This window comes from Crotalus tigris, unplaced genomic scaffold, assembly GCF_016545835.1.
Source record: "Crotalus tigris isolate CLP2741 ecotype Arizona unplaced genomic scaffold, ASM1654583v1 scf7180000017639.5415321, whole genome shotgun sequence".
NCBI lineage: Eukaryota > Metazoa > Chordata > Lepidosauria > Squamata > Viperidae > Crotalus > Crotalus tigris.
In genome coordinates this window covers 4,629,330-4,699,202 of record NW_024096532.1, presented here as the reverse complement: position 1 = coordinate 4,699,202, position 69,873 = coordinate 4,629,330, and the positions used below count along the sequence as shown (strand labels likewise).

At 40.9% G+C, this 69,873-nt stretch overlaps 4 protein-coding genes across 10 annotated transcripts; 1 reads left to right on the top strand and 3 right to left on the bottom strand.

The window, feature by feature from the left end:
- Positions 1-3,533: 3,533 nt before the first annotated feature.
- On the bottom strand, positions 3,534-15,736 carry SH2B1 (SH2B adaptor protein 1). 4 transcript variants are annotated; one of them, XM_039335299.1, is made up of 11 exons: positions 15,515-15,726; positions 14,004-14,074; positions 12,195-13,123; positions 11,967-12,068; positions 10,811-10,902; positions 9,886-9,992; positions 8,311-8,499; positions 7,760-7,986; positions 7,426-7,597; positions 7,048-7,156; positions 4,603-4,755 (listed from the first exon to the last, which is right to left on the bottom strand). In XM_039335299.1, the coding sequence occupies exons 3-11, from the start codon at positions 13,044-13,046 to the stop codon at positions 4,737-4,739; spliced, it is 1,869 nt and encodes a 622-aa protein (XP_039191233.1). In that variant the 5' UTR covers positions 13,047-13,123; positions 14,004-14,074; positions 15,515-15,726; the 3' UTR covers positions 4,603-4,736. The 4 variants fall into 4 exon arrangements, with proteins under 4 accessions (XP_039191229.1, XP_039191230.1, XP_039191232.1 ...); XM_039335295.1 differs by lacking the exon at positions 7,048-7,156 and having other exon boundaries at positions 3,534-4,755; positions 15,515-15,735; XM_039335296.1 differs by lacking the exons at positions 7,048-7,156; positions 15,515-15,726 and adding an exon at positions 15,074-15,319 and having other exon boundaries at positions 3,534-4,755.
- An 11,389-nt stretch (positions 15,737-27,125) lies between these two features.
- Positions 27,126-45,359, top strand: ATXN2L (ataxin 2 like). 3 transcript variants are annotated; one of them, XM_039335292.1, is made up of 23 exons: positions 27,126-28,278; positions 29,574-29,610; positions 30,459-30,515; positions 31,052-31,123; positions 31,446-31,596; positions 31,699-31,823; positions 31,928-32,019; positions 34,549-34,749; positions 35,159-35,322; positions 38,693-38,797; positions 38,912-39,109; positions 39,595-39,684; positions 40,302-40,366; positions 40,493-40,767; positions 41,250-41,319; positions 41,454-41,600; positions 41,732-41,801; positions 41,932-42,119; positions 42,205-42,334; positions 42,432-42,553; positions 43,323-43,532; positions 44,037-44,217; positions 44,488-45,359. In XM_039335292.1, the coding sequence occupies exons 1-23, from the start codon at positions 28,022-28,024 to the stop codon at positions 44,535-44,537; spliced, it is 3,057 nt and encodes a 1,018-aa protein (XP_039191226.1). In that variant the 5' UTR covers positions 27,126-28,021; the 3' UTR covers positions 44,538-45,359. The 3 variants fall into 3 exon arrangements, with proteins under 3 accessions (XP_039191226.1, XP_039191227.1, XP_039191225.1); XM_039335293.1 differs by having other exon boundaries at positions 27,127-28,278; positions 35,159-35,334; positions 38,963-39,109; XM_039335291.1 differs by having other exon boundaries at positions 27,129-28,278; positions 35,159-35,334.
- A 1,297-nt stretch (positions 45,360-46,656) lies between these two features.
- TUFM (Tu translation elongation factor, mitochondrial) lies at positions 46,657-51,661 on the bottom strand. The gene is made up of 11 exons (XM_039335294.1): positions 51,554-51,661; positions 50,055-50,101; positions 49,785-49,947; positions 48,909-49,075; positions 48,577-48,681; positions 48,270-48,434; positions 48,052-48,184; positions 47,840-47,944; positions 47,479-47,630; positions 47,159-47,278; positions 46,657-46,994 (listed from the first exon to the last, which is right to left on the bottom strand). The coding sequence occupies exons 1-11, from the start codon at positions 51,603-51,605 to the stop codon at positions 46,824-46,826; spliced, it is 1,380 nt and encodes a 459-aa protein (XP_039191228.1). The 5' UTR covers positions 51,606-51,661; the 3' UTR covers positions 46,657-46,823.
- A 5,968-nt stretch (positions 51,662-57,629) lies between these two features.
- Positions 57,630-69,647, bottom strand: RABEP2 (rabaptin, RAB GTPase binding effector protein 2). 2 transcript variants are annotated; one of them, XM_039335289.1, is made up of 13 exons: positions 68,183-69,647; positions 67,684-67,914; positions 67,432-67,550; positions 67,183-67,332; positions 65,859-66,179; positions 63,200-63,295; positions 61,811-61,909; positions 60,608-60,748; positions 60,312-60,489; positions 60,116-60,127; positions 59,956-60,026; positions 59,766-59,820; positions 57,630-57,931 (listed from the first exon to the last, which is right to left on the bottom strand). In XM_039335289.1, exons 1-13 carry the CDS (start codon positions 68,187-68,189, stop codon positions 57,921-57,923), a joined length of 1,491 nt encoding a protein of 496 aa, XP_039191223.1. In that variant the 5' UTR covers positions 68,190-69,647; the 3' UTR covers positions 57,630-57,920. The 2 variants fall into 2 exon arrangements, with proteins under 2 accessions (XP_039191223.1, XP_039191224.1); XM_039335290.1 differs by lacking the exon at positions 59,766-59,820 and having other exon boundaries at positions 68,183-69,645.
- Positions 69,648-69,873: the final 226 nt, after the last annotated feature.

Here is a 69,873-nt window from a genome sequence, read left to right as displayed (position 1 = left end):
CTCCATTTTTTTTTTTCAAAAAAATGGGACATATTTTTTCAAAAAAGGGATATATTTCAGGAGTATTTTCCATCCAAAGCAGTATCTTTTCAGATGTACCCTATTTGGTCCCTGCAGATTGAGAAAAGCTAATGCAAAACACTTCAAAACTATTACTAAGAAAATCAGAGAAATCTCCGTTAAGCAATCAGCAATCAAGTGTGACTAAGAGGAGGCTTATATGACTTCTGGTTTGCCATCGGGGCCACTGCGGCCGCTGGAAGGCAAGCTCCATCTTCTATGTTTGGTTTCGCTCTGCTGGGGGACCCTGGAAAAGGTCGAGAATCAACCTGTAGGGGTGACAAGGAGGGGACCCCCAGCTTGATCGCGGGAGGGCGGTAACCCTTCCACTCAATCTGGGGAAGCCCTGCAAACCGGCGGACGAAAGACTGGCCATAGAAATATGGCTCGTCACTAGGCTACAGACAGCCAAATTCAAACTTACCACCAGGCACTTCTAAAGCAATGCAGATGAGACTGGGTGAGATCTGAACCTCTCTTCAATCCTAAGTATTTTCTTCTCCTGTAAAAGCTGCCCAAAGAATCTTCCCCCCTGTGAGGAAAGAGGGAAGGGAATCTCTATCCCACCCTCTAAGAATAGCGGCAACTGACTATCCAAGGGAGTTAAACACTGAAAGAATAACCTTAATCTAACTGGATTTATATGCTTCTAAAAGATTTCTTATCTTTACTGAAGACTTTGGTTTTTATTTACAAAAAAGAAATAAAATTGGAAAAAGGATTATAAAAATTTTCGACTTAAAAAACCTTAAATGGCATTGGTGACATCTTGTGGCCAGGTTTGATATTTCAACTTCTTATTGTCTAAAGGAGACTTGGCTTGAAGCCCAGACTACAGATAAGACTTTTTCAACCTTGACAAATATCAGCTGTGAGAAGCTCAGCTGTATTATATACTCAGTTATAAAATTATTTTTATTCTCTGACTTTAAAGCTCTCGATTTAACACACCATTAAGAGAATATGGATGAAGACCAGGAACAGATTTTTTTTATGTTGAAAACAATACATGAAACCATTCTTTCAGCTTGTGATGAAATAAGATGCTACAGAAAAGAACAAGATGTCAGCCTAGATATACGAACCCAAATTTTGACTACAATTAGAGAATCAACTACGCAGAACATAACAGAAGAAGTGGAACAATTAAATACTCTGATAGAGGATTCAACTGACCAACAAATACAGTCAATGGAAAATCCAGAAAAGGGACTGACAACACTGAAAATGGAAAAGACTTTCTATATAAAGCAGAAGAAACTTGAGCAAGAACAGACCGAAGGGAAGACAAACATATCAGAACAACTATGGGGATCTGGAATAATAGAGATGATTTGCTAGCCCTTCCAAAAAAATGGCGACTGGATGATCTCTTTTATTTCAAACATATATAACTAGGGCTTTTTTGCTCATAGAATGCCCAGAACGGAGTTCCGGTACCTTTTTTGGATGGAACCTTGTAGAGTAGGCAAGGCGGGTTGTATGGCATGTGTGTGTCCTGGCACTTTTTTTTTTTTTTTTTAGAAAAAAAGCACCGTATATAACAACAGAGGGAGATCTATTTGATGACTTAAAAGCACTGATATGGAAGGCAAGCTGGCCAAGGAAGAAAGCCAGAATAAGGCTGAAAAAAATGGGGTTCTGATTTATTAGAGAGGATTTTATATTACTAATTAAAAAAGAATATACTCAAATAGACAAGATGTGTATTTTGAATACTAGATTTTATTATGAATTGAGATAAAGAAAACTTTGGTCATTTAAAACTTGGAAGTATAAATATTAAACATTAAATTTGAATATTGATGGGAAATTAAAAATTGGGGAAAACAAATAAATAGGATATTGACTGTCTTTAAAGATTGAATGTAAAAGTAATTAAGGTATGTATAAGCTAAAAATTTATTGATAAATGTAATAAACATGTTTTTACTTAGTTGATATAAGAACTGTATTAGCTTAAATATGAGACAATAGATATTAAGGGAAAAAGAAATGTTTGATGTTGAAATAGGGGAAATTTTGGTCATTAAATTTAAGACATTTGGAAATTAGTTAAAAATAAGGATGTTATTTTTACTGTATATTTTACTGTATTATTAACTAGATGATGTAAGATGGTGGGAAATAGAATATACTCAAATAGATGAGTATCTTGAATATTAGACTTTGTTATGAATTGTGATAAAGGAAACTTTGCTTACCTCAAACTTGGAAATTATAAATATCGAAAGTTAAATTTAAATATTGATGGGAAACTAAAAATTGGGAAAAACTAATTGCAGGACATTGATTGTCTACGAAGATTGAATATTAAAGTAACTAGGATATGTATAAGCTAAAAATTTATTGATAAATGTAACAATGCTATTTTTACTTAATTGATATAAGAATTGTATTAGTTCAAATATGAGACAGTAGATATTAAGGGAAAAAGAGAGGAAATATTTGATGTGGTAGCTTGAGGTTTGTACTAAAGATTTTTGTATGTTGTTGAATTATCGATTAACCCAGCCACCATGTTGCTTTTTAAATACTTAAATGTAAAATTAGAAAATTAATAAAATATTACAAAAAAATAAGAGGTTTATATGTGAAACTTGATGATTATCAAGCATTATACAGATAGTCCTTGCTTAATTACCATTCATCCAGCGATTATACAAACTCACAAGGGTTCTTGAAAAATAACTTTATACTTCATTCACAACTGTTTATGACATATGCAATGTCCCTCGGTCAAATGATTACCATTAGAGTCAACAAGAATTGCTTTGTTCTTACGGATTTTTCCCCCTTGCAGAACAGGGAAATTGGAAAGGGGTTTCGAGAGAGTAAGCTGTTTGCTCTTCTACAAATCGAAAGCAATGTAATCACAATATCTCCTTTGTCTGACCTTTTCTCCCCCCTCCGCAGGGAAGATTGGAGAGGAAAAGCTTTCAAAAGGGAAAAATCAGTTTGTTCTTCTACATATTGATAGCCCAGCAGCAGAAAAGAGTCAGATTGCCTATAGAAATCACTTGCTTTTTTTTTTTTTACATTCCTTCCCCCCCCCCCCCATCAGAGCAAAGACTGGAGAGAAACAGATTTCAAGAAAGCGCTGTAAGCTGTTTGCACAATGTGGAGCAGTCACATTACTTTAGAGACAATAAAAAGGCACTCCAGCATTTGGGGAGCGGTTAGGAGGCGAACAAAACCAAAACCAAACCAAAGATGTGAAACTGACTCATCTTGTTTCTTTCTGGCCGAAAAGCAATTGTAGTGATGTGACTTTGTGGTCATCCCACTTAGGGATCATTTTGCTTAGTGGCGGAGTTGCTGGCCCCAATTAGGGTCTTTAAGCGACTACTGTAAATGTAAAGTAATATCTTCATTTGATCCCATATTTGCCAATCAAGGCAGGAAAATTAGTTCAAAGCAAGAGGATACCTGACAAATATTCATTTTACCCCAAAATAAACAAGCTGCTCCCCCACCTTTCAGTTTTTATTAATTTTACTATTTTTTCTTTAAAAAGTTCACTTTAAAAAGGTAAAATGATGTTTCCTTTATTTTTTTTATACAAACTCCCCCCCCCATAAACAAAACACAGAACTGTATCCCAGAATAATTAAAAAAGGGAAAGAAAAAAAACTGAAAAGGCAGGGAGGCCTGAGCAGTCCAACTAGTCCACAGTAGAAAAATAAATCTTAAAAGAGGAGGGGAAGGAGGGGAGCAGTGGGAATAAGAGGAAGAGGACAGTCTCCCAAAAGCTGTATTTTCATAGCACAATACGTTTCCCTGGGGTGTAGACTGTTTAATAAGTGACCAGTTCCCATGATTTGGAGGGAAGGAAGCAAAAAAACAAAACAAAAAATAATATAAATATATATTTGAATTGGAGGAAAAAAGCAGCCAACTTTCCCCCACAAGAGGAAACTGGGAGAGGAAAGGATTACATTCAGAAACTCCATACATTCACCAAGAAAGGCAAGGGTACAAATGATGGAAGTCAACATTTATCCTGGAGCTACGACGACTCCCATTTCCTCCAGGTAGTGTTTCTTGTGGACTATCCAACTGCAGAGGCTTGAAGAAAGGGAGGGGCGTACGAGGAAGAAGAGGAGGAGGTGAGAGGGAGAGAACAGGCCAATTTCTCAACAACCCAAACAGGACCAAAGTAGTGCAGGCCAAAGGGTTGAAAGCTGATAGCAGAACCCCAAGAGAGGTCATGTACCTAGATTGGGTGGGGAGAGGGGGGTAAGCAAAAGTGAGGCTCGCGCCATACCCAGGGAAAGGGGGTAGGAAGAACTAGGGGATGAGACCCATCCCCACCTCAAGGATTTCTCAAGGAAAGTCTAGAAGTCTGTTGTGTGTTCAAGCCCATCTGGTACCTATGGTCAGCCTCAGATCTTCCACCTAGTAATGGTTAGAGCAAAAGGGCTTGTTCCCTTATTATTTTTTTTTGTTATCACCACTGGGTTCAAACAAATGAGTACTGGTTGTTCACAGCTCTGGCTCGCCCTTCTGACTCCTCTGGCAGAGGAAGGGATCCCCCGACTCTCACCGATGCTCCCTCATCCACCTCTGGCTCCATCTGGGCCTCCTCCTCACTCTGCCCTTTAGACTCCAGCAGTCCATGGTCCAGAGGAGCATGAGGTGGCCGGGCTGGAGGGAGAGGAGGCGGCAGTGGCAGGTTACGAAAGATGCTCGGCTCTGTGGAGGGAGAGAAGAGGCAGATGGACAGATAGAGAGACAGGATGGTCTGGGGTTAAGGTAGGAAGACGGAATAAACACTGAGAGCCAGTATTATTTCAGCAAGACATACTCCTCCATGAACAGATTCAGCATCAACTATGTTACAATATTCAATGCTTGTCAAATGCCCCAGTTCAGAAATTGTCTGGAAAGGGTTATATTGTGTTGATTTGGCTTCTAAAACCTGTTTTTTCTGCAGTAGCCCCCGAATGAAATCAAGTTACTATTGTTGAAAGACTATATAAAGACAAGGGCTGATTAATATACCTGGGGCTGTGCTCCACATTTTAAAAAAGTTACACAAAAATAGGTGTTTTCTATAATCCATTACAATATGCAAAATTGGCATGTTGCTTCTGCATAAAATGAACTTAAATCATTTGTAAAGCAATCCTTTGGTTAGTCAGGTCCCTATTCCAGGAACCTTGTGCAAACTGATTATACCAGATTGCACACTCTGCACATGCACAAAAGCACGGACTTTTTACACATGTGCAAAAAAGGGGCGCATTATGTTTTGAACTCTATCCTTAAAATCAGGTTTACTTAAGCCAGGACTTATGTGGGTCAGAAATTGTTTGAACTAGATTTTTATTAGGACTATCACCTACTAAAAACAATCTTACCTATTTAATTTTAGATATTTTTACTGTCAGTCTACAGTTAGTGCATTTTAAGGACATAAAGCTCTCATTATCATTCAACAAGGTGAAATCCTAAACTATTGTAATGCATTGTTTTTTTCTTATTTGATAGATACCATTCAGAGATTGCAATTCCAAATATTAATAGAAAAAGATGGCTAATTATGAAGAGATGGAAGGCATGATAAATTGCCAGCATTGAAATTCTGTCCTTTATTCTACACCAGCATGTCTCAACTTCAATAAATTTAAGAGGTGTGGATTTCAACTCCCATAATTCCATAACTGCCTGGGCTGAGGAATTCTGGGAGTTGTAGTCCATACATCAGAAAGTTGATAAGGTTGAGAAATACTGCTCTATACACTTCTCACAGAATAGTGGCAATATACTGTGAAATATGAGCACTAGAACACAATTTTCCAGTGAAGAGAGAATTTCAAATCTTCTAAAATTAGAAGGGATTCTTCATGTATTTTATGCTGACACTATTAGATAATTAATTCATTAAACTACTGTAAGGAATGGCTAAATATACCAGGTGAATTCATAATATGATTTATTTTGTCCTATGAAACTCCAATCTACGTAATAAATGCTGAAGATTCTCCTGTTTAAAGTTGGTAAAACTAACAATTTTTAAAAGCATAAATGTTTAGATTCAGTTACAAATATCATGTGCTATTTCAGAAATATGTTGTACCTTTCTTTTTTCTCCTCTACAAGGGAATTGTAGACAATACCTATGTGATATACTGTACCTACCTTATTTCTATAACATATTTAGGAGACATAAGAATTTTCAATTATGGATACCTTCCTGTGCTTCATAGTGGAGACAAAAGTTAAGGCAATCGTGTTGGCCTTTTTTTCACTCTCAATTGCCCTAATAAACTTTTCTCAAACCTAGAATTCATTAGATGCCTTGGATTATAACTCTCATTAACACCAGCAAATGGGGAAGACAGTCTAACCCAAACCATTTTGAAGGATCTGGTTGGTCGAAAACTGGTTTAATAAATAGTATTCTTCATGTTACATGATAACCCTGCCCTGGAGGGGAGGGGAAGCAAAGAGGGAAATATCACCAAATTCAGGATTGTTTCAACCACCTGAGTTAGTAAATTTCTAGAAGAGAGGAGTAAAAGAGGCAGCACTACTCTATTATTTGGAGTTTGGGTAGATAATCTTTAACTTTGGTCTGTTCGTCACAGGTGAGGCTTTTCTGCAGAGTTCTGCTATATCTAATACAACTGAATTATAGAAGGAGTTGCCCAGATGATAATTGAAACAATAGTTCTAAGATCCCCCTCTACAGAACAAGAGAAGTTGCCTTATGCCAAACCAGACTATGGTTCCATTCAGTTAAAGAAACTATTAGTGACTCTTCGGGGTTCTGTACAGAAGCCTTTCTTAGTCCTACCTGGAAATGCCAGAAGGAGCACCTGAAATCTCTTCCCTGCCTCCTGGTGTCAGACACAGTGGATGGCGTAGACACTGCATTCACATGACCCATGGACAGTGATGGCTATGGCGTGGGGGCCGTGACACACGCACACACACGGTCATATCCCTGCCTTCCTCCTGTGGTAGCTATTGCACACTTACACGCAGTCACCCGCGGAGGCAGCAGCAAGGATGGAGATGAGGTTGGGGGGCGAGTCGGGGTCCCCACTGAACCCAGACACTGGCGCTCGGCTCCCAGCCCGGTCCCGGCCTGTGACAGAGATGCCCACATCAGAAATAGGGATTGGGGATGAGGAAGAGAGGGAGCAGTGAACATGGGGGTGAACGGGTTTATCCTCCCTCCTGCTACATGCATGCCGCATAGGGCTGGAAGAGAAGGCTGGACAAGGAGCGGAGTAACAAAGGAGGGGCAGACTGGAACGACAATGGAAAAAGATGGAGGGAGATGGAGCATGACATGGACTAGCAATCGTGTCTATGCTCTTTCCACCCTGCAGCCCCATTTCATCCTTCACTCACCATGCAGCCTTTGCGAAGCAACCACATAGCTGACAAGTGTCACATCACTGGAGCCCCCTGATTCGAGGGGGATGGGGTGGACCCGGAAGTGCTCCAGCATGTCAAAAATAGTCTGGAACCAGAGATGCTGAACACGGCACTGCCCTTCTTCGTTCAAGGAGAGGCGCAGGTGCTAGGGGTAGGAAAAAGAGGCTGGGTGGAAAACGTCTCCTGACCAAGATTCCAGCCTATCCTCTACCAAGGCCTCCAAATCTTGAGGCGAGATGGGAGGCACGGAAATCTAATAAATAAATAAAAATAAGCACCCTTTGATAGATTCCCCCGCTTCACTCACCTTGGCTTTCCCCTGGAAGTTAAAGGTCAGGACATATTCACCCCGCCGTGTCTCACTTTGACGCACTAAGAAGACGCCATGGCTGCTTGCTCCTCCTGCCAACACCAACTGAGCGGCTTTGAGACGGGACAGGGTGCCATGGAACCATGGGTATTCAGAGAGTGGGTGCTCAGTGTCACCCAGAGTACCCCCACCCGGGTCGGGTTCCCCTTGGAAGAGGAAGGAACCTGAGCAAGGAGAAAAGCAACAGAAGAGGGCCAAAGCTCACAGAGAGGAATCTGGATCTCACTTCCACAACATTCAACCCAAGAGATCCTGAAGCTGCATGGCCCAAGGAAACCTTGATTGGATGGCATACAATTTCAGAGGTTATCTCAGAAGAAGAAAGTTCAGGCTAAGTGATACAAACCCTGCCCACTCTGGGCTTGTCCATAGGGACTGCTGACTAGTTTCTCCTCCACCATTATGCCATTCACAATAGGAGCTCCGGGGATGGGAGATTCCTCTAGCCCTCCCCTAATCTAGACCAAGCACCAACTCATCCCACTTACCTGTGGTTTCAGGGGTTTCTGGGAAAGTTGTATGGAGGAAGCCAGTGGAAAATTGCCCTTCATGGACTGGCACCCGAGGCAGCAGTTGAGGAGGAGGCAGCTCCATTGAATCAAAGTGTGAGGCAGCAATAGAGACTGAGCTGGGAGACATGGAGGCTGAGGGACGTTCTATCAATCCACCATAGGCACCTGGAAAGGAAACATTGCAAGCTGGGCTGAGCTGGAAAATCATACTTCCTGTCCCATCTTCAAAAAACCAGATCATTTCCTCTTCCAAGGTTCATAACTACACTTTGTACCTATACCCCAAAGGAGGAGGTGTCTTTGCCATCCCCGCAAGAGAGCACATGCTCTGTGCTTATTTCCATTTTTCTTAATCTACAGCAAACAACAACACCAACTGACCTTGGCAGATTCTGAAAAAAGTTAAGAAAGGCCAAAGCCGATTATTATTGAATTGAAAGTTGAACACACACTGCAGAAGACAACCATGGAAAAGCACTTCTATATTATTGCCGATAAGCTTGATTTCAGAGATTTTTTTTTAATCTTTACCTGTTTTTCTTGGGAAATTAGTAGCGTTTTACCAAAGTTTTATGTGGGGTTTTTCCCTCATAAATATCAAATCCTGGATTTAATACTAATTTGCATTTTTCTCAGGTGCTTATCTTGAAGGTGTAGTTTGTGCCTAAAAGCTGTTTAACAATCGCCTTGCTTAGCCATGGAAATTTCGGACTCAGTTGTAGTCATAAGTCAAGGATTATCTGTATCACAAAATACATCCTCTTACCAATGGTAATACAGTCCAGGCAGGCCAATGGAGAAAGTCTTGCCTCATCTCATCTCAGTTGGACAAACTTTATGGAAAGTTTCACTTCACTGTTTGTACACTTAGTTAACAAAATCAGCATTATGTTTAAATATATATTTCCTGGCTGCCAAACATGGGTTCATATAACATTCGTAAAGAAAGCAATCACTGAAAAGACATATAATTCTACTACAGTATTACCATAAATAGCGGAAAAAGCCAGAACTCTGATTACAACCCAAAACTACACTCAGGGATAAGCAGATCAATGGATTAGTCAATCCACAAAATTTTTAACCAAAATACCATGAAAAATGTGCCACTAGTGAATAAGCCAACCCTCAAAATGTTTTGTATGTTTTAATTTTCACAATTGGCCTTACTCAAGGGGAATTTATAGATTATTCATTTTTCATGTATACTGGTTAAAAATTTGAAGGTCAGCTTATCTGCAGATGGACTTATAAACAAGTATAATTGGGATATACCCAAATAAGTCATATTACCTTATAAGTGGAACTCAATTTGAAGGGGGGGGGGTGGCACCTACAATTCTTGGCTTATTTGCAGGTATATATGGTAGTATTTCTATGCCTGCTGGCTAAGATATTGCACAGCAGAGCTTTTCAGAGAATGTCATCCTTGAGAGAAGCATTCTGTAACATGTTCTACTGCAAATAGATTGCCTGCACAAAGACATTACTGGAAAGCCTCTTTGTCCTTACCGAGAGATCAAGAAGGTATACATTGTGCCAAATACACACCTTGGCTGAGCTGTTCATTGCTCTCACTTGGCACCATGGGAAGTTCCCGGCTGGGCATGCTATCTGAGTGGTTCATGCATGGCTGTTCCAGGCTATCAGTGCTTTCTCTGTGGAGACAAGTATCGTTAGGAATGTTTCCACATATACCTAACAATTTGATGTTGGCCACAACAAAGAAAGATTCTAACTTTTGTTATATCCATCAAGACACTCTATGCATCTGATAGTGAGCTGCAACTCACAAAGGCTTATGCCTTTTAATAATGTATTAGTTGGAAAAGGGGCCACTAGACAACTTTTGATTTTTGCCACCACACAGCACTTGACACACAATTTTTTCCTACACTATTAAACCCCATTTGTGAGTTTTCCAGAGGCATTAGCTTCTACTGTTGGAAGCAAAAAAACCAAGATAACCTGGAGCTCTTCTCCGGTCACTTGTTTTAAAGAGCAAGAATCATGTACCTGGTCCACAGCCATCCAAACCTCAGGGTTGCACCCCTGTTCAATGAAGGCATAGTAAGAACATTATTGTTAATACCTGCATATCTGTTCTCTCTCTCTCACTCTTATCCTAATCTTCCTTCCACCAGCTCTCATGAGAAACGGCTTTATAGAAAACTGGGTAATGAATCATATTGTTTGTTATTATATCCCCAGTCTGTGGAGAAAGGACCAAGCAGCGTTGCCAATAACGAGAGATGATGGAGCTGTTGCCTAAACATCTGAACAGTTACACATTTTCCACACCTGATCTATTTTAGAGAACCAGCAACTCTACAGAGGGAAAATCTTGGTCCCCCATCAAATTTTTGTTAGGCCATATAACTCTTCTCTCTTTACTTGTTGACTGAATCTAGGAAACCTGTATACTAGGTATTCTACCACTGAGCTATGGCCTTTCTTGATGCTTAGGGCAACTTACCCCAGGCCCATGCATTCCTGAATGTCAGCCAACCATGACCGCATCTGCAGTGAGTCAACAGTCTCAAGGATGTATTCCAAAGAACTTGAGAGCTTGGACGAAGGGGGGAAAAATAATAAATATACAATACTATAGGATGGTTTCTATTCTAAAGCCCTGTTTCCCTCTGAAATGATGAACTCATATCAGTAAGGGTAGACCCCCAACCTCAGCTGATATTATGAAGTTTATTGCAAACATGATTATCAAAAATTGAGAAACATTCAATTGAACTGAATTGACTTGGGTCCCCATCCTATTCGCTCTCTCAGTTTTAGCTTTAGTACAGCTTTTAATAATACTTCAATCTGGTCGTTTTAATGTTTTAGTATTTTATTTATTTTTACTTGTTTTATACCTTGCAAAGTACCCGGCATAACTTTGCAGGAGAGACAGGTGGCATAAAAAATTAATAAATAAAAATAAATTAATTTTCAAGAATCATGCATGCCCATAACCACAAATCAAATCCAAGGACTTAATCCATCTGTTCCTATCTTAAAATGGTTACATACATATACACACACAAAATATCAAGACCTTCATCTCTAGCCTTTGACAGAAGGGCACCAACACTGATCAAAGTCAGCAACCAAAAAGATATTTTAGCAGCTGCTTAACCCTCCCCTCATTCAGCTGTGATTTCTTTGCTAGATGCGTCTGTGGTTATCTGCATTCCCTTGTTTGAATTCTCAAAGGTTTTAGAATTTAAGAATCACCAAGAACCTAAACTCCTTTCTCCAACATGCATACTGATCTAGTTACATCATTTAAGAAGCCATTTTATATACAGAAGGAGAGATGTATTCCTCTCCTCCCAAGGACATTAAAAAGTTTGAAAGGAAATCTGCTCAGAAACATCACCGCTGCCAAGTGGAGGCAGCACAGCTGGAGAGGGACAATAGAAAGGACCCATTAATTTTCTCTTATGATAATGCAAGAGGCAAGAAACAGTCAACTGCTAAAAACAAACTCCAGCCAGAGAATAGTAACAGATACTGATTCAACAAACAGAAGAGGATGTTCAGTTCTATGCATCCCTTGGCTATAGATACATAACTACTAATGTTTCAATTATTACCAAATCTTAACTGTACCCCAACAGTCTTTTTCTGACCTTCAACACAAAAGTGTTCTCTTTGTCTGGCATCTCCAGTGGAGTTGTTGTCCGCACATCCATTACACAGGAACAAGCAATGCTGACCCGGGGCTTTGTTGCCTGATGGTTGGGGTAGAAAAAAAAGACTGTCATAACGATATTCTCAAGGCCTTACTTAGGAATCCCAAGCTTTTGACTTTTCCCCGTGACTATTCTGTTGCCTGAACACAATGACTCATTGCTCACCTTTGGTGGGATATAGAACTCCAACAGATAACCCTCCCCTTCTCCCTTCCCTGCTTTGCGCAGGAGAAGACGGCATTTCTGCCAGCGTGTCCTACTGCCCCCGCCTGACCCATCATCAGCCACAATGTAGTTCAGTAGGCCTTCACGGCGCACACTAGCCAGTTCGACTCGCAGAGTGGCTGGGGAGGCTCTGTTGAGGCGAAGACGTTCAAATCGGTGAGTCCAACGCTCTGAGTCACCGCCCCCTGATGAATTGGAATTAGTGTTGGCTCCGGTGGGTGTCCCATCTCCACCACCAGAGGATGATTCAGCTGATGTCTTCCACTGCAGAATGCCACGCACACTACCTCGGACACTGCGGCTAACACTGCGCAAAGAAAAGCGCTTCTTCAGCTTTGGCTTCGTAGAGGTAACAGCTGCCACAGTAGAAACATCTTCAGAGCTGCGGGACTGGCTGCTAGAGAGGCCAGAGGGTGGGCCCAATGGAGGCTCAACAGGGGAAGCCACCGAGGAGTCACTGCAGGTCTCAGAGAGGTCCCGTGCAGAAGAACAACCGGTGAAAGGGGCAATGTCACAGCGGGGCGGCAAGTCACTGGTGTAAGCCCGGCTCACCTCAGCTTCAAAATGTTCTAGGAAGTGCTCTGCAAAGCGGTGTGAGAAAGCAGCTTCAGCTCCTGGGCTGGCAAACTGGGGGTTCTCGCCAAGGAAGGTCCGGAAACGACGGGCAAAATCAACTGCAGCAGCGCGAGCGTGGACTTCGCAGAATTCCCGCCAACCCAAGGAGGGAAGAGAGGCAGGTTCTCCCACCATTCCTCCCCCAACTGGTGACAATGGCAGGGTGCTTCCGTTCATGACCGCCCAGGTAGGGCTAGGTAACAATACATCCAGGGCCAGGATTGTGTTGCTATTAGTATCAGTGGTTTTGTAACCTGAGGAGGGAGAAACAGAATAGTTATTATATAAACTACAGGAAAGAAACCATCTGTATAATAATGTCCTTTCAGGGATTTGCTTATCAACCAACCATTTCCTCTTCATGCATGTTTCTTACTAATCAATAGAGGGGGTTTTATGTCTTTGATCAAGAACTGTAACTGCTAACACCTTTACATTTCTGAGCATTTCACACATGCTTAAAGGCTTAAGATATCACTCTTAAAAACCAAAATAATAGAAGAGTCAGAGTATTTTAAAAATAACATAATGAAGAGAGCCACTTTTCCATCAGAAACATAATTGGAGAAAAAATGGAAACAAGGAACAAAAAATTGCCTAAAAGAATGATATAGAGCTTGCACATTTTGGAGTAGCAGAAGCAATATTGTCTAGATAATTGGGCTAGCTAAAAATAAGCACTGTTCCTTAGTGAAACCAAAGCTAAATATTTTTTTCTGAAATGTCTCTGGACAAAGTAAATTTCTAAGACTGAATCATTAAGCCAAGTATCATCCTATATTTATTATATAGATGTGGGAATGATTAGGTCACAATGGTGTGATAAATCTTACTATCAAGACTGAACTACCATACTTTTGTATAAAAGAGTCTCAGGGAAAAAACAAAAATTGGTAAAATATAAACTGCAGTACATTGGCAAACTTCCATTAGATGAACAGTCCCTTGCTGGGTATAGAGACTTTTCCAAAGAATACTGGGCCCAATTATATAGTGATCTTAATTTACACTATATTTTTTGATAAAGAATATATACTCCTGAAAGTTATACTTCTTTTGCAAATTTATCAAAATGATGTTTCTAGCAAATTTCAGATTCATCCCAGAAAATAGATAACAAAAGATTATGCCTACCTCAAGAACATGTGCAGTATACTTCTTACTATAGTATTTCCCCTGCTTGAAATCATTTTTACACAGAGCACCTGCATATCAAGGGAAAAACTTTTAAGGTTTTATTTACATGGAGGGAGTTTTCAGTCTAAGCATGTCTTTTCAAATCAGTGACCTATTTGCATTTCCAAAATGTCAAAACCTTAAAAAAGGAACTGTATCCTCAACTATCAACTGATTTGGTAAAGCATATATCTGTGAAAGTTTCATGCAAGAACCTAAGTCTTTCTACAGTGGAGCTAACTCTCAAAAGCTATTTGTATGATTATGCAATTCAATCTTCCCTTGTTCTTTAAATTTGAGATTAGTCAAAATGTTCTGGTCTCACAAAAGAGATTTATCTCTGTTGTTGCATAAGAAAAGCCTAGATCACTTTATTTTCATCCCATCATCATTATTTTTTATAAATAACTCAAACCAGCGAACATACCTAAAACTCCTTCCTACTATTTTTCCCCACACAATCCTGAGGTAATTTGAGCTGAGAGCGCATCAATGGCCCCAAGCTTTCATGGTTAAGGCAGGACTGGAATAATTTATTATACTCGATAGTACTTGAACTATTTTATAAACTATTTTCTAGACCTTTGGTTTTTAAACTGAGAGTAACTACTATCCAGTTCAACAACATGCTGAACCTTCCTTGAAATGTGCCTTTCTTTGAACATGGATCAACATAAGTAGGAAAACATGTATCTAATGAAGAACAAGATAAATGTTGTGGGATCGTCCTGCCGTATGGAAAAAGTTCCCACAACTGAACATTTGCCATGGCCTCATTTAGCAGTATCTTTTAGGCATGCAACCGAGGACCTAGAAATGCCTTTAAATATAGGGATTTTTTTGCACAAAAAGCCAAAGGTCTGAGATGAGGTACTTTCTGTGGTTTAAGTACTGAAGGAAAAAAAATGACAGGAGGGAGCAACACCACTAAATAGCTAAAGATATTGGAGTGGGACCAGATTCTCTGCAAGCTGGACTGGAAACGCGGGAAGGGACAAGCCAAGGGAGAGGCGGGAGTTGCTTCTCACATTCATTGCAAAGACAGGGCGTTACACTCCTTAAAAGACCTCCCGCGTGTGGGTGAACCGATTCACATGACGTGGCTCCTTTTCCTGCCCCGCTCCTGCGACCGGAAAAGCCTTGCTTGGTGACCTGCTGCACTCTTCGGAACTTGCCCGCGCGGCCTTCTGAGCGCCGTTGGTGGGAAGCAAGGAGTCGCTGGATTGATGAGCCTCCCAGTCCTACCTTGAGCTAGACTGCGATGTAGAAGACTCCCCTCACCCCAACCCGGCAGCCTCTCCACATCCTGGACCCAGCACCCAAGACATCCCACTCGCGGGAGGGACGGGGGCAGAAGAAGAGCCGTTTTCAAGGGCAGACAGGGGAGCCGAATGGGGGGCAAGAAGGTCTCCGCGCGAGTGGGAAAAGCCCAAGGGGCCTCGGTTCGGCTGGGCGCATCTATCACTCACCATCCCGGCCTTGGGTTCTTTCCAGGAGAAAGGGTTTGTCTGTCCCCTCTCTCTCACTCTCCCTGGCTTTCTTGCACCATTTCCGCTTCCGGGTTTAGGTTTTTTTGTTTTTGTCGTCGGTGTCAATTGTTTTCCCATTTTCACTTCCGTCTTCGTCATCAAGACGAAGGAAGAAAAAGCTGAAGGGATGAAAACAACAAGCTTTACCATAGAGAGTAAATGGTCCCGGCTAGAAGGGTCACGGGAAATTCAGAGAATCTTGTTCACGTCGCTCTCCTTCTTCGTTAGACGCTGCGTCCAAGTTGTTACCATGGTGGCCCGTGACGTAGTTTGACGACTGCTCGTGGGACGCGGAGGGAACAGGGGAGTTCTTTGATGGTGAGCGTTTTATTTCGGTTGCTCGGGCAACGGCACATCCGGAACTCCCCGCCTTTCGCATTCCCCGAATGGTATCTAGGAAGTACTGTAAACCCCACGCCGTTCAACGGGGTTGTTCTTATCTTATGCCAAGGCCGGAAGTGCTTGTATGCGACTTTAGAGTATATGCAGAGCGCTTTCTCTAAGGAAAGCCTTTTGTCAGCTTACGACTAGAGAAATTTCCACACCGAAAATGTGTTTGGCGGCTAGTTCCAAACCCCGCCATCGAGTTTTTCTTTTTCTCCCACTTTTTATGATTCACGCCTCCATTTGAGCGCTCATTTATAGCCGATTAATCTCTGTTTGGTCGTGACAGGTATAGATAGTCATCGACTTATAACATTTAGTGACTATTCAAAGTTACAACATCTGACTCATATATATGACAGTCACAGTGTCACGGAGTCATGCGATCACCTTTTGCGACCTTCTGGCAAGCAAAGTTAATGGGAAAGCCAGATTCACTTAATAACAATGTTACTAACTTAACAACAGCAGTGATTCACTCCTATTTATGACAGCCACAGTGTCCCTGGATCATGCAATCACCTTTTGTGATCTGACAAGCAGTGTTAACTGCAGTGATTCACTTAACAGCTGTGGCAAGAAAGGTCGTAAAATCAGGCAAAATTCATGTAACAAATGTCTCACTTAGCAAAATAAATTTGGGACTCAGTGGTGGTCATAAGTCATCGAGAACTACCTGTATGTTCTGATAACATCGGTATTCAGCATAACATCCAGAACCGACCAGTCATGGGGGAAGCAGGAATCCAGGGCCAATGGTACGAGGAAGAAATTGCAAAGAGACAGTATAGCAGCATGGTGTAGCACAACTCAGTGGCCGTGGAAGAGCATTAGAAACCTGCCTTCCGCTAAAAATGTGTGTATGGAGAGAGTAGTGACCTATCTGCTTCCCACGATCTCTACACCAAGAGCAGGAAAATCTAAGGAGACCCTCTTTTGATAGCGGTATACAGATGGGGCTGATGGGAATATGATAGTGATATGAGCCAAGATTTGTGCTCTGGCTCAGTATTTGCCAGATGTAGTTCCACTTTTTGATACTATCTTGCATTGACAGCTGAGGCAGGACAGCTGCCACTGCTACTGTAGCTGTATATCACCACCTGCCTAATGCCATTAGTGCCAAAAGGAAGGTTTTTGTGTGTGTGTGTGTGAGTGAGACCGGCAAGGTGTGAAAAGCTGGCATTGTATAGAATGCCTAGGAAATCTATAGAAAGCATACTTGGGGCGAAGTATGAAATATCTTATTTTAATATGCTATATGTACTTTCCCTAGGGCCTGGGCATTGTATGTACAGGTAGTCACTTTTATTATTCATGGCACCATTTGAGAGCCCATTTATAACCAATTAGTCACTGTTTGCTCGTGACAGATAGAGATAGTCCTTGACTTACAACAGTTCACTTAGTGACCATTCAAAGTTACAATGGCACTGAAAAAATGACTTATGACAGGTTTTCACACTTACGACCGTTGTGGCATCCCCATAGTCATGTGATCAAAATTCAGATGGCAACTGACTCATAATTATGATGGTTGCAATATCCTTAGGTCATGTGATCATGGTTTGCAACCTTCTGACAAACAAAGTCAAAGGGGAAGTCAGATTCACTTAACAACTGTGTTACTAACTTAACGACTGCAGTCATTCAATTAACAAATGTGGCAAGAAAGATCGTAAATTGGGGCAAAATTCACTTAAATATCTCAGCAACAGAAATTTGGGGCTCAGTGGTGGTCATTAGTTGAGAATCACCTATAATACCCAGGCATTATGCAGAATGGTAAGAATTATTTAGGCAAAGTATGAAAAGAGAGTCATAAAAAGGGTTAGAGTTAGGCTAACCCTAACTCTAGCCCTATATTGAAAAGATGTATATTAAAATGAAATAATAAATGCAAAATAAAGTATAGAAAAACACCAGTATTGACCTACTTGCTTCAACAAGGAATGCTAGAATGGCATTTTAGCGAGATTATGTTACACTTTACCTGTTTACCTTTTGGCATTATATAGAATGCCTAGAAAATGTGTGAAATATTAAGAGTTCCATGCTTTGACATCCCATTTTTTGGCATTCTATAGATTTCCTAGGGAAATACCTAATTTTACACATTCATGATTTTGAATATAGGAATCCCAGGTATGGACATTTAAAGTCAATCAGATAAAAATAAAGAGCTCTGGGATGTAAGATAAAAGTCTTTTTTTTATTAACTGCTGAGCTTTCGTTAACAACCTGTTAACATCATCAGAGCAAAGGGCTAATGAGAAGGGGGAGCATGTGCATAAATTTACATAACAGTTAAAAAACAGTTGAAGTGAGGCATGTGCACACATTGTGCCCAAGAAGCTCTTAAAGGCATAGAGCAGTCAGTCTCAAGACCATTTTAAAAGTCGCGCTTGTCAGCTGTTTGGCGCGTAGATCCAGCATGCCTTTTAGCCAGCCTCTTGGATTGTATAGTTTGTTTGGTGTAGGGTTGTTGTGTGTGTGTGTTTTGTTGGGTACGGTTATTTGGAATGTTTGTGTGTGTTCGTTTGTTATGCTTATTAGTTGTGGGTGGTTTTGTGGTGTTTGGGAATTGGGCTGTAATATTTTGTTCCATTGAATGTGATAAGTCATATTTCATTGTAGGGGGGAGTTTTGGTCTTGGTCTTAATATTCTGTTGTTACTTAAGTGTTGTGTGTGTATGTTTTGTTGTGTGTGAGTATCTTGTGAGGTTGCAGGATTTATGTTTTGGATGTTTGTGTCCTGGATGTTGTGGTCAGGGGGATTGTTGTTTCTGTGTGTGAGAATATCAGATCATGGTGTGTTGGTTGTGTGAGTTGTCATGGTTGTGTTAGAATTATATTCTTTAGTTAGGTTTGATGAAAAGGATTGTGTTGTAGAAAGGATATCTATTGGGGTTGATTTGGGGTTTGATAAGTGGCTGGGGTGGTGTTTTTGTGTTATTATTGATTGGGTTGAAGTGTTTAGGTACTTTATGTTTTTGTAAATGTCTTTTTAGGGTTTGGTAAGCAGGTAGTGGGTCTATGTGTCTATTAATAGAATGACAGTCTGAAAACCAAGCTTCTTTTAAAAGACGGCCTCCTTTGGTGGAATCATGAGCAATGACTTCTGCTCCTTTAAAGTTGAAAGTGTGGCCATGCTCAGCTATATGGGTCCAGACTTGGGAGCGCTGTTCTTGTCTTCTTACTGCCAAAACATGCTCATGTATTCTGGTCTTAAGTCTTTTTGATGTTTCTCCAATGTAGTTACATTGGCATGTGTTGCAGTTGATCTTGTATACGATGGAGGACAAATCACTGATTGGTAATGGTTCTTTGGGTTGCATCAACTGGGAACGTAACGTTTGGTTGGGTTTATGTGCTATGTTGATATTGTATGGGGCAAGGATCCTGGCGGTTGCTTCTGAGACTCCATTGATGTATGGGAGTGTTGCCCAAGTTGTATTCGTTGGAGCATTGTAGTTTGAGTGTGGTGTTTTATCTTTGCAGCAACGTTTGATGAAGCTTGGTGGGTAATTATTTTGTTTGCATATGCTGAGAAGGTATGCTTTCTCTTTAGATTTTGCTGTTTCTGTGCTGCAGTGGGTCTTGATTCTTTTGAATAAAGTTCTTAAACAGCTGATTTTATGCGATATAGGGTGATTGCTTTGGTAGTGGAGAATTCTATCAGTGTGAGTGGTTTTGCGATAGACGGTGGTTGATAGGTTGCCATCTGGAAGGCGATGGACCAAGACATCCAGGAAGGGTAAGGTGTTGTTGTCCTCCTCTTCTGCTGTAAATTGGATGTCTGGATGGAATGAATTCAGTTTCTGTAAGAATTTGGTGGTATCACATCGCTTAATGACTGCAAAGGTGTCGTCCACGTACCTAACCCAAAAACTAGGTTGATAATCAGCCATGACAACACGTTCTAGATCCTGCAGTACTGCTTCAGCGATGATGCTTGAAATGGGTGACCCCATGGGTGTGCCCTTCACTTGCTCATAAGTTGTGTCTTTGTAAGTAAAATAAGTTTGAAGGCAGAAACCCAGTAATTGTATGTAGTCCTCTGTGCTAGGAGAATTGGGGTGTTGTATTTCTCCTTTTTGCAGAAGGTTTCTAAAAATAGAGATGGCTAGATTTTGGGGAATGGATGTGAAGAGGGATACTACATCGAATGAGATCATGATTTCATCGTCTCTAACCTTTAATGTACGTAATTTCATCAAAAAATCTTCAGAGGATTTCACCGTGGTTAGGGAGTCACCGATCAGGTGTTTGAGTTTTAAGCTTAACCACTTTGCTAGGCCATAGGTGGGTGTACCTCTGAAAGATACGATAGGTCTTAAAGGAACTCCTACCTTGTGGATTTTGGGGAGTCCATATATACGTGCCATGGCCGTGTCTCTGGGTCGGATGGATCTGTGGTCTTCGTCTTTTATTCTGTTTTGCCTCTTGAGTCTGTTTAAAGTGTTGTTAAGTCGGTTGGTGAGTGATGTCATAGGATCTTTGTTGGTGATGCGGTATGCAGTTTTGTCATTAAGTAGATCAAGGATTTTCTGGTCATAATCATGTTTATTTAAAATTACTGTAGATCTACCTTTATCAGTTGGGAGGATGATGATGGATTTGTCTTTTCTTAGATCCTCTAAAGCTCTGCTTTCAGATTTTGGTAACGTGTGGTATGTTCTGTGGTTGATAAGTAGTCCTGATATTCGTTGTCTGATGGTGTTTTTAATGTCTTCACTGCTTTCGATGCGGTGAATGATTGGTTCAAATGAAGCTGCGAAATCAAGGTGTTTGGCATCCTTAAGGTTGGTACCAGCATTACGTTGTAACAGTGAGGTTTGTTGACTAGTCAAGGTCCTAGATGAAAGGTTGTGTACCAATTTTTCAAGGACTTCTTTCTTGTTTGAGGTGATTAAGCTTTCAGTTTTTCTTTGAAGTATCTCTGTTTTGCGCTGTCGTGTTTTTTGGATTGTGTGGTATATTAAGAGGTTGAGGATGTTGAAATGTTCTTGGGTGAGAATGGATCGGCATTGTTCACGATGGTGCTGGATTCTGGTAGTTTGGGCATCAATGCGTCTGTGATGGTGATTAATCATGGCACGCATGATGCGGCATTGGAACTGCCAAACTGCTGCATAACCTTCTGGTGATTTAATTGGAGGCTTCTTGCATAAAGATTTTGGTGGGAGGTTGTTGTGGATGCAGTTATGTAAAAAAGCTAGTTGTTCATAGCTGGTAGTCTTGCGTTTGGATAAACTCTCCCAATATCTGGCTTATTGTAATACTGCCCGTCCATATGTGTCTTTAATAATTTTGAATATAGGAATCCCAGGTATGGACATTTAAAGTCAATCAGATAAAAATAAAGAGCTCTGGGATGTAAGATAAAAGTCTTTTTTTTATTAACTGCTGAGCTTTCGTTAACAACCTGTTAACATCATCAGAGCAAAGGGCTAATGAGAAGGGGGAGCATGTGCATAAATTTACATAACAGTTAAAAAACAGTTGAAGTGAGGCATGTACACACATTGTGCCCAAGAAGCTCTTAAAGGCATAGAGCAGTCAGTCTCAAGACCATTTTAAAAGTCGCGCTTGTCAGCTGTTTGGCGCGTAGATCCAGCATGCCTTTTAGCCAGCCTCTTAGATTGTATAGTTTGTTTGGTGTAGGGTTGTTGTGTGTGTGTGTTTTGTTGGGTACGGTTATTTGGAATGTTTGCGTGTGTTCATTTGTTATGCTTATTAGTTGTGGGTGGTTTTGTGGTGTTTGGGAATTGGGCTGTAATATTTTGTTCCATTGAATGTGATAAGTCATATTTCATTGTAGGGGGGAGTTTTGGTCTTGGTCTTAATATTCTGTTGTTACTTAGGTGTTGTGTGTGTATGTTTTGTTGTGTGTGAGTATCTTGTGAGGTTGCAGGATTTATGTTTTGGATGTTTGTGTCCTGGATGTTGTGGTCAGGGGGGTTGTTGTTTCTGTGTGTGAGAATATCAGAACATGGTGTGTTGGTTGTGTGAGTTGTCATGGTTGTGTTAGAATTATATTCTTTAATTAGGTTTGATGAAAAGGATTGTATTGTAGAAAGGATATCTATTGTGTTGGTTTGGGGTTTGATAAGTGGCTGGGGTGGTGTTTTTGTGTTATTATTGGTTGGGTTGAAGTGTTTAGGTACTTTATATTTTTGTAAATGTCTTTTTAGGGTTTGGTAAGGAGGTAGTAGGTCTATGTGTCTATTAATAGAATGACAGTCTGAAAACCAAGCTTCTTTTAAAAGACAGCCTCCTTTGGTGGAATCATGAGCAATGACTTCTGCTCCTTTAAAGTTGAAAGTGTGGCCGTGCTCAGCTATATGGGTCCAGACTTGGGAGCGCTGTTCTTGTCTTCTTACTGCCAAAACATGCTCATGTATTCTGGTCTTTATATACAGTGTGTGTGTGTGTGTGTGTGTGTGTATACATACACATACACACCATTTAGAGTGACAAACATACCTAATACTCCTTCCTCCTGCTATTTTCCCCACAGCAATTCTATGTGTTGGGCAGAGAGAGAAGAGAGAGAGACTGGCCCAAAGTCATTCAGCTGGTTTTTCATGCCTAAAGTGGGACTAGAACTCAGAATCTCCTGCTTTCTAAGCCACAACCTTAACCACTACACTGAGCTGGCATATACTGTCTCCCCTGTCTTGTCCTTCTCACAGCTGTACTCACTCCCAGTCCCAAGACAGCTTGGCACTACTTTCCATATCAAACTTAATGTAGGTATGGTATGGGTGCTGCGTCTCTTTTTGGGATGTTCCCTATCTGAACATCTTCATTGGGCAGAATACTTTTTGGATTCTAGTGCATGTCTGTCCAGATGGGATGGTTCTGGCCTTATCCCCCTTTATTTGCCCCTTCCCACTGTTGTAATTCCAATTTAGAATGTGATTTTTCTTCTTCATGCTATCCCAGCTCTTCCTGAACAATTTGCCTATTGTTCTAATGATTACCAAGCGGTTCTGGAGAGATATTCTGTACATGCTGGAATCCCCCTAGCACATAGACATGCTTCCAGAGAGAATCCTACACTAGACTCAACCTGCACTGCCTTCTTCAGGTTTATCAATAAAAATAACGTGTGGATTAGCTACTTAGCTTCTGCAGATTTCTGTCTCCCACCCATGCCTTGCCAAAAGTGACCAAAATATGCCCTGCTGATCTGCCAGCTACTCAACTAAGGAGCATTTCAGTAGGGTGTATATCATGCATTTCATCCTTGCCATCGTCTTCCCTCTCTTCCTAAAATCTGGTCCATTATTCCACTCCTGCACCCCAAACAATCATGTTTTCCTTGAGCAAGCAGAGACTGGAGAGACCGCTGTCCTGAATCAGCCTGTTGTGGCTCATTATTTGGGATGCCATAATGCTTCGTGGATCTTAGTATTTCCTTAGCAGTGTTTGGAAAGCTAAAACAAGTGTGGTTCCATCGGTTTTTTAAACTCAGCCAATAACTGTGTATTTGAATTCACATAGCATACATAAGTAAGGTGACCAACCGTCCTCCTTTAGGGAGGACAGTCCTCCTTTTGCGAGTTCTGTCCTCCCTCAAAAAGCGTCCTCCTACATGTCCTCCTTTTCAATATTTGAAGACTAATCTGCAGGGCTTTTTTTTCTCATAGAACGCTCAGAACGGCATTCCGGCACCTTTTTTTGATGGTTTTTTTTTCAACTTTTGCATGAGCTGTGCTACTCCCCCTATTGGCTTTTGAAAGCCAATAGGAATTGCTGCTGAGCGCGCCAAAACACCAGTCCGGCAAAATTTGCAGATATAAGTTGTCTGCAGCGAAGGCGAATTGGCAGGAACTTTGCACCCCTCCCTGCTACCCAACTACACCATCTCCTAGTTAGTTCCGAAGATACTTGGAGGAGACCGGAGCAGCGATGCCACAGTAACTTTCTCTTGATCTTCGGCCCTGCTAGGGCAATAATGGCTGCGGGCGCAAGAGGCAGGAGCAGCAGGGCTGCTGCGAGCAGGGGTGTGAGGGGCAGTGGTGGCCGGCTGCCTCCTGTGTGTGGGAGCTGCGGGGCCTGTTCTACAGGGAGCTGTGCAGGGTGGGCAGTGTGCTGGTGGGGCAGCTGCAGGTGGGGTGTGTCGACGGCGGGCTGCCCCCTGGGGCTGGAACCGGCACAGCTGGTGCTTTGGGAGCCGCGGGGCCCATTCTACATGGCGGGGCAGCAGTGCTGGCGGGGGCGCGGCATGTAAGCATAATTACAATATAAAATGTTATTGTAACAAATGTTTTTATTATGCATTTATCATATTATAGTGTATTCTGTATTATTGTTGCAATGAATAAAATGTTTCTTTTATTTACGATATCTTTTTCTTCAATTTATTTGTGTCCTCCTTTTCATTGTAAAAAAGTTGGTGACCTTAGCATAAGTCATAGTTTCAGACAACAAAGCTGAAATCAGCATGCTACGTCAACATGATACAAGCCATTTTATGGCTTAATATGATGAATATTGAGTAGCGATATGATGGTATGCTCGAAATTCTGACGTGACATATCAGCTGTGTTTTTAAGTAGTGATGTGCATAAATGTCCATATGAGTTTTGGTAACTCAACTTTTTGAAAACTGTTCCTCTTTTATGTTGCTATGGAAAATAAAGTCTAATGTCAGTAAATCTTATGGTAAAATACTGTAATGAAATTCAACATACCCAGGACACTTTGCTTGATAGCTGATTGCAGTGATAATTCAATTCTTGAGCTAATGTATCCCTCCAGAGGAAAATCAAAAACAAAAAGTACTGGGAAAATGTCAGTCTCAGTTGGGAGCCTAGTTCATATGTTCACATAGTGGGCTGTCAAAACACAAAGCCAAACCAGGAACACTGAAGAACATGTTGGGAAGTAGTTGCCTACCTGGAAATCACAGTCTTTACAGAATTACACAAAAATATTTTTAAGGAAACATAATAAGATCATAAATCTTTCATCAAGATTAAATTTCAGGATTAAGATTAATCTTCCTTAAGTGTTAAGTTATAAAAGAAAAAGAAGGCTGGGAGGTGAAACTTCCTGTTTCTAACAGCTTACCATAAGCATATCCAGGACCTTAGAAACAGAGCTGCTAGGAAGCAATTGCAACTTTTTGTAATAAAAGATTTATCTACCGTATGTATTTCTGACTCATCAAGCAATTTTCTTGGATTACAGCTTCGATCAGATCCAGTTTACATAGCCAATAGCGGTGCTAATACAAGGGGATGAAGGGGATTGTTGTCTAACATACTTGGAGAAATGCCACCTCTAACCAACTGAATTACGCACCTTAATTTTTAAATTATTATATTGACATCCTATCAAGTCAAAGATTACTTTCAGAAGTTTACCAAACATATAGAAAATAACTAAAACTTCCACAATAGCCCTAATTAAAAGTATGGATCAGCAGTTTGACACCTCTGCTGTAGACCAAGACAAGGATCTATTACCATTGTTGGCCAAGTGCTCATGTGCATTTTTGCTTAGCAGAACTTAACTAGTTGAGAGACATTGTTCTATGGAGGATGGTATCACTTAGTCCAGTATTTCTCAACTTTAAGGTGTGTGGATTTCAATTCCCAGGATTCCCCAGCCAGCATGGGGAACTCCAAGTCTGGGAATTGAAATCCATATATTTTAAAGTTGCCAAGGCCAAGAAAATAAGATTTAGTCTCTTCTTTCTTCTTCAAAGACTTTGCAAATCCAGCTACAGGTGCTATGTATCTCCTATTTCACCTTTTGTTTTTCATGGGTTGCTCTTCTGCAGGTACAGAGTGAATTCCTCATCCTATTTTCCTATCTCATATTGTCAGTAAAATGCAATGCCCATTTCTCTCATGCCTCTAGAAGTGTTTATTTTTGCTGCAATTCTTGTATCTCCTGTTGGCTGCTTTGCAAAGACTCTTTCCCAGGAAAGAATAAGTGGGGTATTGCCTAGGTCAGCAGGTTAGTATATATAATGTTCATGACACATCAACTGTGAGGAGCATGAGGGACTGAGAGCCTTTCTCTAAGAACGCAGGAAGACTAATTTGTAATTTGGTTTCCCTTCAGAAAATTATAGCAGTGTACATAGAGTATCCTCTCCCATATTTCTCCACAACAGTTCTGTGAAATAGTTTGGGCTGAGAATGACTGAGGCAAAGCTAAAACCTAGATCTGCCCATTCCTATCACCAATCCAGTCTATGCTAGTGGCTCTTTGTCTTTCCTATCACAATTACAGCATAATAGACTTAATAGCAGAATTTTTGTGATAGATAGTCCTGTGACTGTATTTTGCTTGTTGTAATTCCTCTTTCAGAATGTCAGAATCAGCAGTTTCATTATTTTTTTATAATGGTACCTTAAGAAAGGAAGGACAATGGAACATATTTCAGAGACAATTTAAATAAAAATGCATCTAGTGTGTTTTCATGTCCACATTTAACCAATGGGGTTCTCTCTTGTACATATCTATGGGACTGAAGTTTTTGTTGACTCTTAAAATAATAAAATTTTCTTAAATACTAACATGGCCAACATTATATCACTATTATGCATGTGTGTAATATGTGAGTTCAAGTCAGCGTCAGTTCTTAGAGATGTGTATCTAATGCAGAGATACATATTTTCTTTATGGTTTTTAATATTTCTATCAAGCCTCAGCCATCCCTTAAGACACACCGCCCTTGAGGTCACAGAGGCCAAAGCTATTATACTGAGAATGAGGTCATCCGGGGTCAACCGGGTAACTAACATCCTGGCATTTTGGTCTCTGTTGGCGATTCTCGTCTCCCGCACATGCGCATTTCCACTCAACTTACCATTTGTACGCGCTCCACACATGGGCGACACGTTTCCTACACCTTGTTTCGCCCATGCGCAGACCGAGCTGAGGGAAACGACAGGCACCAGCCTTTGTTTCCTCTTACGCATGTGCACTGATCTCAGCCATTACCGGAGGAACGCCCCCCTCTTCCCCAAAGCTCCGGCAGGAACTGAAGGGCTCGCTTTCGTTTCTCGATTGGTTAACGCGAAGAGCGTGCGCGCGCGGCGGCCGGCAGGAACCCTACCGAACGTGCCCTGCAGGAGGGCGCGCGAAGAGCGCAGGCGCAGAGCGAGGCCCCGCCCTCCCCAGGGACTCATTGTGCAGCAACCGGATTGACTTCTTCTCGTGCGCGCGGGCCAGCGGGATCCGTGTCGTTCTTCCCCCCCTCTTCTTACTTCACAAGCAAGCGCGAGCCTGATAGGGGACAGAGTCGTCCACTCCCTCGGCAGGAAGGGGTTTGAGACCGCTCGCGTCGCGGCCCTGAGCGCCAACATCACAACCGCCCCCTCCTCCCTCTCTCTCTCTGTTGCGGCCTCGCTCTCTTCCATCTTCTTTTCCTCTCCTCCTCCCATCCCGCGAGCTTGCGATACCCCTCACGTTGCCTCCCGGGCCTCGAGACTTTTCCCCCTCTCCTCTTCCCGAGGCGCCCGGTTTTACGGAGGGGAAAGCAAAGCGGCCAAACGGCGCGCGCCCTCCCGGAGGACTCATCCCGCGGCAGCAGGTGGGAATCAAGGCCCACGTTCTATAGGCGTTTGTTTTGCTGACGCGCGCCAGGCGAAGCCAACAGAACGCGGGTGTGGGGGGAGAAACGCGCCCATCTGACTCCCTCCCCCCCACTGTTTTGCAGCATTTAACCCTTCCCCATTTCCGCGACGGCCGGCCTGCCCGCCCGCCCGTCAGTTTCCCTTTCCGGGCCGGCAGAAGTGCACAGCGTTGCCTATATCGCGGGCTTAAAGTCTGAAACAGCCGGGCTTTTGGCTGACTGATCGTTTTTTATCTCCCCCCCCCATCTTTTCGGGTTTTTTTTAAACTCGCCGCTTTAGAGGCAGCGTAAAGGCAAACTCCGGGAGGCGCGCACGGGGCGAGTGTCTCGGTCGCCTTCCTCCACCACCACCCCCGCTCCGCTTCTTTTTTCCGCCCTTTCCTCAACGGCCTTGAACGTGTGCTGAGGAGGAGCAGGGGCGTCCGGCTCTTTTCCTCTCTACCGCCGCCGCCAGCGCCATGTTGAAACAACCGCTGCCGCCGCCCTCCCCTCAACCTGCTGCGCCTTCCTCGGGCCCCCCTCCTCCGACCACGCCGCCGCCGCCTCAGGCTGCTGCAGCCGTTGCCGCCGCCGCCTCCGCCTCCCGCAAAGCCAACCCACCCCCGGCCAGCCCTAACGGGAACCTCAGCCCCGGGGCCGCGGGTGGACCCAGAGCCACAATGGTGGCTCCCCCTGGTAGCGGGGGAGGAGGCCCCCCTGGAGGAAGCGGCACCAGGTAAGGCTTGCCCGAAACGGGCTGGTTTGTGTGAGCGAGGGAAAGGAAGGGATCCTGGCGGAAAAGACCGAAAGGGAAGGACGGACTGTCGCGTTCCCGCCCCAAAAGGGTTGACGGGAGGACTCGGCCGGGGCGGGGGGGAAGAGCATGTGTAGACCCGATAAGTGAAGTCGGGCTGCTTTGCCGCTGATTGGGTGCCGCTCTTCTCAGCGTACGCCCTGCTGAGACCGGAAGGCGGATGCCGCTAAGACTTGCCCCATCCTCCCCCCTTAGACTCTTCTCCAGTCATCCATCTCTCTGGTGTGTATGATTTTTGGAAGGGGATGTAATGTGGGTCTTCTGCCTTTCGAAAAAGAAGGTTCGACCCCTCCTGGGCTGAGTTGCCCTCCTTGTGGAGTATAGAATTTGGCTGCTTATAGGAAGGATCTAATTTCGGGTGCAAAATTGAGCATGGGAACGTTTTCTTGGAAGTAAATTCCGTTGACTTCTCGTACACGCTGCTGTACAATCCAAGATAACTAAAAGACATCAGAAAACCATTATTCAACAGATGTTCTTTCAGACATTGTAGCGTCTGGGCTGTTTTGGTCTGCTCAATTAAAAGAACTTATATATGAGCAGTGATGCCTTCCAGAAATGAGTTTTGCCCAGCAGTGCTGCTTAAAGGTGGTTGGTTTGCTTTTTTCATTTCAGTAGCCTAGCATAAATTTTTAGTTTAAGAAAGAACAGGACGAAATAATATTTGCTGAGCCATGTATCAGTTTTATAAAATTGAATAAGATCATGGATCTCTCTCTCCCCCCCCCTCCCTCCCTATCACCTAGTTATCTCCCACATTTTAAATTGGCTAAGGAATTTTGATGATTTATGCAAAATGTTATTCTGAATTTAGATAAAGTAATGTAGAAAGCTCAGAAATCATGGATTTGAGGCAAAGCAAATCCATTCTAAGCTTCTTTTCATAGACTTGAGAAAATTCTTGGGTGCATGTGCCAGTAACACTTTATGTCCACCATCTACTTTTATATGTTTGTAGAGGATGAGTTTTCATATATATACATGCACTGATTTCTCATCAAGTTGTCTCTTGGAAAAGAAAGTTATGACTTTCTTAGCTGAATTAGGAAGTCTGTTTAATTATTTTGGTAGTGAAGTATGGGGTTCTTGTTAGTGGTGAGAGCTCCTGTGAATTAGATTGATGAAGGAATGATGAATGTATGCACCAAGTATAGCCTATTGGTTTAAAGAGTTTACATTTTGCATTATTAATTACATTTGTGCCTGATTTTTTTCAGGGGCCAGAGTACAGGCAAAGGACCTCCCCAATCTCCTGTAAGTTGTAGTATAAGCCATTTGGGATTGACATATCTGATCTGTATGATTTGTGTAATTGCTAGAGATTTGAGGTTTCTACTACTAGTCTTTGCCAATAAATATATCTGCTAGTAGGCTTCAGTTCTTATGGCTATAAATGTACCCCTAACCTAAGAATTTTTTGAGTTATGACATGTGGTAAAAGAATTCCTAGCCTAGAATCTTATGTATCTGCTATGACTATAGTTAAAACCATTTCTTTGTCTTTATGTTAATTTGTATATTTCTTTTATTTGCAATTCCTATAATAATAGCAGAGTATAAATATCTGGAGTAATTTCATGTAATAAATTTAGTTCAAATTAGTAATGCTAAATTACCTGTAGATTTTCAACTTAAGTTTATAATTACTTTGTTTTTTTTTCTAAATTTGCAACTTTGTTAAGCGTGGAGTTAAATCACTGATAGGCACAATTTTTGTTTTGAAAAAGAAAAGTGTATCTGTATCATAACCACATTATTTTGATTTATTTTGTGACAATATTTGGATGCTTCAATTTTAGATACTGAATTGTGAAAATCCCAATATAATGTTCATTTTCGACTATAGACCCTCTATCCAAACTCTATGAGAAGTAGTAATACAGTTTGAAGCTGGATCAAGCCTCCTATATACTAAGATTCATGAAAGAAGCTCCTTACTGAGAAAACAAATGACATAGTTATTTAAGCCTATATTTGTTACAACAAGCATATACATTTTCTGGAAACTTTCAGTTGCCTACCTAATTATTGGGAGTGTTGTAACATTGGGCAATGGATGCTTACAGATGTCTTGATGACACTTATTTTTCCATTTCTCCCAGGCTTTTGAGGGTGTTTATAACAATTCCCGAATGCTGCACTTTCTAACAGCAGTTGTGGTGAGTCTCCTGGTGATAAATTAAGAATGTAGAAAGGTAGATGTACAGGTGCATGTTTACAGGGTGGAAGGTACATGGTGGAATTTCTTTCAATATTTTGATTTTATGTGGTTGTCCTGCAGAAAGAGAAACATTTGTGTTTATATAGGCATTGCTCACATGATGTACTGATCTGTTTGTAATTTGATTTACATTATTCTTCAAACACAGATCTTCATGTTAAGAATTTTGGTCCCAGCTGTTTTGTTTTGGGTTGATTTTAAAATGGTGGACAATACAAAAATTGCAAGGTTCTCAACTAAAAGAAGGTTGCCTGCAAAGGCTAAATTTCCCCTTCAGGGTCTTCTGGTTTGTGCATTAAGAATAGTTTGGGCTAAGCATTGTGCAAATGGGTCAGGGTTTTATCTTGAATTTCTTTAGTTTACTTCCAAGTGTATTGGGGGGGGGGGTAGGGAGGCTTTGAGTTCTCTTCCCAGGCTTTGAAGTATTCCTGTATCCTTTTTTAAAATATACCTTCCCTTTGGTTCTCTTCCCAGGGATCAACATGTGATGTGAAAGTGAAAAGTGGAAGCACATTTGAAGGAATTTTTAAGACCCTGAGTTCTAAGGTGAATACTTTATTTGCTGATTAGTTTTCTTAGAATGTTAGCTAACAGGTTCAATGACATTTATACCTTAGTTGTACTTAAGTATTTAGCTTTATTTTATATTGAAACTTTGCATACAGGAAGCATCCTTTCTCCCCAAACTTCACAAAGCTTGCTTAAGCAGCCTGCTCTTATGAGATGACAAGAGTGAATATCTGGAAATAGATAGTGCTTAGTGATCAATGGATTGTGATATGACATGTTTTCAGATTTATGTAGTTTTCTATAGTAGGAATAGGCAGCCTGTATTAATTTAAAAATATATATATATTTTTTTTTACAGTTTGAGTTGGCTGTGGATGCTGTGCACAAAAAGGTGCCTGATCAGCCAGTAGGGCCGAGGAGGGAGGATATTGTAGACACTATGGTTTTCAAGCCTACTGATGTCATGTTAGTACACTTCCGCAATGTTGATTTTAACTACGCCACCAAAGGTAATACACCCTTAAAATAACAGAATTGAGGTGTGATGGGAGGACGTCTGAAGGAGAATTTGAATCCTTTCCATCTTGACCTTTCTTTCTGTTGTGTCTTAGACAAGTTCACAGATTCTGCCATTGCCATGAATTCTAAGGTGAACGGAGAGCACAAAGAGAAAGTACTACAACGCTGGGAAGGGGGAGATAGCAACAGTGATGATTATGACTTAGAATCAGATATGGTAAGTAACCGATATGGCTTGAGTCCTCAAAATAGATTTACTTAGTGCTGCTTCACTAAACTTTGTTGCAGCAAAGGTACTAAAGCATTTATCTGTTATTTCAGTCTAATGGCTGGGACCCAAATGAGATGTTCAAATTCAACGAGGAAAATTATGGTGTGAAGACAACATATGATAGCAGTCTCTCATCATATACGTAAGTTAATGATTTAGCCATATATATGTATATATATTTATGTGAAGGTTCAGGGGAGAGAGCAGTTGATGACACTGATGTAATTTGGTAAGTTATTAAAGTAGAGTCTAGATAGTTTTTCTCTCTTTTTTCACTTAATAAATGAGAGTTGGTTAACATACCAGGACTTGTAAGGCTTTGATTAGGTGGTGGAAATCAGTGGATAAAGAAGAGTAGACTGATTGTCAAGACAATTCAGAAATAATCATCTCAATTTGTCAGTATTTGTGAATAGTTTCATCCTTTATCCTCAGTTCCACCTGTTTATTACAGGCTGTTGGTGGCTATAGCAGAAATAGTGAATGTTCCATAATGAGACATGTCCATTGGAATATTATAATAATGCTACCCTTGTATTATCTGCACTTGAGGATGGGTTGCAGGATTCAGTTTAGTTTCGGTGCTGGACCAGAAACTGAGGGACAATTGTAGTCCTCTCTTGGAAGCCAATTGGATGACTTTGGGACAGAAATACACTCTCGTCAATTCAGTTTATGGGACTTGTTGTTACGGGAAAAATATAAGGAGAACATTATGTACGCCTTCTTGAGTTGCACAGAATAGTGCATAAAATACAGGAGATATGAATCTAATAAATAATGCAGTGAATATTAGAGCTCATGCAAGATGGTTACTTTGGACCGCTAATCAATTCAGTTGTTCTTTATATAGTTAATATATATAGCATATTTCACTACATTACTAGTTTTTGTTCTGTTCCTAAATTCAACAGTATACCGAAGTGGAAGAAGCCTGATTTTTCCTTGCTTCCTTGCTTGTTTGTTTGTTTATAAAATTTATTAGCTGCCTATCTTAACGCAAGGTAACTCTGGGCGGCTTATAATCATAAAAGATAAGTGTACATATATAAAAACATGTTAAATGAGACATGTTATGATCCAATTAAAGATGGGGGGAGTTGGAATATGAATATGTGCACACACATATATTCTCTGTGTGTGTGTGTGTGTGTGTGTGTGTGTGTGTGTGTGTACTCAAATGTTATTTCTTGTACTAAGTGGTATGTAAAACATAAAAACATGGAGTAATGGGCAAAAACATTAAAGCAGGAAATAAAAGAAAATATAACTATAAATAATCATTGTTCGCTCTTCAAGCCTTTCTATGCTTGTAAACCACTCTTGCTTTCTTTGCATCTGAACATCAGTTTATATATTCCCTTTGTTTTTTAAATTTCTCCCCTCTGATTTTTGAGGACTACAAATCCAGGGCATTACTTTCTCAGTCTTCCCCTGCACTCATTCCCTCTTGCTTTATATATTTGTTTTTTTATTAAATACTCATTCATTCTTTCTATATAAGTAAGCCACCTCAGTGTACTATTTTCATATTTCTGATTTTTCATGGTTTCTGATTTTTATATTAAGTCTGCCCATTGATTCTTGACCTTTTTTTTTTGCTTTACTATGTTCAAAGATCTTTCAACAAACATTTACTCAGTAGATGTAGTAGACTATATATTAGCAATCTTTTTATCAGCATTTCTAAATTTTAATGTTTTCCTGTCCATGTCCTCTTCTTTAGGAATATACTCCTAAAATGAATAGTTTTATCTCCTGGCTGTAATATTTTGCCATTTATATGTAACAGGCAGTGGTCCTTCAATTTTTTCCTTTAGAGTCTCAGACTACAAAATGGCACCGTCTGATCAAAGTACATGTACATTCATATCTCCAACCAACCCTAGCTGACCATTTCAGTTTCACTATTGACTATGTTGTCATTCCCATTTAAATGTTTAAATACTCTTTCCAAAATTCATGAACTTTTTTATGTCAGTATAGCACCAGTTCATACTGTTTGACGTATTAGTGCTTTTGTTCATAATTAAATCTACATCTTTACTTCATGCACATATCCATCAACACCTCACAAAATCAGATCAGTTACATGATTCCCCCCTTTTTAAGTTTCACAAATACAGCATACCTAATTTTCTTCTTTTGGTTGGTTAATTTATTTTCTTTACAGTTTATTCCTCTTATATTCCAAATCAGAATCTTCACGTTTCATGGTTAACAAATGATCTCATGTACCTGTCACATCTTTCATCATTTAAAACTTTCATATAACATTTTTTTATTACAAAAATGAGCAAATCTGTTGCTCCATCTGTTTTCTCTGTTAATGGTAAAAACTCTACTGGTCCGTTTGGGCACATTTTGGCCAGTATGTCACCAACTAAATCCGATTTTACTCAAAATGCAATCTGTGGATTTATGCAATAAGTAATAAGCATCCAGAACTTTATTGGAAATAGTTCTGGATCTGAAATTTATAAAGTCTAGGAAATTCAATCAAAAACTTTGAACTGTTGTGGTCTGAGGTGTCTTTTACCATGTTACAAATGATGAGGTGTTGGTCATCTACAATAAAAATTTTATTTTGTTGTTTTGGATAAATCAGTAGAATTTCTTTGCTGCACTTCCTTTTTTCCCCCTTTTCCAATGGGCCACTTTTTCATGGTAGAGTCCCTCTTGAAAAAGATAACACAGAGGCATTTCGTCAACGAGAGGCCAGAGCTGCACAGCTAGCACGAGAAATTGAATCAAGCCCACAGTCTAGACTGCGTATTGCAATGGAAAATGACGATGGGCGCACAGAAGAAGAGAAGCACAGTTCAGTGCAAAGACAAGTGTCTGGAAGAGACAGCCCCAGTTTGGCTTCCAGGTAAGTTTGTAGCATTGATGAAATGAATAAAAATATGTATTTAAATCTGTTCTCATAGCAACGATATCAGTTATTTTATAATTTGTGTATTAGCTACTCTGCATAGCTCAGGTGACATTTTTTAGGGTGATTCAAAACTGTAATAAAATAACTTTTGGATATAACTTTTGGATAGCCATATGCCACTCTAGTATAAAATGAACACTAATTGTGGCTAGTTTATCCTATATTGGGGAGGAAATAGCGTTAAGGTCTCACTGTGACTTAGAAGCTGGTTCCCCTGTTGATTGCCAGTCTTTTTGCTTTAGATGTTGCCTTGCATTTTCCATTCAGCTTCTTGGATGAGGAAAGTTATGATGGTTTCTTTCTTTATTGTTCTTAGAAAGTACCCAGCTATTTCTTTTTGCAGAGAGGGCAAATATATCCCACTTCCCCAGCGTGTCAGAGAAAGCTCCAGAGGAGGCATACGCTGCAATAGCTCTAGAGGAGGGAGGCCAGGCATGAGCTCCTTGCCACCCCGTGGGAGTTCACATCATTCAGAAAGCAATGCTGGCTCTGCTCCAGAGCAACGAGGTATCAATGGAGGTGAGCAGAGGATCTCGGGCTTAAAAGGGAAATACTGGAATGGATTGAAACAGTCACTTTAACAGGCAGAAAAGCCTTGGTAAAGGTTGGCCCTTCTGACTGAAAGTTCACATGACTCCCCCCCCCCCGTGTTTCCTGTCTCCGTTATGATGTAATTTTAAGCAGAAGAGGATACGATGAAAAGTCACAGTCAAGAAGTTTGTTCTGCTTTACTTTTTCCTCTAAAGCAGAGTTTTTAAAACTTTTTCTCTCTCAAGGACACTTTCACGTTTTAAAAAAAATCTCAAAAGAGCTTTCCTTAGTGCATGTTATATTTATCATATTAAAAATTAAAATTGACGCATTTGCTACAGCTACGATTAGTCATAATTATTGTTTGATGGGGTTTTAATGTTGCATTTTTCAACATAGGATGGCAAATGATTTTGATTTCAAGAAAACCTGACAAGAATCAGGTTGGGGGCCCCCAGGGGTTTTAGGACCACACTTTTAAGGAACACTGCTGTAAGGAAATGCATTTTGAAATGAGATTGAGAAAGCTGAAAGAGTGTGCCTGTAGAGGATGACAGCAAAAAAATTTCATGCGATGGCCAAAACTGACACGGGCAACTTGAGGGAAAACACTGGAAAATCATACAAATGGATGACAGCAATAAAAAGTCAATTGGGGAAGTGCTGGGTTGAAGGAGTTCTTCAGAAACCATTGGCTAATGGTAGCGATCCTGTGGGGAGATAAGAAACTTACCTGCATGCCATGCAAAAATTGTTACTTGCTCCACCAGAGCACAAGATGTTAAATTCTGAATTATTTAGAAAGAAATGAAGTACTAGTAACAATTACAAGTAGTCCTCCCCTTAACAACCTTAACTGAGACTGGAATTTTTGTGGATAAGCAAAATGGTCTCATTAGGCAAAACATCACCTAACTGCATCACTTAGCAATCACAGTTCTAGTAGTCCCAGTTGTAGTCATTAGACAAGGACCTCAAGTTTGTGCCCTGTTGTGCTTTGCCTCCACTTCAACTCCTCTCCATCTCTGCCCTTTAGCACCTCAGCAGTAGCAGCAGGGAGAAGATGGTGGCAAAGGTCAGCTGAGGACATTGGAGGTGGGGGGGGGATTGTAGGGCAGCCAAAAGGGCAGAGGTATGGGGTAAGACTGGTGGGTGAAGTTGAAGTGCATGGTGCAGTGTAAATGCAGTTGCGCTGCCAAGCACACAAAGTTTGATCACATGACTGCGGAGGCACTTCAATGCCCATAGCCTCAAGGGCTGGTCATAACTACCACTCATTCAGTGCTGCTGTAACTTTGAATGGTTGCTGAATGAATGGTCATTAAGCAAGGACTACTTGCATCACGAGTACAAATTGGGTTTAGGGAAGGGGTTACTTCCTTGAATGAGGAAATGATCGATGATCTGTCTTCATTGCAATATTAATCTGGCTCAGGCTACCAAGATAGGTTGATGAGTAGAAGGGAAGGGTGGGATGAATGGTATGGACAGATTGAAATCACGAAGTGTATCGGACCATCATCAGAGGGGAAATGGAAGGATGAAGGTTAGCATGTGCTCTGCAGAACAATAACAATAAAAGGAAGGAAATAGCATTTTGAATGGTAAAACACATAACTAGTTGAAGTGACACAGTTTATAGTGTATGGGATCAAAAATGGATTCTAAATTGAAGGAGTGAAGAAGAAAGGAATAGATGGAATGCAAATGGGGAAAAGTTAGATTTGAAGCCTCAATAGCCTCTGAAATGCCTCAGAAAACAATGATCCAAAGCTAATTTCTGGCTCTTGCAATAGTGACATTGCATTGTTGGTCTTCACAAAGTGCGTTCAGTGAAATTGCTTGCTGAAAATCAGAAGAAGCAGTAACAATACCAGTGACAACTTTGCTCAGTTTACCTGTGTCTGAAGCAGGCCTCTACCCTACCACTGATTTCATGTTCACTCAGTTGCCCCAGCTCCATCTTGCTATGTTACAACCTGGAACCAGGATTGCTGCATCTCATGATTCCTTGTGAGCTTCCTCTTTACTTGCCTCTCTTCTTTGGATGTTGTTTTTGTTAATTGCGAAGTCGTGTTCGACCCATCGCGACCCCATGGACAACGTTCCTCCAGGTCTTCCTGTCCTCTACCATCTTCTGGAGTCCATTTAAGTTCACACCTACTGCTTCAGTGACTCCATCCAGCCATCTCATTCTCTGTCGTCCCCTTCTTCTATTGCCCTCAATCTTTCCCAGCATTAGGCCCTTCTCCAGTGAGTCCTTCCTTCTCATTAGGTGGCCAAAGTATTTGAGTTTCAACTTCAGGATCTGGCCTTCTAAAGAGCAGTCGGGGTTGATCTCCTCTAGGACTGACCGGTTTGAACGCCTTGCAGTCCAAGGGACTCGCAGGAGTCTTCTCCAGCACCATAGTTCAAAGGCCTCAATTCTTTTGCGCTCAGCCTTTCTTATGGTCCAACTTTCACAGCCATACATTGCAACTGGGAAAACCATGGCCTGGACTATACGCACTTTTGTTGGCAGGGTGATGTCTCTGCTTTTTAGTATGCTGTCTAGATTTGCCATAGCTTTCCTCCCCAGGAGCAAGCGTCTTTTAATTTCTTGGCTGCAGTCCCCATCTGAGGTGATCTTTGAGCCCAGAAAAATAAAATCTGTCACTACCTCCATTTCTTCCCCATCTATTTGCCAGGAATTGAGAGGGCCGGATGCCATGATTTTGGTTTTCTTAATGTTGAATTTCAAGCCAACTTTTGCACTCTCCTTCTTCACCCGCATCAAGAGACTCTTTAGTTCCTCTTCACTTTCTGCCATTAGAGTAGTATCATCTGCATATCTTAGGTTGTTGATATTTCTCCCGGCAATCTTAATTCCAACTTTTGATTCATCTAGCCCTGCCTTTCTCATGATGTGCTCTGTATATAAGTTAAATAGGCAGGGCGACAGTATACAGCCTTGACAGACTCCTTTTCCAATTTTGAACCAATCAATGGTTCAGTGGTTCTTCTTTGGATAGGGTGCAGCATTTCCTGCTTCTTCCCATTCATCCCTCATATTTGTACAGGCCGTAGGGCCAGTCACTTATCCACATTCATTAGTTTGCCTCTTGTAGACAGGTCACCATGGACAAGGGTTCCAGTGGGTGTGTTGACTTAGTCACCATTCATTTATTTTAAATGTCTTGAGTAGTCTGAATTTGGAAATGCCAATTGCAACTAGGTGGCTGCTAATCTCATTGGCATGATAGAATTTTCATTGTTTGCTAGTAGGGGAGAGCCATAGATGTCGAAGAACGTTTTGTTTATGTGTGTCTGGTTTGATTCATCACCACTTATGACTGCCTTGTTTTAGGTCCATCTAGAATGTCTCCAAAGTCTCAACGACCCAATCGAGGGGCTAAGAATATGTCTTCCCCAACCAGCCGACCCATAGAAGTCTCTGCTGCTTCTCCTACAGGTAGAAGAATAAGCAGCAAATCTGATGTCTTTTGTGTGTGTGTGTGAGGGCCTTGATTATTTTTTTTTTCATATATTAGCCCTAATCTAATGCATCTTTGCTGTTACTGTATAGTGGGCCGTCTCTATGCTCCCCGTTCACCGAAGTCTGCCTCAATTGTTCCAGTCTCTTCCCAAGATCCCCCTGTGGGACCAGCTCTCCCTATTGCTCCTGCATCACCTTCCGAGTCAAGGACTACCATGGAATCGAGTGCTTCCCCCACCCCACCTTCACCTAAAGTCCCAGCATCTCTCTCAGTAGCTGCTGTTGAAGGTAAGTCCTTAAACTGGGAGTAAAGCAGGTCTTGTTGATTACCAGTCAACAAAGTAGGAACTAAGGATGGACCTAAAACAAAGCAACCTGTAGGTATTAGCTGGCCAGAGAATCCCAGATGTGCTGCACAAAACTCCTCAATATGTCATATGATTTTCAGTGTTTCTGAGAATGTTGAGGACTTTGTTTAGATTTTTGAAACTTGCTGACTGGAAAGATTGCTGACATGTAAACTTCTCTCTGATTTTTCTTCCTTCTTGTTTTACCCTAGTAAGAAAAATATTGAGATTTTACAATTTTTAAATACTTGATAGGCTTGATCAGTTGAAAACGTTTTAAGATAGTAAACTAATTCTTGTCTGTCTGAAGGAGGAGAGTAGGGGATTTGAATAAATTGTGAGGCTCTTTGGGAAGGTGCATTTCAAGCTTTTGTTCCTCTTTCCTTGCATACATTTTGCTTTCTAACCCTTTCCTTCCTCTTCTAGTTAAAGAGGTGTCTAGCTCTGCCACCAAAGAAGCCTGCAGGACTGTAGAAGCTATGGGGCCCTCAGACTTAGTCAAGCAGACTAGCAAAGGTTTGTTTATTTTGTTTCTTTGAGTTTTTTGCTTATTATTCTAAATGTCAGATTGGGGTTGCTTTGCATATTTTATATATTTTGCACGTTGCTGTTTTTTAAAATTGTGAGCTAAGTCAGGCAGAGTCTACAGACAAGGAGACAAATTTCTTGTGTGTACAATCACACTTGGCCAATAAAGAATTCTACTCTATTCTAAAAGTAATGAACTAAATAGTAATTAATAAACTCAGAACTCACTAGATGACTTTGAGCCAACTGCTTCATCTCAGTGTAACTTATGTTATAGGATTGTTCTGGGGATAAATGAAGGCAGACTTGATTACTCCCCAATAACATCACCTCACTCATTCAGAAAAGTGGAATATAAATACAAAATTGAATAATCACTGCTAAGTAAAAAATCTTATCTGGTGCATATAATTTAGTTGGCCACCGAAACCTATGTCATCTGGATTTATAGGAATATAGCTCTCATAATCCTCACCCAATTGTTCTCATTTAATGTTAGAGTACCAGATTTGAGAAAACTTAGCAGAACTTGGAGATTGATACTAAAATGCATGTCATGTTTTTGAGTTCTTAACTCTTCAATTGTGGCAATTGCACTGCTTTAGGTTTCCAAAATGAGCAGAAGAGGAATCAACTTGAGGAGTTGAGGAAGTTTGGAGCTCAGTTTAAGGTGAGCACATTCTCTTATTCCCCTCCATTTAAAAAAGAGGAAAAAACATTGAGCACTTTTAAAATAGGAAAATAAAATAAAAGCAGTTTTTCCGACCACAGTTGCTTACCCCATTTCTCTTTCTAGTTACAGCCCAGCTCCTCTCCAGAGGCCACCCATGACCCCTTCCGGCCAAAGGAGTCTCTTGAAGGGAAAGTAAAAGACAAACTGCCAGAGGTGCTGGTTGGGGTAGGCAGCTCGTGTGAAGTGTCTGAAGGGTCTCCCAAGCCCAGCCTGGATTTCTGTGAAGGCAGCAGCAAGGAGGAGAAAGGATCCTGTGAGGGCATGGAACGCCAGACCCAGACAGCCAGTCCTCTGGGTAAAGGGGAAGCAGAGGACAAGGAAGATGGTCCTGTCTCAGAGTGAGTCTTGGGGGAACCGGAATACAGGTAGTCCTCGACTTACAACCTCAATTGAGCCCAGAATTTCTGTTATTAAGCAAAACATTTGTTAAGTTAGGTTTTGCTCTATTTTATGACCTTTCTTGCCCCGGTTGTTAAGTGAATCAATGCAGTTGTTAAGTTAGTAATACACTTGTTAAAGTGAATCTGGTTTTCCCATTGACTTTGCTTGTCAGAAGGTCTCAAAAGGTAACTAACCCCATGACCCCAGGACACAGCAACTGTCATAAATATGAGTCAGTTGCCAAGTGTCTGAATTTTGATCCTGTGATTATGGGGATGTTTTAATGGTCATAAGTGTGAAAGATGGTCACGTCACTTTTTTCAGTGCTGTTGTAATTTTAAATGGTCACTAAATGAACTGTTATAAATCGAGGACAACCTGTAGATAAGACTGCTGCATGTTTGTGTTCCTGTCTCATTTCCATTATACTCCCATCCAGGCAGGTGAAGAAATCAACACTGAATCCTAATGCAAAAGAATTCAATCCGTCAAAGACTCTTCTTTCTGTGGTGCGTAACTAGCTCTGGGACTAGTATGGGTTGATGAGGTGGGTTTTTGGGGGGATAACAGCATGTTCAGTAATCTCTTAGCTGTTTTTATAGTTAAATATCTAATCATTGCTGCTTTTTTTTTTTTTTTTCAGAACAAATCAACAAGTACGCCTACATCACCAGGGCCACGCACCCATTCTACACCCTCCATCCCAGTGATTACACCAGGGCAAAGTGGCATGTACAGCACACAATATATTTCTTATATCCCACAAATTCACATGAGCCCAGCTGTGCAGGTGAGGTGGGGAGAACGATACCTGAATGGTCCTATCTTTGCACTGCAAATTATTGGTTCTTTACAAAGCATAGCAGGCACAGTAGTAAGGATACCATTAGAATTAATTAGTTTACTGCTAATTCTCTGCAGACACCTCAGATGTACCCCTATCCTGTTTCCAATTCTGTGCCTGGACAGCAAGGGAAATATCGAGCTAAAGGTGAGATTCTTAGCCAGAAGCTCATTGATCATGGGAAATTTGCCTGGAAGGCTCAACTGTTCGGCCACTTGGAAGAAAAAAAAAATGAGTATAAATGGCTTTTCTTAATCCATTTCTTTTTCCTGAACAGGGTCTCTACCTCCCCAGCGTTCAGACCAGCACCAGCCCACCTCAGCTCCTCCCATTATGCAAGCAGCAGCAGCTGCAGGCCCCCCTCTGGTAGCTGCAACTCCATACTCTTCATACATCTCCTACAATCCCCAGCAGTTCACAGGACAGCCTACTATGATGCAGCCCATGGCCCACTATCCCTCGCAGGTGGGAACTATAAATATTAAAGGGAAAACAGATATGTGTGTGTATCTGTTTTACTCAAATTTCCTATCTTTTTCCTTCCCTCTAGCCTGTGTTTGCCCCCATGCTGCAGAGTAACCCCCGTATGATGACATCTGGCAATCACCCCCAAGCTATCGTCTCATCATCTACTCCACAGTATTCTCCGGCAGAACAGCCTACGCCCCAAACTCTTTATGGTACCTTTATTGTTAGCTGAAGTATGAGCTTTCTTTCTTTCTCTCCCCCCCACCTCATGTTGCCTTGTTGACTGCTGCTTGCTGCTTCTCTCCCCAGCCACAGTGCATCAATCGTATCCCCATCATGCCACACAGCTGCATCCGCATCAGCCTCAACCAGCTACCACACCCACGGGCAACCAGCAGCAAACACAACATGCCGCCCCCAGCCCTGTGCAGGTACTTAGAGGGAGGGGGAGGAACAAAGTATGGGGTTACTGCATAGGAGACACTTAATGCTTGTCTTGGCACTCAACACCCTGCTATTTGATTTTACATTTCAAGTTAGTCCTAGAGCACCACGATCCTTGAAGCTGTAGAAATTCTAGCTTGGCATGAAAAGGAATCTTGCTTTTAAAGTGATGCTCTGTCTATCTCAGTTCCTGAAACTGCTGTTACAGAATTGAAGCTCCAGAGACAAACTTATTAATCCTTGCATGCTTTATTTGGGGGGGGGGGCGGGGATGCGATCTAGGAATTAAACAAGATGCTGCTTTGCAAGTACTTTTGATTTGGGTATTAATATAAGACACGTTTGGGGGGAGGAGTATTTTCTGCAAGGGAAATACAGAACTGAGGACAGGTGAGTGGTTAGAGCCTACTCACCATAACTGACATAGTTTTTGGGTAGGATCTCTAAATAAATTTACTTTCTCCGGAAACATATTCAAAATGTGAATAATTTAAATCTATGACGGCATGATAAATTAGTCAGAGGGTTATGTGTTATAGGAAGATTGGAGAACTGGAAGGCTAATTTAATAAAAACAGTAATTAAAAACAATAAAACAAGGAGTCATTTCCTATCCTTTTCATGGGTAAAAATGTATGCTAACCTGAGTTTAAAATCTTGCTTTTCTCTATAAAATACTAAACATTTTCTTTGGCAATAATACAAAAAGAAAAAACTCTGGTGGTTGAAGTGTGACTCTTGTGCTCTCTACTATAGCACCAAGCTGGACAACCACCTCACTTGGCCAGTGCTCAGCAGCAGCAGAACCTGTACCACGCTGCTACACTGGCAGCTACGCCACCCTCCATGACCCCGGGGCCCAGTGCTCAGTCGCCACAGAGCGGTTTCCCACAGCCGGCAGTTTATGCCATTCATGCCCATCAGCAGCTGCAGCACGGATACACCAACATGGCCCATGTCACTCAGGTGAGTATGCCTGACTCTGGGAAGGAAAAGGAACAGCAGTCTTGACCATGGAAGACATTTCTGTCCTCATAAATATTCAGGAGATGGATGTAACCACTAAGGGGTTTTTTTTGTTTTGTTTTGTTTTTGTGGCAGTTGATGTATGAGAGAAATGGCAGGGTAATGATTTTATCTACTTCAATACATACTGGGATTGCTTGGGAAAAAACAATCAACAGGGTACTGCATAAGTTTGAGCAAAGATTGTGTCAGTATTAGTGACCAAGAACAGCAATTGTTCCATGAATTATTTGTTATTTAATAATGTTTCACTATTAAATATTCTTTGAACAATACTTGGAATTAGGTTAAGTGCCTCGTCTAAATTTCAGTGGCATGAGTTACATCAGTTGCTAAATATATGTTCCTAAATTAGAAAAATTGGCATTTTCTCTGCTGGCCTAATTAGTTGATAAATTGGTGTATCATTTATTAAAATCCTCAAACTATTTTTGTCTACTGCAGGCCCATGTCCAGACTGGAATTGCAGCTGCCCCACCACCTCACCCTGGAGCTCCCCAAGTCATGCTATTGCATCCGTCACAGACTCATGGTGGACCCCCTCAAGGAGGTGTGCCCCAGAGTGGTGTGCCCACCCTTTCCGCCTCCACACCATCCCCCTACACATACATAGGGCACCACCAAGGTAAGACTGTTATTTAAAGCCAGGGGTGGGGTTGGGTGGGGAGAAAGTGGACTAAATAGGAAAGATGAGCCCTCTGATGTACCAAACATCCCCATCTATAGGGATGGACATTAAAATATTTTGTAGTCGGCATTTCTGATCAGATAAATTAATTGCTCTGAAGAATTGATTGAGCATTGATGGCAATTGGGCAGGGCTTGTCCTGCAGATTACTGTTTTGGACTCTGGTGTGCCTTTGTGGTCCTCACTGCCTCTTTCTTCTCTTTCCAGTTCAGTCTCATCCCTCCCAGCAGCTATCATTCCACACCCCTGGGAATTGATGTCCACGCTTCTCCCTGTGACCTGAGACCCCAGCCAGCTATGGCTCTGTTGCTGACCCCCCAAGCCTGGGCCATCCCTTGTGCCCAAGGCAGAGGCCCCTGAAGGGATGCAGTCTGGCCCAGCCCTCTTGGCAAGCACCTTCCGTTCCGTTGGTTTAGTGAAGCCTGCCCAGGGTACTGTTGACCAGCGGGATGGAGCAAGACCCCTTTCCATTGCCCAGAGGAGGGCAGGGTTTATTTTCTGTTATTTATAACTCCATTGGGGTTCCTAGAGCAAATGCCACTTTCCCACATTAACTTGACAAGGACATGACCATATGGACAAATCTTGACTTTTTATTAAGTAAAAATATTTAAAAAGTTAAAAAAATAAAATTTTAAACTAACTAATGTTGGGCTTGGGGTGAATGTGTGGGAGGGCCAGTTTGTAAACAATCCTTAATTGTGGTTCTGCAGCATCAGAGAGGAAGACTTTGTGACCTGTCCAGCATATGTAGCTCAACTAGACTTGAAGAACTGTTTTGGAATTCAGCATTATTGTTTAACAGCATAATTTTCCTCTCTGAAAATAGATCAAGGATTAGTACTTTGAGTGACAGTGAAACAAATCCTAAAGCAGTAATTTTTATTGCTCGGGTTATCCTGTGAATGCAGTACACACCAAATTAAAATTTTAATTGATGCTTTTATTGGAATCAATGACACCATATTAAATTTAAGGACTTTGGGGATGAGCAGAAATGGTATATTTGTGCCATAATTCAACTTAGACTCTGTGGGAGTCTTAAGTTACTATTGTTTTTTCAGAGTAGTTATAAAAAAGAAAACAAGGATGGTGTGACTGAGATGTTAAATCTTTTTTATTAGCAGAGAACATTTTGAATCACTTGAAAAGTCCCAGTTTTATGCCTCAGAAGGTCACCATCTGAGAATCCTTTTAAAACAAGCGCAGATTAAGTTCAGTGTTGTGGACCATGAGCTTTTTGCTGCTCTTCAATGAAATTCAGTTTTTGTCAACCTGTGTCATAGTCTTGCTTTGATCCTGGCTATCAAATCTGAGGTATAAGGAATCTGGCATTGTATATAGGAATCTTACAGCTGTAATCCGAACCAACAGTTGTAAAAGGGTGAGTAAAGGAAAAATCCTTATTTTAACAGGAAAAAAACACTATAGAAGAAAACAAACTTTAGAATTAAGGATATTAGTCCCTTCTCAACTATTATAATTCTGCTGGTCATATTTGTGAAACAGGTTGGCAATGCTTAATCAGGCTAAAATTTGTACATTAAATTTTATCAAAATGATGTAGTGGTTCATGTAATTAGTTGCAAAAATAAGGCTGTGTATGGTTGATAGTATTTAACATTTTTTTAAAAAAAAAATCTTTTGTCAGTGCGGTTAAAATACTGCTGAAGAACATAAAAAGTGATGCATTTCACTTCTTCCAATGAGCACTTTAGCTAGTTTCCAAATCATAAATCTTCTTTTCCATCAAAACAATAGTAATAATTTCCATCTCCACTTTTTTATACATGCAGATTTTTTTTCTTACATTTTCAATATTTTGGAGATTTCATGTTTCCTTTCTCTGTATAGCAGTACAAAAACATAACAAATATGCTTTTGTAGGGTTCTTGGTGCTCCAAAATTATGTTATCTGATTGAGTAATGAAATGTCTGCAAGCAAGCAACAAAAGCACAGAATACCCAAGAAGCTCACAGTTCAACCCCAAACTACATATATTATCTTGTTGGAAATGCTGCTTATCTGTAATGGATTAAGGTTGCATACTGTGTTCCCCAGAAAATAAGACTGAGTCTTATATTAATTTTTGCTCCAAAAGACGCATTAGGATTTTTTTTTCCAGTTAGGGCTTATATTCAGAAAAATACGGTATTAAATGCGTCCCATCTGGCTATCTTAACTGGGGCTTATTTTTGGGGTAGTGCTTACGAGCATCCTGAAAAATCATGCTAGGGCTTATTTTCTATTTAGGTCTTATTTTCGGGAAAACAGGATAGCAAGCTTATGTACTTATGATGCACAGATGTTTTGGAGCTTCAGCACACCTGCATTGAGCTAAGGATGATTCTGAAGTGGGAAAGAAAAGCTCACACTCACTTTTTGATTATTTTTATTTAAACAACTTTCACCCTTGCCCCCAACACCTTGGGGGAACCCTCGTCTTTGAGCCAAGATCACCATGTTCGTCTACTGTGCAGACTTAGATGCAGTGTCATCAGTTTTCTAGGAAATATTCATGTCCAATTCCAGCTGGTGCAACTTAATTATCCCAGCAATCCTCCCCTGGAGCTAGTGGCAGTATCTTTGTGACCACTCCAGTGCCCATGGTTCGAGATCCATCCCGTAGAGTGAACCGCTGTCCTTCCTCCAAGACCATGGGGTATTGCAATACGAGCTTAAGGCAGACATTGTCGCCTGGCATCACCATTTCCTACAGCAATAGAAGAGGAAAGGTATGAAGAGATGGCAGCCTATGCTTAGGCATGTATTCGTCCACAACTGCAAGAAATGAGGCAATCTAGAAATGCTGAAATAATACCAGTTACAAATCCCACTACTCGGCAGTGAATTAGTGGGGGAGAAAGCAATACAAACCTTTCCCTCGGGTAATTCTATGCGGCAAGTCATATTCCAGGTCAGCGAGAACATAATTGGCATGAACCTAGACACAAAAGATGCTTGACGGCCACCTTCCTCCTTGGTCAGGATATAAACCTATGAAATCAAAGCAATTTATTTTGCCTGTTTCAACTTTACAGGACGGGAGAGCAGGTGGGGATACTAGCCTAGCATTCCCTAATAATGTGTTAAGATATGCTCCAAAGTTTTATGGACATCTCTATTTCCCAGCCCTCTACAGGATATGAGGCAGCACCCTAGTATTCTGCCTTCCCACATACATTTCCCTCACTCACCTGAGCCTCGACCTTCTGATGAGGCTGGACGGAGCCAGGCTTACACATGACCAATCCCCGCCGTAGATCTTCTCGCTTCACAGACCGGATCAAAGCACCCAAATTGTCTCCAGCCTGTGCCTGCTCCAACTGTTTGTGGAACATCTCGACACCTGAAGCCAATTACGTACACATTTCTGCAAATATTGTGTAGTCTCTCCAGTTCCACAAAACTATACTTTTAAGGATTGCCTCAGACATAATTTCAGGTCATAATTGTTTAGAAATAATTGGACCAGTAACATAATGAGAAACGCTAAGCTAAAAACCACTGGAAGACCAATCTTGCAAAAAAAGGGGGGGGAAGGAAGATTCTACTTACCAATCACAACAGAGCGTAAATGCGTTTTGTAACCCACAAATTCACAATCTTCCCCTTTCTTAAGAATACCACGTTCAAGGGTACCTGCTACAACAGTGCCCCGACCTAGAACAAATTATAGCCAGTTTAAGTAATAAGGTACAAAAAAAGCTATCTTCTGTTAATGAATCCCCATCTTTGGATGTGCGGAGTATAATATAAACGTTTGGTACCTGGAATGGAGTAAGTACGCTCTATGGGAAGTAGAAAAGGTTGATCAAGGTCACGTTTTGGCACAGGGATGTATTCATCCACTGTATCCAGAAGCTTTATGACAGAGTTCAATCCCAGTTCTGGATTTTGGTTCTACAAAAAACCCACAGGAGTCAGTAATACATTTTAATAAAGGGAGGAAATAAAAGGTACAGAGTTCAAGCAACATAACACTGACCTCTAAAGCGCATAGAGCAGACCCTATAATTACAGGAGCTGCTTCCCCATCATAGCCCAGCTCTGTAAGCAGCTCACGGATCTCCAGCTCCACTAATTCCAACATTTCTTTATCATCAACTGCATCAGCTTTATTGATGTACACAACCACATGTTTCACTCCAATCTAGAATAGTGTGAGGGAATAAAAAAGATGTGAAGGAGGTCCCTACCTTTTCCCTTGCTTGAAGGGAAAATTGCTTAAATTTGCCCTGTCTGAACAAATCTATCAGATGATCACTAGCTGTGTTTTTTAGACTACAACCAACCTGTTTAGCAAGCAGAAGATGCTCTCTAGTCTGTGGCATTTGTCCATCTGTTGCAGCCACCACCAAGATGCAGCCATCTAGTGGTGCTGTTCCAATGATCATGTTCTATAGAGAAAAGAATGGGAAATGTGTCAGTTTCCAACATTTTACTAAGTTTAAGATTACTGTGGTTGGCACAAAAATACTTTTTTGTGGGTTTTTTTCCTTAAATTGTCCATTGATTTAAATATATCTTGCAAGTGCAATCATTAAGTACTTTTTGCCAGAGATTCTAAAATAGGATCATTGGAATTCTTAAAAGATTTCTTGGCATCCTAGATCCCTGTGCCTACCTTGATGTAATCAGCATGCCCAGGACAATCTGTGTGACCATAATGGCGGTTCGCTGTTGAATATTCTACATGGGAGGCATTAATTGTAATCCCCCGGGCCTTCTCTTCTGGTGCATTATCAATATCTTCATATTTCTTGTACTGGGCACTTCCGGTCTCTGAAAGAACTGGAACAAAAAATTTGAACATGGCATCACGTGTATTTAAACTGAAAGATTTGAAGGGCTGTTGCTATTCCTTGTCTGAGGGAAGAAGTCAGCCAAGCAATGCTTAAAGGCCCTTTTATTTTCTGAACTGCTGAATTAGCAAAAAGGACTTTTACGCACCTGTCTTTTTTCCCTTATGTGATTATAAGAAGTATAATAGAGAGAAAACAGCAACAAAGTATTTCTTGCACTTGATAAAAATGGGGGAGAAGCACATGGTTTTTAATTCTTCACCTGAGCTTCAAGTAAGGAGAAAGCATTAAGTCTACCATGTGAGACTTTGAAACAATATTATGCTTGAAGTGATCTGAAACCCTCTGGAAGACTCCTGCAGTCTAACAGAGCCTTAACACCTTCAAATAAGTTGTGATAGTAATCAATTAAGATTATTATCGAAGGGTAACATTTTTATTCCCAATAGAAAGGCTGAAGCAGATTTTAGATGTGAATGCTAACTAAAAACAGTCAAAGAACTCAACTCAAAAAAACTACCCCCGGGAATTTTTTTAATATCAAGCTTTAATTTTACCTATAGCTTTGGATCAACCTAGTCAATTGCTCCAATACTTTACTAGTGGTTCTTTAAATCAATGGTCCTCTACCAAATGAAAGGGGTATCTTTATTTGGTCTCCTTTTAACAAACTGCACTCATCTCTCCCCAACTCTCACTTTTAGTGATGGCTGCTGTTAATGTGGTCTTGCCGTGATCCACATGCCCAATTGTTCCAATGTTTACATGTGGTTTGTCCCTTACAAATACTTTTTTTGCTTCAACTGCGAAACATCGAATTGGGAATTCTTGTCCACAGAAGCTTGTGCAATGTACCGATGGCTGCAAAAAGACAAGTAGCAATATTAAAATCTCTATGAATTTCTGCCTCTAATTTGTATCAACATAGTATTTTTCTTTTCTACTCCCTGATGTAAAATGTTTCTTACCTTGGATAGTACATTTTGCAAGTACTGAGACAGGCAGCCACGTAGGCCTACAAGATACAAATACAATTATTGTGATAGGAATCTCAGGAGCTTACAATATTCTGCTTTTATGTATCACACTGCTTCCCATTCAAACATCCAATTGTACTTCGCATAGCCCACTGAAATTGTAATACTTCCAACCAAACCATCTTTGGACATTCTTGTACTCAGTTCCATTCCTTTCCTTTTTGTTTCATTACATACAACCCTCAGTATAAGCATTTAACAATAACAAAAACCATATATACTCAGAACTTCATGTAACTTGAAAGACATATCTAGATCAGAGCATAACTTTGCCAAGGAGCAAGTAAGTATAGATTACACAAAAGTATAATATAGCGTATTTAAAACCAGCTTAGTTTGTATTTTCTCCTTTCATCTTCTCTACATTAAACACATTTGGCTCTCTCAATGGTTTATTTTGTGATAACATGAGATATTGTAAGTGGCAGAAATTAATTCATAATTGGCAATAGGCCAAAAATGAGCACACAAAACTTTAGAACTGTTTTATCTATTACAGAAAGACTCTTTCCAAAAGGAATTTGTTATACAGCAAGAAGGAACACAAAATTACTGAAAAGTCCCTCAGGAGAAGGAAACAAAAAAAATTTGGGGGTGGGGGGTAAAAATCAACTTATCTTTCCTATAAATATTGCTAGATTCCAAATTATGTTAACAATGGTCCTTGGGCAGAAATGTGTGATTTAAGTGTGTACGTATATATTTACATATACATGTATATATGTATATATATGTACATAACATTTATTGTCACCTTTTATTGTGAACACATTGGCACACATTAAAAAATGAAATTCTGATGCACTCATATATGCCCATACATACATATGCGATGTGTGTGTGTGTGTGTGTGTACACACAAACAAATATATAAACATTTTGTGCCACTCATCTTTCAAAAAGACTCAAAATTAAAATCGGCTTAAAATTAAAATCCTAAGTATACAAATATTTTAAAAATTCATTAAATACTGAGACAAGAAGCGAAAGGCAAGATCAGTATGATGGTAGCATATTCTCTTGATCAAGAGCAAGAAAACGCCGCAAATAGCGTTAACAAACTGCAGCAACGCCTCGCCCAGCCCCGGTCATTGTAGTGATCCCCGCAAACCGGATTCTCCCACGTGTTTAGAAACAATGCTTTACGCAAACATAATGGGACAAAGAATAAATTTCATGCGCGCGGGGAGGGGGCTATTTCTCTCCTTCCCCTCGACCGTGTCGTGGCCACCTTTAGCATCCTCTGTACCCTAGAACTGAAGACCAGGTCAAGGCACAAAAGGTCAGGCATTTTCTGGAGAGAAGCCACGAAGGATGGAAAAACTTCGGGCCGCCTTTTTCCGCCTCCCATCTGGCTGTCGTGCTTCCCTCCTCCCGTGCATCCCCCTCCCCCGCACCCGATCATCCTCTCAATGTAGACTTTGACTAACCGCTACCGCCGCACAGCCGCCCTCGCGCTAGCAGCAGAGCTGAGGCCGCCATCTTCCCTTCCTTTTGCCGGAAGTGTCGTCATCAGCCGCTCTCCTGACCCGCAGAGTACCCGTAAGGAGATGGAGAGAAATGGCACGCGCCAGATCTAACTTCCGCTACAAATTTTAAAAAGGCGCTAATTTTGACTGAGGATCACTCTCCGCCGTGCAGCCGGCTTAAATTAAATTATCCTCCGTATTGCTTGTTTTAGAGGCTTAACTTCCAATTTACTTTTTAATGCTGTTTTGAGCGGCGAAGGAAAGACTTTTTTTTCCTTTTTTTTTACCAGTCGGTAGAAAGACGAGAACATTTGTCGTGGTTGTATTACTGGAGGAAGGACCCATGGAGCTCTTGTTTCAACTCCATCTTCTATCATTGAAGTTTAAGACTATTGAATCTCACTTCAGCCTGCCACACAGGGCTGCTGTAGAGAAAAAATTGGGAATATGTACAGACACTGAATTCGTAGAAGAGAGGCAAGGTATTAAAAAATAGCACCGGTCCTTGTGGGAAAAGGGAATATTTCAGTTGAGTTGTGATTAAATAGCATGATCTAAAAGCCAGCCCTATGAAAAATAGTTAAAATATCTGAACATGTTTAGCAAAATTCTCCAATCTCTTAAACAGGGCATGACTACAAGTTATGGGTGAAAATTGCTGACAAGTAGATGTAGGGTAAATATATTAAGGGTTTTTTTTAGTAGCAAGAGATAGGCAGAATGTGAACATTTTGGCTGTGCTTTGTTCTCCAAGTTTATTTCAATATAATTTCTGAATGTTTCATTACCAAACTAGGTAACATCAGCTGGATTTTGATGTTATCTAGTTTGGTAATGAAACATTTGGAGAACAAACTACAGCCTAAATCTAAAACCCGAGCTACAAGAATTTTCTATTATTTCAGAGTGTGAATATATCACCTTGGAATATTTAACTAGTTCAGCCTTTCTGAATGTGGCACTTTCCAGATGTAGTGAGACTGCAATTCCCTCAGTCACACATTGGAACAGGACACTGGAAAGTCTGGGAGTTTGAAGAAAACTAGAATTCTGCACATTGCAATACTGCAGAATATGCACTCATCAGAAAATTGGACAAGATGTCTGTCAGGAACCCATTCAAGTTAATGATTCTTTCCTCATGCTAAATTATAAATTACAGTGATACCTGCTATTTGAGTCAGTTTAGTATAGTGAAGGAAATCTATGACATGCATTTCAAAAGTGACGTCACAATGTTTTGGGACACACCAACATCCAACAACTATTCTCAAAAGCACATCTAAGCCTTGTGCGATTTTTGGAAGCTGTGGAGAATGGGGTCTGCTCTTGCACAGTCTCACACCCTCCAAAAGCTGTGTGAGAGGGCCATGCTTGTAAAGCCTCTGGAGCTTCCAAAAATCATGTGAGAACAGGATGTGGTTTAACATAGTTTTTGAAGGCTGCAGAGGCCACGAAAGAGCACTCTCCAAAGGCACTTCAAAAACAAAGGCCTACTGCGACCTGCAGCAGCCTTAAACTATAGGAACTTGTCAATGGAAAGAACACTGCAAAAGAACACTTGAAGGTAAGTGGTGCACAGCAGAAACTGGGAAGCCCTGGGCTGCAGGGGTGATCACTTCTTTCCTCAAGGCTCGCACATCTTGGTGAACAATGTGAGATGGCCTTTCTGAGTGGCAGAGATGGCACTAAGGCTGAAGTCAACACACCGTCTCCACTTCAGGAGAGCCTAGATAATAATAATAAAGTTGGAGGGGACCTTGGAGATCATTTAATCCAACCCCCTACTCAAACAAGAAACCCTATACCATTTCAAACAAATGGTTGTCCAATTTCTTAAAAACTTCCACTAGTGGAGCATTCACAGCTTCTGGAGGCAGGTTGTTCCACTGATTAATTGTTCTAATTGTCAGGAAATTTCTCCTTAGTTCAAGGTTGTTCTAGATGGTGTGTGGGTATGTGTTAGTGAACTGTTGCTCTTTCGTTGGGGGCAGACTGATGTCCCAGCAGAGTCAACTTAGGCATTTTCTGAATTTTGAGCCAGCAAGATAAGCGGCAAACAAATTTAATAAATACATTATTTTTATAACATAAGTCTGGTAGAAGCCCTAGGAAGTATCTGCAAATAGTATCTAGATGTGCCAAATCAGAGATTTTTTTTTATATGCTAAGTCCAAAAGGTTGCTATTACTTAAGGCACCAGGTTAGAAACCAGGAAACTATGAGTTCTAGTCCCACTTTAGGCATACAAGCCAGCTGGGTGACTTAGGGTTGGTTAGTCTCTCAATCCAAGTTCACCTCCCTGGGTTGTTTTGAGGAAAATAGAAGGAGGAAGGAGTATTTGGTATGTTTGCTGACCAAGTTATTTATAAAATAATAAAGATGGATTAAAAAAATACAACAAGAAGATTCTAGTAGCACTTTCTGGTAGGTTTCCTGCATAACATGATGTTCATGTATCCTCTGTGTAGTTTATTATGATTTCAAGGAAATTGACTTTTTGTAGAAAGGTCAAGGCTGAAATTGATGCTAGGGTGGAAGTTATTGAGGTCATGATAGGATTTGATGATTCTTTTCTGTAGATCCAGAAAATGAAAATATTAATATTACGCAGTGCGAATAGAATAGGAATAGAAATAGAATAGAATTAGAATAGAATAGATGTCAGTCACCTGCTATAATTTTTTACAAAAAAAAAACCGTAGAAAAAAGATAAAATTGTATTTCAATTTGCACAGTCAGATATTTAGGCTTGATACTATATAAGGCAGGAGTCTCCAACCTCCTTAGGCATGTGGGGTATGTTGTGAACATATGAGTACTCTCATAATGACTACTGAGGGAACTTACATTCATAACAGTTTAATAATGATAATAATAGTAGTAATAACAACAACAACAATAATAATAATAATTTAAAAAAGTTAGAAGGGACCTTGGAGGTCATCTAATCAACCCCCTGCTCAGGCAGGAAACCCTATACCATTTCAGACAAATGGCTGTCCAGTCTCTTCTTAAAAACTTCCAGTGTTCAAGCATTTTCAGCTTTTGGAGGCAAATTGTTCCACTGATTCATTGTTCTAATTGTCAGGAAGTTTCTCCTTAGTTCTAGGTTGCTTCTTTCTTTGGTTAGTTTCCATCTGTTATAAAACATTGAGTTGCTAGAATGCTATATGCCAGCCACTTGATCTCCCCTTTCATTGTTCTTTTCTGACCAGCTGACCTAGTTCCTAACAAACATTGGGTTACATGTTTACTTTGTTTTATTTACAATATTTATTGAAGTTATATGGTACTCGTTGTAATTGACTCACAGTGGCTTACAACAATATAAACTAGATTACAATCACTAATAGTATCAACATCTGTTTCTCATTCTTAATGCTATAAGCTGTCCAGAGTTGCCTTGCAGCAAGATGGGTGGCAAAGAAATTTAATAAATTCTTATTTTTTTTTACATAAAGTCTGGTAAAAACCCTGGGAAGTATCGGCAACCAAGCTAGCATCTAGATGTGCCATATTAAACACATCAGTTTTAAACCTAGTGGCACTAGAGAGATCCTGATTCAAGTCTACTCAGCACTGGAAATTTGAAGGGTGATTTCTGATGAGTCACTCTTTTAGTCCAACCTACCCCATAGAGTTGGGGAAGAATGGAAAAGGGAATGCAATGTACAGTCCTAAAGCTCTTAGAACACAGGTAGTCTGACTTACGAGCACAAGTGAGCCCAAAATTTCTGTTGCTAAGTGAAACAGTTGTTAAGTGAGTTTTGCCCAACTTTACCTTTCTTCCCACAGTTAAGTGAATCACTGCAGTTAGGTGAGGAACACGGTTGCTAAGTGAATCTGACTTCCCCATTGACTGCGTGTCAGCAAAAGCCGATCACATGACCCCAGGACACGGCAACCATAAATACATGCCAGTGATCAAGCAGCCAAATTCTAATCACGTAATCATGGAGATGCTGCAACTATCATAAGTGTGAAAAGTGGTCATAAATCACTTTTTTCAGTGTCGTAACTTGAAATGGTCACTAAATGAACTGTTGTAAGTCGAGGACTACCTGTAAAGGCACAGGGTATAAATCTAACCAATAAAACTGTACATATATTCCCCACCTTCTTGATTTTTTTAATTTAAATTCCGACAATCTCCAGGAACTATGTCTTCTGAATCCCAAGGTAAACTAAACTGGGAAAGATTGCAGTAGAACAGTGGTGGCGAACCTATGGCACACGTACCAGAGGCAGCACTGGGAGCCCTCTCTGTGGATATACATATGCCGTTGCCCCAACCTTGCCTCCCCCGTGACCCCCTCCTCACCAGCAGCCCCCCTGGAGGAGAGTTGCCCCCACGCGTGGCCCACGCGGAGCAGCGCAGCCAAGAACATGGCAGCCAGGGAGCATAGACAAGATTCTGCCCTCACGCCCCATCGCACAGTTGATGCTGCGGGGCGCGGGCAGAGGGTGTGGCCACAATGGCGCTATTGGGCTGCCTGGGCGATCTACGGCGGGCCCTGGAGGTGGTGAGTGGCCCTGTGGGCAGGCAGGGGGGCGGGGCAGCGGGTGGAGCGGGGGCAGGGCCAGCTTTTGGGCACTTGATCTCTAAAAGGTTTGCCATCACTGCAGTAGGATATAGGCAATGAACTTGAACCTTGTGTATTGATCATGGATTTTTTTTTTTGATACAAGACCATTGCTTTCTAGTTGTTAGATTTGCAATGAATTCTTAGTCTCCTTTTTCTAGGATAGAAGGATTTTTATCCCATATTTCTGAGAATTAATGGACCTAAGGCTCTTTTCCATTACACTGCTGAATAAGTGATAAAATTTTGATGCAGAAAAAATACTGTGAGAAGAACTGGCCAGCTGAGTGACTTTGGGCTGGTCACTTTCTTTCAACCCTAGGAAGGAGACAAAGGCAAATCACTTCTGAAAAATCTTGCCAAGAAGACTGCAGGGATTTATCCAGCCAGTCTGTGAAAATTGGACATGACTGAGCGGAAGAATTTTTAAATTATTATTAAGAAATTTTTTTACACAGCATTAAACTGCTACAAAAAGAAAGAAGAAAAAGGTATGAGAGTAAAAAAGTGAAAGATAGAAAAAGAAAACTCTAAAGAAGTGATTTCTGACCTTTGCAGCAGTTGAAAACAAATTTACCATTTCCACCAACCCAAATTGCATTTCAAGTTTCCCTTCTCATAAACAACTCTTTTTAAACAGTAAAGCTAACTACATTTAACCTTGTTTTTGATCTGTATCTGCACTGATCTTCAATTTTTGAAATTCATTCTTTCTCCCAAATTCAGCAATTTTTCTTCTATGATCTGGAGTGCACATGGGCAATCTCTCTTTTCTTGTCCAGAAAAGCTCTGCAGGACTGGGCTGACCACCAATTCAGAGTTCCAGCCTCAGTGTTGTCTCCATGCCTTCAAAAATGCATCAATCTGCCATTTTCCTCACCCAGAAGTCCCAGATAAACTGACCATTTTAGAAGTACCTGAAGCCTGAGTTAAACTTGAGCTAGGAACTGCAAGTTTGACTTCACACAAGCTGATGTCACGGGCTTTTTGGTGGGATTGTGTTTGGTTCTATTCATCAGACTATAAACAATGTTGCTTGTTTGGCTTTGACATATGGATATGGGGGATATAACCACTATGGTTTATTCAGCAATCTATAATTTGGTGCAAAGGGTGAAGCCAATCTATGTGACAGATTGTTAGGGCCTCTGAAAAGAAGACAAAAGGAAGAAGGCAAGAAACAGCCATCACAGAAGCCCTTTCAGATGGATTCTTTCCATCTGCCTTGTACAAAAGAGCTAGAATAACATAGATGCAAAATAATAATTATAAATGTTTAAATCGCTTGCAAGCTGCAATTTTATCTTGAAAAGTGGAGGGTATCACTATTCATAATGTTCATTTTGAGTATGCTACTTTGGTGCGTTTTTGTTAGGGTCATAATACTTTGTGGTACCCCCACCTCAACCTTAATTAATCAACTTTGAAAAGGAGAGGCAAAGGCTAAGAAGGTTATTAAAAAGTCTTATTTATTGTGCTCTGGAGGCTCCAGTGTCCGGACAAGGGTTGGGGGGAGTAACAAAAGAACCCAGCCATCCCTACCTCCAGAGTTCTGGTACTCCTATCCATGCAGAGAGAAGATCTGGAGAGGCTCTGGAAGAGCAAGTTGATCCTTTGGTGCCTGGAAAGTCATGACTTCCCTGAGGTTCCTGGAGTGTCAGGGATGGGAACACAGAGGCCCAATTTCCTCATCCTCAGTCTAAGCCTCTGGCCTCCCTGGTAGTCTACTGGCTTCTGTCACATCAGGCTGCATCTAAAAGTATAAAGAAGGAAGATGACTGAGTCCCACAAACATCTCTCACATCCCCCAAAGTACATGAGATGGCCAGAAAGACTCAGGTGCACAAATAAAAGTGACAGGTAACCATCCTCACTTGTCAGCTCAAACAGGAGGTCCACCCACAAAAATATGCCCAATCCCCAAAGCTAACAATTATAATTATCATAACTGAGTGCTGTTTGTGGCTGTTAGGACAAAGGCAAGCGCCTGCCTATTTCTTAAGTTAACTTTTTAAATATATTTTTTATTATTATTAAGACAATGCCTTCCAATTGAACGAGGCTTTGCCTTCAGATTGGAACACCATGAGAAAGGGCAATACTAGCCCTGCACTGTATCTCTGCTTTGCCTACATCCTTTCACATTTTCTGAAGAACTAAATGAAATTCTGAGGTCACCAACAATAAACACACAGTCCTGGAAGCAACCAATTGTTACTGCATAGAACACGTATTCTTTAAAACAAGTGAGAGAGGTCGCATTAATGAAGACTGCAAGGGTAGTGGACTCATGGGGTGTGTGTGCGGGGACTGCTGTCCTCACCATATAGAATAGTACACTGGAACTTGCCTATAAAGATAATATGAGATATACCACAAATTGCTCTAGAGCACTTAATACTGCTTTAAGTTCTTCTGTGAGAAAAGATCTACCTCATCCAAATCTGTTCTGGGCCTCTCTTTTATGACCTAGCTATGGCTTTGCCATTGTTTTTCAACCACATTCCCTTTTCATCTTCCCATTTCCAAATGTTTATACTCCTCCAGCTTGGGATGTTCTACAGGTCAGAAATTCCACAGATTCAGCTCTGCACTTACAACCAGGCTTGACCTAAAGCAGTCTGGTCCGCTGCTTCCTGCAACAGAACTACATTGATTTCTTTGAGGCCATTTTAGAAATATTTGGGGGAGGGGAAATGCCAGTGTGTCATCTTCCCCAAACTGAAATATGAAAGGCAATTTAGTAAAAAGACTAGAACGGGGGTGCCCAACCTTGGCTACTTTAAGACTTAGGGCTTCAACTCCCAGAATTCCCAGCCAGCATGGCTCACTGGGGAATTCTGAGAGTTGACATCCCCAGGTCTTAAAGCTGACAAGGTTGGACATGTTTGGTCTACAACTAAGCAATAGATTTAAAGAGTTAATGTGATTATCAGCTTCTCAACTCCAATTAACTAGGATCATTTTTCTAGATTCTTGAAATTCAATACAGCTATAATTCCGAAAATTACTAATACATTCAAGTGAGAAAATGTTAAGTACAATCCTAGTTAGAAGCAGGATTCTAAAATGCCTCAATTTTATCCAACACATTAGCAGAAGTATTTGCAACCTTCCCTAATTTTGTCCTTCAGATAACTTGTTCATGATGCCTAGGAACTGAAACCTAGCATATATGAATAGCAGAATTTAGAGAAATATAGAGAAATGTCTTTCTCAGCCTCATTTGTGGGATCATGTTAGTTCTGAGGAAATGGGCAATTTAAGAAGCATTTTGATCTTCTCATATTCTTCCCTTGACTTTACATAACATGGAATCATCTGACTTGATTTGTCCTTTTTGTTTGGAGATAACATCCTTGCATTCAAAGAGTCTAGCAAGTTTGCAACAAAGTAAGGAACCCACGAGTCAACAATCCAGTGCAGTAGGTGTTTCTGCAGGCCCAGTTGCTAATGTTTATCGAAACTCAATGAGAAAGTGTTCACTAAAATTATAAAATTAATTATATAAATTAAAATAAATTATAGGAGGAGCAAATTGCTTTATGATGTGAAATTGCAAGGTATGGCAGGGCAGAAATACATACTTTTTCCCAATGTGATGGCTTCCAAATAAGTTAGAATTTGAAGTCCCAGAATTCCCTGAGATTAAAACAAACATTGCAAGATTTGTGAAATTTCTGAGAATTTGGGCCCTGCAAGGACACCAGACTGAAAAAAATACAATGGAATCAAGTTTTGAGAAGTGAAGATTTCTGGGTAGAAATTCAAGCATACCTGAATTCTATTCAGCTCTTCTTGACCTTGCTGCAGCCTTTCCATCTCACTCTGAATACTATTCAAAGAGGCTGGAAAGCAAGACAAGAAATCCAGTTAATGAACATGCATTAATGGTACAATGGAAATATATGGACCATACAGATTGAGAGCATCTTACCTTGCAAAAGCTCTTTCAGTCAGAAGCAACGGAAGAAAAGGAAACAAAAAGGAGAAGTTGTTAATGCTAAAGAGAATTCCTCATATCAAGTTTCTAAATGCAGAGGATCTGATTTTTAAAAAATTAGCACTTGCCAATTCTAGAGATTTATTTCTATCTGTACAATCAGGATCACCATCTACTTTCCCCTGCCCACCTCTTTCTTCCCGCTCTCTCTCCAGCGCCCCCTGCAGGCTTGACTGAGATGCTGCTTCTTCATCCAGCTGCTCCCGCAAGGATATGATTTCAATTCGCAGGCGCTCAGCCTGATGCTCTGCAGCCCGAAGTTGTAAAGCAGACTCTTGTCTCAGCTTGGACACCATGGCTTGCAGCTCCTGGGGAAAGAAAAAGAAAGAAAGAAATCTGTTTTATTAACAGTGAAATTCAATCCGTACAACTACAGCAAATCTCATTCCTCAACCTCAGTATCAGCAGAAGTTGGAGTCTAGGTACCGGCACTGTGTTGGGCAAGCTCCTAGTTTCATCATCTGTTGGGAGAGGATTCTGGGAACTCATCCCCCGCAGCCCTTCATTCTCGGCATTGAGACGCTGTACTTCGTAGCTGAGGCGCTTGTGGGATGCAGCCAAATCAGCCTGGAAGAAAACCGCAAGGGGAAGGAGGGACAGACAGCAACCAATAACTATCCTTCCACTGATGTCTCCAAGAGAGGATTTAAAGGATTCTACATGAGAGCCTCTGAAAAACACTTATCCAGAAGAGAAGGATCAGAGTTTATAAGTGAGGAAAAGTCTGGAATGATCAAATCTACAGTGGACAAGATATACAGATAGTCTTCAACTTACAACCATTTGTTTAGTGACCATTCAAAGTTAAAACAGTACTAAAAAAAGTGACTTATTGCACACTTATGACCATTGCAGCATCCCCATGATCACGTGATCAAAATTCAGGCACTTGGTAACTGGTATATATTTATGATAGTTGCACTATCTCAGATTCATGCGATCACCTTTTGCGACCTTCTGATAAAAGTAAATGGGGGAAGCCACATTCGCTTAACAACCACATGAGTCACTTAATAATTGCAGTGATTCGCTTAACAACTGGCAAAAAGGATGTAAAATGAGAAGCAACTGACTTAACTGTCTTGCTTAGTAATGGAAATGGGATCAATTTTGGTCATACGTTGAGGACTATGGAAGGACTGTTAGTACATTTGGAGAAAGGAATATATGTGCCATCTTTCTAGGAGAAAACTCTATTCAAGACATTTTACAATAAATACACAAACTCCTCATCCCTAGCAGGAAAACACTGAATGTCCTGGCAACAACTTGCACTTGCAACTCTTCGTTGAAAAATCAGAAGTGCCAAACACAGGTTTTCTTCTGTCCTCAAATCTCCAGTGGTATATTGTATAGTTGCATCTGGACAACAATGCTCTACTGAGGCTCTACTCATCACAGATAGGCAATTTATTTCCTACCTTATTTTCTCAACCTCTACTGCAGAAGACCAGATAGCTTTTAAATTAACAAGTCAATAGCCTTGGAACTCCTCCTACCTAAAGTCTGAGTTCTAAAGATCCCAAATTGAGCACATCATAGCAGGATCATTTTTCCCAGGCTTCTCTTCTGATTCTTCTGTTATCCTTTGCTTCGCTTCCAACACTGTCACCCATCTACTATACTCACAATCTGCTCTTGAGTCTGCCGTTGCGTTTCACTCACGGTGGCTTGGAGGTTTTGGAGAAGATTCTCTGATGTCTGGATCTGAGCCAAAAGAACCTGAACCTACTCAGAAAAATGAGAAAAGGGGAAAATCGGATTTGTGGAAACTGAAGTTTGTATTCTATGCATGAGCTAGCAATTGGTTAAGATGCTGCCCTTAACATTGGTTAAGATGCTGCCCTACGAGTGAAATGTGTCAGGTTAAAATCACCAAACTGCCTATGGTTTTCATGTTATCTTTAGCAAGTCTGTGACTAATTCTGCAGAATGCAATATGCTGTAATGTGGCTTCCTTGATTTTGGCTTAACATCTGGTATAAACTAAGCCTTACAGGCTGTAATTTATAGCTTAGGGGCTACGTTCACCCAATATCTTATCTCTTTATCTGCATTCAGTTCAACCAGTTGGTTTTGATATTTAAAGATCTATATAGGCTGGTGCTATAGAATCTCAAGGAATGCTTCCTTTCATAGCATACACATCTGCCTAGAAATCTACATCATCCTTGAGAGATTTTTACCCAAAACCTCAGATGAATAAACTTGGATCCTCTCTACCACCCATACAATTATTTTTCAAATACTAGGGCAGACCCTTTTGTCTTCTTATAAATAGATTCTGAATATTTATTTTTAACTATACTATCGATAGAGTTCCAGAAAATGACATTTGAAATACTGGCCAGGTCTGGTTACTACTTGGAGACCTCCAGAAAAATTTAAGGAATGATAGGCCAATCTACGAAATAAAATATTCCAGTAGAAAGCAATGGCAAACTATTTCTACATGGATGTTTCTATGAAGTTACTAGTGTGTGTTAAGGTATAAAATTTAATAGCTGGAGCAGTGAAGGGTTGGACAATGAGTAAGAACACAGGGTTATAGCTAATTGGTTAAAGACAGCTAGCCACTGCATGAGGGAATCTGAGATGTGATTGGTTGCTGTGAGTAAAGGGGGAGTTTCTTTGTTTCCCGCCTTTTTCCTCTGTGTGCCCTGTGTGATTTACTTCATGATATTCCTGCTGTGTTGATTTACCTGACTATGCTCCTGTTGGCCTCTCTTATTTACTGTTTTAATTATTTATTTATATTTTATATAAATATATTTTATATATTTATATAAAAGCTACAAGTTCTTGTCAGTATCTCTGACTCCATTTGGACACTGGCTGCGCAATTCCCTGTTTTTATATAGATGATTTGGTATCATCCTGGTTATTTAATATTTAGTGTTTTGTTATGTCTTTTCATATGCTTTATGGATACAGGGATTTAATCCTGTATTCCACCTCAAGGTCCTTAGAAAAAGGACAAAAATCCTACTTAATACATTAGAACAAGCATGAGTTTACCTGCTTACTGCACTCTTCATTGCTATGTCTCAATGCCTCCTCCAGGTTAGCTTTCTCCTTTGCTCTTTCCTCCAGAGTTCCACGTTGCTGTTGCACCTGAGGAGGCACAAGGATATAGGGGATGAAGAAAGGAAGCCTTTAGCTTCTTATCTCCCATTTATCAAAATTCTCCTATAGATGGTTCTCATTTAACAACCACTTGTTCAGGGATCATTTGAATTGTCAACAGCGTTGAAGAAGTGGTATCTATGACTGGTCCTTAAAGTTCCATCTGTTGCAGTGTCCCTGCAGCCACATGATTGCAATCTAGGCACTCAGCAATCAGCCTGGATTTCTAAGAATAGGATAGGATTAGGATATAGAATAGAATAGAATAGAATAGAATAGAATAGAATAGAATAGAATAGAATAGAATCTTTGTCACTTTAAATGTACGCTAATCAGCATACATTAGAATGAAATTTTGTTGCATTCAGCTCTCAAAAAAATACTATTATGCATATACCTACACACACACACACACACACACACACACACGACACAGAGAAACATCAGTCTACTTCGAATGTACATATATACATGGTACATGGTGGAAAAAAAAGAATCCTACGAATTTACAAGACGAATAAGGAACAAAGCTGATACAGAATCTAGTAGTTCTGCTATAAATGCTTCGAAACCTTCTCCCAAGGGGAAGCAATAGGAACAGACTGTGAAGTGGGTGTGAACAATGCTTCAAGCTCTAAGCAAATAGCACTTACAAGCAGTATCCTGAATAATGGGAAGCATTATTGTTGCAACATCCTGCAGCCACACAATTGCAATTTGTGTCCTTCCCTGCTGGCTTTCCACAAGCAAAGTCAATGGGGAAGCTGGCAGGAAGTCAAAAGGACACATGAGAGGTCCTTGCTTAACTCACACAGTTCTCACTTCACAATGATTGGGAACTGCCAGAATTGCCATTGCTAAGCAGCACAGTCATGTGATATCACATTTTATGACTGCATCACTTAGCAATGATAATTCCAGTCCCAATTACCCTTGTAAAGCAAGAATTATCTATATTTCTCACTATGCTAATAAGAATTATCTTATTATTCCTCTGGGGAATTATCCCTCTGGGAGTTACAAAGTTGATGGCAGTCTAAAAAAATTGTCAGCTAGCAGTAATAGCCTCCAAAAAACTTTCCAAAGCAGCTAAAAATCCTTGCTAAGATAACTGTGAACAACACCAAAGCACAAACGCAGCACAGAGAAGTCTTGAAAACCAATACCAACAATACTGATTATGTAGAATCATTATCAAGTAAATCCATCCACAGCTGGTGACAGAATCAGGAGGCCTCAATCAGCAGAGTATTTTAGAGCTGAGGGCTACAATGAAGAAAGCCAAATATAAATGCTACTTGCCCTTTTCATATTCCTAAAATAGAGATAGGCAATATTATACTTCTACAGATTTCCCCCCCCCCCCCCCCCCCGAAGCAAGCAGAGTTGAAATTTATGATGCTCTTGTAATATATTTGGGGGAAGAGTTGAAGGAAGACAATGGGTGCTTTAAGCCTATCATTTTTTTTAAGGTTTAAAGAATTTGATTTGGTATTTTATTTCTTAACAATCATTCCTTTCAAAAAGAAGTTGCAAGAAAAGGAGTCAGGTAGCCTTTGCTTAATGACCCTAATTGGGACTGCAATCGTTAAGTGAAGTGGTCATTAGCTAAAGCATGTGACTGCACTGGTTAACAATGGCAATTTTAGTTGTCCTGGTTGTGGTCATTAGGCAGGACCGTGCCATTCTTAGGCAAAGACCTCACATTTTTTCCTACCCAGATACATTTGCCTCTGCTTCAACTTCCCCCCACCTGCCTATGCCCCCCTCCAATCTTTGCCCTTTTGGTGGCCCTGCGCTTTACCACCTCTCTGCTGCTTTCTTCCTCCTGCTGTTGACAAGGGGCATTGGGTCTGGCCATTGCAAAACAGCAGTGGCAGCTATGTGAGGCCTTCCGTGGCAGCACCCTTTTGAAATATTTAATATTTCTGCATAAATATGACCTAACACGTGACCTGTTCTCCATACTAGATAAAAAGAACCCAATTAAATAAATAAGTCAAAAGCATTTTTACATTTTTGCCACTGCGTAGCTTTAGATCATTTTCCTCAATAAATAAATGAACAGGTATAATGTTTTCATTCAATTCATTGGGTACACTTTATCTAATTTTAGGACTTGTGTGAAGAACAGATTACATTTTAAGACATGTCTATGCAGAAATGTTGGAAATTCAAAAGGGTTCACAAACTTTTAAACACCACTGTACATAGTTGAAAGTTGCTCTAAATGTTTTTGTAATATTCCCAAATTCTTGCAACATCAGTTTAGGGTGCTTACTTTCATAATGCCACAAAAAAAGGTACAGCAAAAGCTGGGAGAAGATGACCAGAAAACAGCATGAGTGGACAGAAGCAACAGAGGTAGGTAAATAAAAAGTTTATGGAGTCTTGAAGTGGAAGCATTTGAAAGTAATTTGGAACATAATATTCTTTCTGTATAAAAGAAGTTACTATCTTGGATGGCCATATCCCAAAAGACAGCACAAAAAGCACCTTATTGTTAGAAATATCTCTAACAATAAAGTATCTTTGTCTTTCACACACAAACCTGTTCTTGGAGCTGAGCCCACTCTGATTCAGACACAAGCTGGTATCCCGCTGGTGGTAAATAAATAGTCTCAGGCACCAGGGTTCCAGTTGAGGAGGCAATGGAACAAGTCTCAGGACTTGGGGGACGTCTGCGTCGGATAGAATGCCCAGAACTTGGTGCCAAAGAGGAAAATGAAGCAATGGAGATGCTGTCCAGATTACAAGCAAACTTCTCTGCTACTCCTCCTTCCATTAAAGGAGTCTGGTGACTTCCAGGCAAATCCGTGGACACAGTTTCGGGGTCAGCAAGAAGGGATTCAGCTGAGCTACATAAGGAATGCTGAAAAGAAAAATATGGAAGTTAAAAGAATTCCAAGCTGTTCAGATTGGGTATTGCAAAGTATTTATAGCTGGGACTCTTATTTTTAGGACCGTTTAATTCAGATTCAGAATAGATCATCATGGAGAAAATCTATTTGTGCGATTACCAGGAGTTGAAGAAGACCTGATGGCACAATCAATTTCACATAGAGTTTGCCCAGTTTGCATGACCTGACGAAATAATGCTCTGAGCATCCATACGGAAAGAAATCAGGAAGGAAGCTGAGGCCCAGAGATCAACTTTCTCAGTAATGCTGCTCTCCCTCTGGAATACCCTGCCCCTCCAAGTTAGATGTGGCCCCGCACTGATGTATCAGGAAATGGCCAAAAGAAGCCCACTTTAAGAAAGCTTTCACACTTATTTGACAGTAGCCACTGGTTTATTTATAATTTTCAATCAGTTCTGCAATTACTTAGTAGGTTTACGGATGGATTTTATTAATGTTTTATTTCATGTGTTGTAAGCTGCCTAGAATCAGAAGAATAGGAAGCATATGTCTTTTGGTAAACAAAAAATGTCTATAACCTGGCCTAAAGGACTTTCCCTGAATTTTCCATCATTAATGGAAGACTTGTAAATTACCAGAAGTTAAACATTTGCTCTCCCACTTTTATATGCTGCACTGCCCATAGTTTTAATTAATTGTGCAGTTCATAAATATGTTTGAATAAACAAATGTCTTCCATTAATGATTCATCTACAACTTTCGCAGGCTTTTAACCATCCTGTAAAATTTACTTTGTCCTCATATCATTCATTTTCTGCCCCCCGTCATTCAGTTCTTCCTTGCCAATCTATATTCTTTTTTGAGATCCACCTGCAACACTCAGGTGCAGAGTTGCAGACTTACATTTCTGGTATTACATGCACAAAGGCTTGGCATCTATTTATTCTGAAATACGCATCTGTTTCAGATATATTTTGTAAGATATTTCATACCTTTATGCATCCCAATATTTACCTTTCCTTCTGTCCCTCTTTCCCATCTTGCCTCCTCACTCTGCAGCTCCTGAACCAGACTCTCAGCGTGGGCCAGTTTTGCTTTCAATTCAGCAATTTCCTGCTCCATCGGCAGCACAATGGCCCGGAGTCGTTGAGTATCCTCTTGTGCCTGTAGAGACATACAGACATAGGTCTTGTTTTTTCCCCCTGCCCACTGGAAACTCAGCTCAGCCCTCAAAAAGAGATTCTGGTTGAGTACATTGCTTACTTTTTCCATCTGTTTCTCCAATGAGTCCAGAGGATTGGTCCTTGGCAGCCTGCTCCAAACATTTTCCCGGCTGTCACGCTGGAAAGCTGACAGACGGGCCTCATAGCTGGAAATAGTGTCTAGAAAGGAAATAAACCTTTGAGCTGCCACCTCCAAGGCAAGATGCGATCAGGATGAGGAGGAAAGGCTTAAGGCACTTAAGCAAAACAACTCCAGCTCCTTCCCCACCCACCATAACCTGCATTCCTTTACCTTTCAGGATAGTCTGCAAAGAAGCCACCTCTTCCTGGCACCGGCGCTGGACAGCCTCTACTGCCTCCTGCTTGGTGCCTTCACTCACTGCAGCCACAGCACGGACCGTCTCCACTTCGGCCAAGGCGGCTGCCAACTGGGTTTGCAGGCTTCGGATGGTCTCTTCAGGATCGGGGCTCCCAGAGAGATTCGGGGCGGGAGGCACGCCCACATCCTGCACCCTCTGAGGCTCTTATAAGAAAAACAGGGACAGGAGAATGACAAACGGAGCTAGACTGGAACCCAGAACTGCCCGTCCCCCAATCTATCACATCGCTCAGCCAATAAACTTTGTAAGCCCTGGACCCGACTTAAACATCCCGACTTGACCTTTGACCTTGCTCAGTCTGGGTGACACCAACAGCATCGCCTCTCTAGCAAGCCCCATAGCCACGAGGGGCGTGGCCTCCCGCTTGGTCGCCAGCCCACCGCGGGGAAGGGAGGGGGCGTCCGCGCGTACCTTCCATTCTGCCAAGACTTTTCTAACTACTGCTCCGGCGCTGGCGGTGCGGCAGCTGCTGCTTTCCCCGGAGACCGAGCGAGGCCGGAATTCCCCGAGAGGAACCGGAAATAACCGAAGGAATTCGGAAATGGTCGAGAGAGAGAGAGAGAGAGAGAGAGAGAAAGCATGGATGTGCCGAAGAGGGACGAACGATCGACATACCGCGGTTTAAAGGTTTAAGGCGGGCTCTTTGCGGGACTGCCCGAGACTTCTCGACCGTTTCCGAAGAGAACCGAAGGGAAGTGGCGTATTGGTGAGGAGGAAAGGCGTTTGTCGAAACGGTGTTTTTGCATATCCAGGAATTGTCTTTGAAGTTGGGCCTGAGGATTCAAAACAGTAGTTTAAGAGAGAGTTCGATCTTTGGATTGGAAACCTGTTTTTTCACCACCACACACAAAAAAATGTCACCTTCCACGACAGGTTTTTAAGAAGAGATTGGACAGTCACTTGTCTGAAATGTATAGGGTCTCCTGTTTGAGCAGGGGTTGGACTAGAAGACCTCCAAGGTCCCTTCCAGCTCTATTCTGATTAAAGGGACTGAACATAGCTTTCATAATCATCATCGTCATTTTAGCCATTGTTTATCCACTGTAGGATGAAGGTCTCTATTTTTAAACCTCAGCAACATTAAAATGCAGGATTGGACATAGACTGCAGTAAACATTCCGATTCCGAATGGAAGTCCATGCATCTTAAAGTTGTTGAGGTTGAGAAACACTGATACAATGTTGGGTAAATGTCTCACATTGGATACAGCAGTGCAAATATAGCCCCTAGCCTAGACTGAGGTAATTATACAAACTTTTCAAAGGCAGTCAGTTCATCTTCTGGACTGGATGCATGTTATGTTAATTTCTTACCTTGGGCAGAAAAAAAAAAATCCCTGGTGCAAATGCCATAGAGCCCTCAGAGGCCAATTCCCTTTTTTTAACCTTCTCATTTATTGCTGTCTCCAGGGAAATGTCTGCAGGTAGCTCTATAGCTGCAAAGGCTCTGTTAGACGTGGCAAAAATCATGGCAAATTTTTTTAAAAAATCTGTTTATCCCCAATCCCTTTTGGGATAAACAAATTATGCAAAGAACAGAAAAGAACAAGAACTAGTATGCCTGAGAAATTAAAAGGCATGAAATAGGGAAAGGTAGGAAATATATTAATCTAGTTTACACCAACTCCTTTCACCATTCCTTTCTATCCTAATCAAAGCAAGTCCATGCACTGATCCATACATATCCTTTTTGTTCCTTAAATTTTACTGCTCTCTGAAGAACATATTAACTCCATCCATGCACAACTTTCTCAGTCTTCCCTTTCTTCTTGTCCCAATTGCTGTTCCTTAATATATGGATTCTTCATTCTTAATGTATTATTTTCTTGTTTTTCCACCCAAACTTGAGGATCCCATTTGCAAAGTTACATACCCCATTTGTATTCATACTTTAGATTTTCCCCATCTTTAATAAACATGGTGCATAAATTCATCTACTTGCTGTATGTTGTTATCATTTCTGTCTAAATTGCTATTTTTTCTTCCATGTTCTCTGTCAAAGACAATTAGTAATATTTAATAGATTAATTTTCAGATTCATAATCCTCACTACATCATGAAATGCAACTAACAGTTGCTACCAATCACTTGGGTTCTCAACCA

What these genes read in the sequence shown, in the direction of transcription:
- SH2B1 (XM_039335298.1), bottom strand. Translation starts at nt 13,046, where the DNA reads ATGAACGGAAGCACCCTGCCATTGTCACCAGTTGGGGGAGGAATGGTG. An exon ending in CAGGAATGCATGGGCCTGGG is followed by an intron (nt 9,993 to 10,810) that starts GTAAGTTGCCCT and finishes TTGTCTCCACAG; the next exon opens with AGAAAGCACTGATAGCCTGG. An exon ending in TGCTTCGCAAAGGCTGCATG is followed by an intron (nt 4,756 to 7,425) that starts GTGAGTGAAGGA and finishes CTCCCTCCACAG; the next exon opens with AGCCGAGCATCTTTCGTAAC.
- ATXN2L (XM_039335291.1), top strand. Translation starts at nt 28,022, where the DNA reads ATGTTGAAACAACCGCTGCCGCCGCCCTCCCCTCAACCTGCTGCGCCT. An exon ending in ATGACTTAGAATCAGATATG is followed by an intron (nt 31,824 to 31,927) that starts GTAAGTAACCGA and finishes CTGTTATTTCAG; the next exon opens with TCTAATGGCTGGGACCCAAA. An exon ending in CCGCCCCCAGCCCTGTGCAG is followed by an intron (nt 42,554 to 43,322) that starts GTACTTAGAGGG and finishes TCTCTACTATAG; the next exon opens with CACCAAGCTGGACAACCACC.
- TUFM (XM_039335294.1), bottom strand. Translation starts at nt 51,605, where the DNA reads ATGGCGGCCTCAGCTCTGCTGCTAGCGCGAGGGCGGCTGTGCGGCGGT. An exon ending in GCGGCTGTGCGGCGGTAGCG is followed by an intron (nt 50,102 to 51,553) that starts GTTAGTCAAAGT and finishes TGTATCTTGTAG; the next exon opens with GCCTACGTGGCTGCCTGTCT. An exon ending in TGCAAAATGTACTATCCAAG is followed by an intron (nt 49,948 to 50,054) that starts GTAAGAAACATT and finishes GTCTTTTTGCAG; the next exon opens with CCATCGGTACATTGCACAAG.
- RABEP2 (XM_039335289.1), bottom strand. An exon ending in GGGCTCAGCTCCAAGAACAG is followed by an intron (nt 63,296 to 65,858) that starts GTTTGTGTGTGA and finishes GTGCCTCCTCAG; the next exon opens with GTGCAACAGCAACGTGGAAC. An exon ending in GGCAGACTCAAGAGCAGATT is followed by an intron (nt 60,749 to 61,810) that starts GTGAGTATAGTA and finishes GTTTTCTTCCAG; the next exon opens with GCTGATTTGGCTGCATCCCA.